Source organism: Cannabis sativa, chromosome 1 (genome assembly GCF_029168945.1).
Source record: "Cannabis sativa cultivar Pink pepper isolate KNU-18-1 chromosome 1, ASM2916894v1, whole genome shotgun sequence".
Classification (NCBI taxonomy): Eukaryota; Viridiplantae; Streptophyta; class Magnoliopsida; order Rosales; family Cannabaceae; genus Cannabis; species Cannabis sativa.
The window spans coordinates 13498815-13570215 of NC_083601.1; the positions used below are offsets into that span (position 1 = coordinate 13498815).

The 71401-nt window shown below is 32.9% G+C and overlaps 6 protein-coding genes, 1 long non-coding RNA gene and 1 other non-coding gene across 17 annotated transcripts; 3 read left to right on the forward strand and 5 right to left on the reverse strand.

The window, feature by feature from the left end:
- Positions 1–4269: 4269 nt before the first annotated feature.
- Positions 4270–8693, reverse strand: LOC115705371 (UDP-glucuronic acid decarboxylase 6). 8 transcript variants are annotated; one of them, XM_030632697.2, is made up of 14 exons: positions 8438–8671; positions 7870–7920; positions 7553–7663; positions 6927–7013; positions 6560–6647; positions 6308–6399; positions 6018–6082; positions 5849–5937; positions 5596–5673; positions 5385–5478; positions 5203–5269; positions 5023–5086; positions 4900–4940; positions 4270–4783 (listed from the first exon to the last, which is right to left on the reverse strand). In XM_030632697.2, the coding sequence occupies exons 3-14, from the start codon at positions 7640–7642 to the stop codon at positions 4598–4600; spliced, it is 1041 nt and encodes a 346-aa protein (XP_030488557.1). In that variant the 5' UTR covers positions 7643–7663; positions 7870–7920; positions 8438–8671; the 3' UTR covers positions 4270–4597. The 8 variants fall into 8 exon arrangements, with proteins under 8 accessions (XP_030488557.1, XP_060960351.1, XP_060960370.1 ...); XM_061104368.1 differs by having other exon boundaries at positions 7870–7941; positions 8438–8616; XM_061104387.1 differs by having other exon boundaries at positions 8140–8440.
- Positions 8694–9880: 1187 nt separating this feature from the next.
- Positions 9881–11676, reverse strand: LOC133039940 (uncharacterized). The gene is made up of 2 exons (XR_009688891.1): positions 11191–11676; positions 9881–10122 (listed from the first exon to the last, which is right to left on the reverse strand). It is a non-coding gene; the product is annotated as an uncharacterized LOC133039940 (long non-coding RNA).
- A 2662-nt stretch (positions 11677–14338) lies between these two features.
- On the reverse strand, positions 14339–14445 carry LOC133033807 (small nucleolar RNA R71). The gene has a single exon (XR_009685870.1). It is a non-coding gene; the product is annotated as a small nucleolar RNA R71 (small nucleolar RNA).
- A 5377-nt stretch (positions 14446–19822) lies between these two features.
- On the forward strand, positions 19823–21478 carry LOC133037910 (uncharacterized). The gene is made up of 3 exons (XM_061115681.1): positions 19823–19827; positions 20267–20435; positions 20555–21478. The coding sequence occupies exons 1-3, from the start codon at positions 19823–19825 to the stop codon at positions 21476–21478; spliced, it is 1098 nt and encodes a 365-aa protein (XP_060971664.1).
- A 919-nt stretch (positions 21479–22397) lies between these two features.
- LOC115706295 (large ribosomal subunit protein uL29) lies at positions 22398–24193 on the reverse strand. Its single transcript, XM_030633895.2, has 4 exons — positions 24035–24193; positions 23781–23916; positions 23545–23701; positions 22398–22721 (listed from the first exon to the last, which is right to left on the reverse strand). Exons 1-4 carry the CDS (start codon positions 24036–24038, stop codon positions 22647–22649), a joined length of 372 nt encoding a protein of 123 aa, XP_030489755.1. The 5' UTR covers positions 24039–24193; the 3' UTR covers positions 22398–22646.
- Positions 24194–45784: 21591 nt separating this feature from the next.
- On the forward strand, positions 45785–48504 carry LOC115705010 (psbP-like protein 1, chloroplastic). The gene is made up of 8 exons (XM_030632240.2): positions 45785–45972; positions 46070–46172; positions 46874–46951; positions 47127–47209; positions 47292–47414; positions 47579–47650; positions 47907–48003; positions 48152–48504. Exons 1-8 carry the CDS (start codon positions 45910–45912, stop codon positions 48253–48255), a joined length of 723 nt encoding a protein of 240 aa, XP_030488100.1. The 5' UTR covers positions 45785–45909; the 3' UTR covers positions 48256–48504.
- A 166-nt stretch (positions 48505–48670) lies between these two features.
- On the reverse strand, positions 48671–50401 carry LOC115705011 (large ribosomal subunit protein uL23). 2 transcript variants are annotated; one of them, XM_030632241.2, is made up of 4 exons: positions 50293–50401; positions 50106–50148; positions 49050–49413; positions 48671–48957 (listed from the first exon to the last, which is right to left on the reverse strand). In XM_030632241.2, the coding sequence occupies exons 2-4, from the start codon at positions 50116–50118 to the stop codon at positions 48873–48875; spliced, it is 462 nt and encodes a 153-aa protein (XP_030488101.1). In that variant the 5' UTR covers positions 50119–50148; positions 50293–50401; the 3' UTR covers positions 48671–48872. The 2 variants fall into 2 exon arrangements, with proteins under 2 accessions (XP_030488101.1, XP_030488102.1); XM_030632242.2 differs by having other exon boundaries at positions 50263–50313.
- Positions 50402–61292: 10891 nt separating this feature from the next.
- LOC115705469 (probable sulfate transporter 4.2) lies at positions 61293–69238 on the forward strand. 2 transcript variants are annotated; one of them, XM_030632804.2, is made up of 17 exons: positions 61293–61762; positions 62669–62717; positions 63000–63204; positions 63781–63949; positions 64199–64264; positions 64348–64455; positions 65471–65578; positions 65681–65746; positions 65855–65915; positions 66038–66165; positions 66444–66485; positions 66972–67088; positions 67593–67644; positions 68015–68153; positions 68253–68341; positions 68551–68627; positions 68709–69238. In XM_030632804.2, the coding sequence occupies exons 1-17, from the start codon at positions 61448–61450 to the stop codon at positions 69030–69032; spliced, it is 2115 nt and encodes a 704-aa protein (XP_030488664.2). In that variant the 5' UTR covers positions 61293–61447; the 3' UTR covers positions 69033–69238. The 2 variants fall into 2 exon arrangements, with proteins under 2 accessions (XP_030488664.2, XP_030488665.1); XM_030632805.2 differs by having other exon boundaries at positions 61666–61762; positions 62996–63204.
- Positions 69239–71401: the final 2163 nt, after the last annotated feature.

Genomic DNA, 71401 nt, shown 5'->3' on the forward strand with positions numbered 1-71401 from the left:
AAACTGTCATCAATTGTGCTTGAAAATTTTGTTATGTGTGTTTGAAGAATTTGAGGGGATAATAGTCAAGTGCAGTTTCTTTCTCAATCAATGGAGTCTAGTGTGGGTGAAGGAGCGGTCTTACCTCCTCGTGCCAAAAGGGTGAAACTGTGTGGGAATGTCTTGAAGGTAAATTGTGATGTTGGGTTGTCCACTAAGAATACTAAGACATGTATTGAGTTTGTTTTGAGAGATTGTTTTGGGTTGGTTAAGGTTTTTATGACATCGTGCTTTGATGGCCTTTTCCAGCCAGTTGTGGCTGAAGCTCTTGTGATCCATAGAAGTTTGCATTTGTGCCTTCAGTTGGGCTATGACCAATTGATCGTGGAATTTAACTGTCTTACAATTACTGTTGCTATCAACAAGTGTATTATTGACCATTCGTATTTAGGATGCATTATTAGAGACATTATCGATTATTGTAAAAGTTTGTTGTTATTTCATTTGTTCATGTTCCTAAACTAGTGAATAGTGTGGCGCGTGCCCTTGCTCAGTTTGCTTTTTTTAGGGGGTCACTATGTTTGGTGGCCTAGTGGTCCTGATTGTATTACTGGCCTTGTAATATCCCAAAAATTATTATTATGTTAAATTGGACATATTTTTATTAAATATGTAATTACCTGAATAATTAAACGTAATTTATTAATTACGGAGATTTTATCGGAGTATGTGGGTATTTTATACACTATTTTTGAAATAAAATATATTTGGATTCGGCGACAGTGGAAACTCGATGGATTGGTCAGAAATATCACAACAATAATAGAATGTTATGTTTATATTGTACCGAACTAGTTTAGAATTTTGAGATGTCGGTTTAGTCGGGGTGGCTAGTAAATGACCAAAATGCCCCTAGGTTATGTTATAGTTTAAGTAGTAATGGAGGGTAAAATAGCATTTTATCAAAGATTGATTTCTTTTGTCTTATTTGATGACCTATGGTATACTAGGCTGAGTATTGAAGATTAATTATTAGTTTTATTTTACTTTTAGTTAGATAATTAGGTTTTTGAACTTTAGAAAAATCAAATATTACATAATATTACTCTCTCTCTCTCTCCTTCCCTTTGAGCCCTAGAAACCAACTGAACCAAAGGAAATTTCTTCACCAAATCAACCATTTTCTAGCTGAATTAGCTAACCCTAGGAGTTGTGCAAGCTTGGAGGTAAGATGTTTATCCTTTCCCTTTAATTTCTAGGGTTTTAGGTTAAGTTTTGTTGGAATCTTTGTGTGGTTTTGGGTCTATGGGGTTCTTTTGGATTCATAGTATGTTTTTAAGTTTAATTAAAGTTTTTTTGAGAGTGAATTGGATGATGCTATGGCTGTTAGGTCTAGAATTGGATGAATTGAGATCAAGAACCCAATTTTCACTCAACTATAGTGAATTTGTTATTTTGAGGTATTATTGAATTTTGAATGCTTGAATATGTTTTTTTTTTTAATGTTATTGATATGTTTTGGAAAGTTTCATTAGGTTTGGAGGAGATTTGGTTGGGTTTTGATGCAAAAATTAGAGTTTTCCATTTCTACAGCAAGAATTGATTAACCAGTTCTACAGGGCACTATGGAACCAGTCAATCGGTTGACTAGCAGGGGAAACCCTAGTTTTCTCTAATCAATTTCATGTTCGGGGTGTTTCTCTAGAACTTAGATTAGGGTGTATTATCAATGTTAGGTTGTTCTAAACTCGTATTGATTGGGGTTTTCTAGTTTTGAGTTTACGGCTAATTTTGAGATTTGGTTAAGTTGTTTACCGAATTTTATTGTCGTGGCATAGGACCCAGGATTGTCGAGCGTTATTCCTCTCAGGTCGGCCCGCACACATGATTTTGGATTGAGGTAAGAAAAGCTAATTCACTACTTAGCATGTCAAATAGGATACGATTATTGTTGTTTATGACCTGATTATAATCGAGGTAAAGATACGGTAATTACCGTCATTTGGAATGAGTTATTACTCACTTTTGGAAATCGTTGATAGGTTTCTTACTTATTGATTACTTATATAAGTAACGATAGTGGCATATGAAGCTCATTGGTAACGAGCAGTAAGGATGCTTTATTAAGCATCAAGGTCAGTTTGTCTTATAAGAAAAATAATTAATTATTTTTACTACATTACGCTTGAATGACTGCTTAGTCTATATGATGCATTGCTATAAGATTATGTTTTATGTGTTAATTATGTTTTATCTACTTTTCTTGCTGAGTCTTTGTGAATCACGGGTGCTTTGTGGTGCAGGTAAGGGCAAGGAAAAACTAGACCAGCCATGAATGAGAGGTCTCCCGGCAATGTACATACCAGCCGCCATGTTTTGGCTCTCAATGGACAGGGTCCTTCTCTGGATGTGTTTTGAAAAAAAAAAATGTAATCCTACTTTGTAATAGTTGTTTTGTTAACAAGGGGATTCCCAAATCTAGTAGTATTTTGAATAAAAAGTTAAGTTTTAATTTAAATAAATTTTACTAAAAATCTCAATTAAACTACACTTTTCTTAAACCATTAGTTTATTATTATAAAATAATTAATAAAAGGACACACGTGGCACCCTTATGGTTCAAGGCGTTATAATATAGTATCAGAGCGACTAAGGATGAGAAAAAACTTTCATTCAAGGATGTTGTAGGAAAATTAGTAAAATTGAATGAACTTATCATGATATGTCGGTGTGCCCATGTGCATGCACAAGACAATTTATAAGTCTCTATATGAAAGTTATTTCTCATCTCAAAATGACCAATGTTTCAATATATTTATACTTTTGACTTTTGGAGCAAGGCCTTATGATAATATTGGAAACCATGAGGATCATAGCAATTGCATTATCACCTATCTTCTCGAGTTTATGCTAGAGAATATATGCACAGCTCGGGTTTCAAAGAATCAGTTTGATGCTGCAATCTGGGTCTCTCTCTCTAGATAAATAAGTTTGTGTATATTTTTTTTTTTTGTTTACCGAGAATTTTGGAAACAAAATATATTGATAAGAACTGAAGAGTAAATAATCAAAAGAGAAAGAGTAAAAAGAGACAAACAGTTTGTGTATTATTTAGTAGTTCTTTAGCTTGTAAATGCTTTCAAGAATACAAAGAATGTATGTTCTCAAGTTTGCCTGATCAAAGTTTTCAAGAGAGTTCAACCCCTAATCCATAGGATTCGAAGGGTATTTATAGTAATTTGAAAATTACATTAGGTTTCTCTTTTCCTTCTATTAGGGATTTTACAATAAATAATACTCTTAGGTTGTCTCATGAAGTCCAGCCCATAAAGAAAACGATCTATTGACTAGGTTGATCAGATTTTAATTGATTTGGTCAACACATTGTGCACTGATTGTAGGCAATCAATCTGTGAATTAATTGCATATAATATTTGTTATAGGAAGTTTTCCCATTTATCTTGATACAATACTCCGTTGTAATTTGGCAGCTGGAATTTCCTTGTTTGTGTGCAAGAATAAAAAGGGAAACCTGAAGGGTCTTCCGGGAACGCACTATCTCGTCCTTCTGGTCTCGTTGTATCGCACATGCTTCCGAGTACAGTTAGCTGAAGGCAGAGGGCTTTGCGAGGGCGAAACTAAGATACGTTTCTGTAAGGACATGTCCAAGTGGGCTCGACCCACTTTACCTTTGCTGAAGATCCCATTGATGAGCCTTGGGTACTGATCTGGGATCCACGTGTCCAATGCCAGAAACACAAATAACACTTTCCTAAGATGCAGCTCCTCTTTTGAACTAACAACTTGGGAGACCAAGTGGGTGGACTAAAGAAGGGTTAGGTAATGGGCCAACCGTTTGCAAGGATTGAAAATCTTACAGAATGAGAAAATGGGGTTGAATTGCCTAAAAGGGAGCTAGAAGAAAGGAGAAATCACCCAAGGCTCAACAGGCAGTAGAAGCATAGAACAAATTTATTTCAAAAAAACGATATACATCTGGGATCATCTACTTTCTCAGCAATTTTTTAATACTGTATTGTCTTTTTTTTTTTTTCATATCCTGCCCTCAGTCACATCATTTGTAAGAATAATTATTCTTTCTGTATGTTATCTTTCAGTTGAATAAATTCTCATATGGGGTGGAGTGCCTTCAGCATTGAGCAATGAGCAACAGATTATGGTATTGTACAATTGTGTAAGTGTTGTTGTCATCTAATAAACAAAATTGAAATCAGTTTGATCACAAATTATTGAAAAAGGTTAAGAAGAATCAAAACAAGAAGAGTCAACTGATAAAACTGGCTCATCCAAAAGGGGATGATGAAATCAAGATAATCTTCATAAAAGGTGCGGCACTCTTTCCAATGATAAAAAAACAAAATAATCTTTGAATGAAAACCTAATATCGTCAGAAGTAAGAACCCAATCAAAGTATCCAAAATCATTCAAATAACTGGAGTTTGGTTTACAAGAAAAGGTCCTAATACCATTTACCATTTATTTTCCCACTTAATAAAAATATGAAACAAAGAAAACCTGAGAGCGGAGGCGCTCATCCAGATGTCAAGCTCTTCCCAGCATCTTCATCACTCTCATTTGCATTAATAAGGTGTACCGTTCAATTCTTTCGGGTAACTCCAAGTCTTGTTCGGAAATCGTCCTCCATAAGCGGAAGGCCATCGCGCAACTTGATCTTTGGCTCCCAACCAAGTAACTCCTTGGCTTTTGTGATGTCTGGCTTCCTCTGGCGAGGGTCATCTGGTGTGTTTTCGACTGATATGATCTCCACATCTGGGTTGATAAGCTGAAAGTAACAAAATCGCAATAGCTTTAGCTTTTCAAATATATGTAGAATGTTTCCTACTGTTTTGAGGTCTTATGCAAATGTTGAAAATGGGGTTCGAAATTAAGATGACTGACCTCCTTAACAGTCTCCGCAAGCTCAAGCATAGTAAACTCACCTACAAAATCAAAATATCAGTAGTGAAAACACAACAAACAAAGCCAATTCGAATTATGTTGTCAAAGATCTTTCTGGAAAACCTGGATTTCCAATGTTAATGGGCCCAGTGTTGTCTCCTTCCATAAGTCTAATAAGGCCATCAACCTTCAACACAAACAAAAGAAAGAAATAAATACAAAATATAAGTAAACAGAAATCACAGCAATGAAAGATTTTGTTATTGTTCACAATTAAACAAAGGATAAATAAAGCTTGCATACCATGTCTGACACATAACAGAAACTACGTGTCTGTGTTCCAGGTGCTTGAACAGTCAATGGCTCACCACTATATACATTGAAAAATATATTAGACAAATTGGATGTGCCCAATAAATAACTATTTGAGAGAGCAGACAATAGAGATATATGTGAAGCATTGGTTAAGAACTAATGAAACGTACCGAACTGCTTGTGCAATGAAATTACTAACAACACGACCATCGTCAATATTCATACGAGGTCCATAGGTGTTAAAAATCCTAGCAATCCTTATCTCTGTCAAGAGCATCATTATTCAGTCAAAATAGAGCCCAACAAACTAATTTAATCACATTATAGCCAACACAAAAAAAGCAAAAATATGTCAGGGATGGAATCAGGGGAATTTCTTACCAATCCCATGCTGTCTGTGATAATCGTACATCAAAGTCTCAGCAACTCGCTTTCCCTCATCATAGCAACTCCTAACTCCTGTTATGCATAAGTGCAAGCACATGAATAAATAGTGACACATTTGGGTCTTATAAATAACGTTTTGCCTTGAAAAGGCTACCAAAACCCAGAAACAATACTCCTTACAAATAAGCAATAACATTCATATTACCAGTTGTAGATTAAATATATCAGATGTAGAGTGAGTACATACCAATTGGGTTGACATTTCCCCAGTAAGTTTCATCCTGAGGATGCATAAGAGGATCTCCGTACACTTCAGAAGTTGATGTAAGCAAAATCCTGTTCAGCATTGTCATATAATTAGTAGAATAATACGTACATATCACCAACTTAAATAAAAATGGAGCATAGATCCCAACCTGGCACCAACACGCTTGGCAAGTCCCAACATATTCAATGTACCGATCACATTTGTCTTTATAGTCTGCCACAGAAAATATGTTAGTTAGATCAGCACTCAGTACCATCAAAACTGACCATGGAAGTCAATGCTTTTAAGAGAAGGATCATGAGATAAAGAGAGAAAACAATGGGATGGGTGTCAGTTAGAGCCAGTTCTGCAAAACATGAAAAGAAAAGACAAAGAACTCTGGGAGACAGATGCATCTCTCCTGTTCTGAAATAGAAATGAAATACAGATATGTGCCACCTTTACAGGGTTGTATTTGTAGAAGATCGGGGAAGCAGGACAAGCAAGATGGTATATTTGATCAACCTCAACCAGCAATGTCTCTGTCACATCTGCACCGGGAAAAGGAAAACAATTAAACAAGTCAAAGAAAAGAGAACATGGTCTCACTGAGGGAAAAAAATGGTTTTACAAGATCACTGCAATAATATAGATAGATAACACAAACTGGGGTAAGAAATTCACAGTGAAAAAATTAGGGAATAAACACACCATGACGGATAAGCTCAAATCTTGGATGACCAATCCATTTCTTCAGATTGTCCTTTGAGCCAGTGAAATAATTATCCGCAACAATCACCTGAGATGCAGAAAACAGGAATCCATTTCAACTGAGAATTCTAGAAGATAATTTACTTCTCAAAGTTCTCTTCTCACTAGAGACAGTGGAAGATATCCTTTGAACCCTCTTAGGTTATGCCAGATTCTCTAAAACACAGAAATATGAATGATGAATACTTCAAATGAACTACTTTCTTGTCTTGTGTTTTATTATTTATATTGGTTTATCAGTACAGGCACTTATGTCATATGCACACCATGCCACCATTAAATAAATCTAATATAATAATGTATCTACCTCATTCTTTTCATTTTCCATCAACCTGTCTACCAAGTGAGAGCCAATAAATCCAGCTCCTCCAGTTACCAAGATTCTCATATTGGCCTGCCATAAAACAAAGTTATGCATTTTAAACATGAATACAGCCTACATTGTTACAGTAAAAAAATGATTCCCGTTGGTCATAGACATAGACCAAAATTTTCTATAATATATTAGATCTGTACATCCAAAATCAAATACAGAAAACCAAGCAATGAAAACAATATTCCATTCAGATCAAGCTACGTATAAACCCATATCACAGACAGTAGCCTGCCTTCAAGAAATTAAACACCGGTTTCATATGATAGCAAATGTAATCAACAATTTTTTTTTTTGCTATTTCACATTTGATCATAGCGGTATTGACTTCAATGATGATGCAAAACCAAGAACGACCAGAGGACCAAGTTTCAAATGTATTCACAAGGGTATCAACAATAGAACACCAACTGTTTGATACATGGTCTAAACAGTTCACTCACAGCAAACATGAAAAATGAAACATGAAACATGACTAGACTGATAATAGATCGAACTGGGGCACAAATGGTAGAAAATCACAAAAAAAAATCATGTGGGAATGTGGGATTGTGGCATACCTGGAAGAACTTGGCATTTCTTAAAGGAGATGGGGATGGAGGTGGTTTTGTCGTCACACTGCCATTGGTATTAGAAGCTTCCTTCGCCATTGCGCAGATCTTGCTCAAATCCTGATGCCCAATTCACAAAAAACCACACAGAAATGAATCACGAGCATAAACAACAGCCAAACTCACGAGACTAATAATTTCCCACCGATTAAAAGAAACCCCAAATCGTCACAATCCATCCAACCACAGCAAAACATACTGACTTCAATGAATAGAGAATCTTTTTTTAAAAAAAAAAATTAAATGAGAGTCAAAGCTCACACTACCTGTCTGGTACTGCAATTCCTTGAGTTGAATATGGGTTTTGAAATTGATACCTAAGAGAGTACAGGCGTAACCTATTTATATATATTTAAATATATGATATGATAACAATGGGCTCAACAAACTGATTTGTTTTGTTTCGATTTCGAAATTAAAAATTAACAAAACGAAAATAATTGACTAACCATACCAACTAGAGAGAGAAAGTCATAATAAATAAACAAGAAAACTTAAAAAACACGTAAAGTACGAAATAATCAACAAGGCTCAACCTCTCGATCATAGGAGCCACGCCTAATCTTTGTCAGATCTCAAATTTGAATATCGCATACTATCTTATTCTCATTCTTGCTCGCAACAATTCAATTCTTAACGTACAACGCCACAAATTTCATTAACATTAAACATAATATGAAAATTGGCTAATTCAGCACATCCTAGTAGTAATAACATCATCATCATCATAAGTCCATATACCTTGAAGAGAAAAAGATGAATGAATTGAAAATCAAACTTCGCTTTGAATTTTACAGTTTACAGAGTTTTCATATGATATTATTAATGGTGTACCAGAATTATTCCAAAATGGTAGTCGCTAGCTTATTGGTGGTGCCTCTCTGTCAGTGTACAATGATTATGGGCTTCCCTCAATGAGTGGCAATAAAATCTCTTATGCTCCTATGTTCTCTTTGGATGCCTAGGTTAATTGTTTAATGGATGACAATAGAAATTGAAATAATTAGTTGATTGTTTCATTTTTTTTAAAAAAAATGAATTCTCATTTTATCATGTTTATCCCGCAGTATAATAGACCCTTATTTGACCAGTTGGTATGGTATCATGACATGTCTCGGTTGTACAATGTCCATACTAGGTACTGGAATAGGGTTCGTTTGGTTGGTCTTGGTCAAGCTTCTAGTCTTGTGGTAACTCCGAACTTTAAAATAATATTTGGGACCCTCAAAATTCCGTCAAAAGTTCAATATTTTGTTTGGAAGGCTGTCCATAATTGGTTACTTGTGTTGTCAAATTTAAGTCATCGAAGTATTAATAACAGATTGTCCCTTTTGTTTGCCAGGGCCGAAAACTGTGTTTTATGGTTTGTAGCATTGTGATCATCTCAAGTATCTTAAAAAGCTACTTAATTTTGTTGATATCCCTCATTACCCTAGTTTAGATTTTTATAAATTTCTTCTCTTTTTTAAAAAAATTGTCATTAGTTGTGTTTGAAAATTTTGGAATGTATGTTTGAAGAATTTGGTTTAGAAGAAATAAGTAGGTATTAGATTAGACTATTCTTAACGACTGTATGGTGTTAGATTGAAGCATTGATTACCTTCACAGGTTTAAAGGGGCTAATAATCATACAGGCACAAGGGGATTCTTCCTTGCGCAAGAGCCTATTCCATCATAGGCCAACAATATCGTGAATCTCGCGGTCCCTTCCGTAAGATTGCAACACCTTATAGTTGCAGAACTTATTGGCGATTTGATCCATCTCCCATAGAGATTAATTGTAAATTTCTTCTAGAATAGCGTCTCTGGCTTGTTCCTCAATTAGTTCTTCCTCCTCGAGACGGATGACGCCTGCCATTGTAGTGACTTAAAAAGAAGAAGCAAACCAAGAAGTTAATATCCACACTAGAAGAATAGCACGGCTACAGAGAGTCCTCCCCTTAAACTGCTTCTAGACCCGTCATCTGAAAGCAAAATCCTCAGAGAACTTTTCCCCAAAATGATCCAATCGGGAACACAAGAATTTGACAAGAAATTCTCAAAGTGTCTCATCCAAAACCATAAGGGTCCTAGAAAAATGATCAAAATCGAGTCATACTCGACAATATCATCCTACACTCAGTTCTTCAACATACATTCCCCACAAAGACAAAGTTTCATAGAGCCTAATATTATCTACCAACAGGACACAAGCTGTAACGCCCTAATGCTAAGGCACGCTATAGTAATTTTTCAATTACAGTGCTATCGTTACTAATCAAAGAATTTTCTCAAAAATCGTATCAAATTAAAACTTTTATATTAAATAATAAACTTTATATATTCATTTACAAGTTCCGGGATCCCGTTTCTAAACTTTTATACAAAATATTCAAAATACAATAGTCAGGTCGCACAGCGATTACAAAATAACAACCCCAAATGTCCCGAGACCGAACACTCCAGGTCGCCCCGCCATGATATGTACAACCTCATCCCAGCTCAGGCTCACTCATGTTCAGCTTTCGCTTTTCCTTTACCTACACATGGAAGCGGAACTGTGAGTCGACAGACTCCATAAGAAAGCAATATAACATATCATATAATACCGACTGGTATTTAGGCACTCATACACCTATTTACAAGGCTTAACAGATGAGTAAGAACGTTCCATACTAGGGTACAGCCACTATACCACATACACTACATACCTCACCGTACGAGTGTTGGTAAGGTTTATTTCGTACCCTGAGTACCACTGAGTGATATACCACACACATCCTGTACTTTCCCGTACTTGTGCTGGTATCACCGTAATGTACTCCTTAACAATATACACTATACCAATGCACTCTGTACCATAACCGTACAAGTGTTGGTAGTGTAACTAACATATAAGCATGCATATACACTTAATATATACATACACTCGCATATTCATATTACACATTATACACAGTTCTTACCTTCTTTCCAAATTCAAGTGAGTCGGACGACTTGAACAGAAAGTCTCGTGCTGGATGGATGCCTTAAATCACTTATTAAAATCGGGTAAATCAAATGTCCAAAACCCTAATTCGGGAAACCCGAATCTACAACTCATGGCTGTTATATTCACTAGGGATTACATTAACCTAGGAAACAGGGAAACACTTAACTAAGGCACTGAAATAGATCAGAATTGAGAAAATGGGTTGTTCGGGGAACCTGCCAAAACCGGTTAATCGATTTTACAGTTACCGGTAAACCGGTTTATACCAGTCTCCCCCAAAAAAATCCAAATCTTGCTCAAAACTTGTCCAATTGCCATCAAACTTTTGAGAGTACCTAAACATGATATAAACAACATATTCCAACAAATAAATCCCAAAAAAACTCACAGAATTCAAACATGCCATTAGAGACCTAAGTTTGAGTTTCAAAGCTCAAACTTGCTCAATACCATCACAACACAGCAAAACTAATATCCAGAACCTAGAATCAACCCAAAATCAGCTTAGACAACAAATTACACAACCTTTAAACCCTAAAAACCCCTAAAACTTAAAATCACCTATCCAAACCAACAACAAAGCTTGAAAAACAAAGAACCATGATCTAGGGATTACCTTAGCTTCAAGAACACTTGATTTCAACTTGAATCCTTGCGGAAAATACAGAATTTAGTAGCTCATCCTCCTTGCTTTTGGCTGGTTCGAAGAGAGAGAGAAGGAAAAGAGAGGTTGTTTTATTTTTTTGGCTTTTTTCTTGATTTTTCTCTAAATGAATTAAGGATTAAATTAATTAATCCTTGTTGAAAAAAGAATGGGCAGGTGTCAAGTTTTTAGGCAGCCACCAAAACCCTCATGTGGTAAATTACCAAAATACCCCTAAACTTATAAGTTGTGCATTTTCAAGACTGGTAAAATGGTCAAAATTTATAACCCCGCTCAACTCCGGTACTCTATTTCCTCCAGCATACATCCCACTAAGAAATAAGGTTCTAGTATCTCAAATCTAGTAACTTTGTAATGTTTCCTCTATTTTCAATGAAAGTTACATATTTTAAAAAATGTATATAAATATATCTATTCTTTTAATTTTTTTATATCACTACTAAGTTTCTTCCTAGTTAAGTTGTATAAAAATAAAAAAACTCAAAAGTTGATAACTTAATTCAATAATTTAGCTTATATGTTCCATATCAGATGATACAAGTCATTTTTTATAATTTTTAATGGAAAAACACACTATTCTCTAAAATTTATAGTATTTTATTTTTTACTCTTTAATTTACTGTTAACATCATTACTATATATTCTTGTAGTCCCTACAGACTAGATAGGGGTGTTCACTAAATATCCGATCAAATCTAATTCGATCCAATCCAATTCAATCCAATTTACAAAATGTGAATATCCGCACTTACGCAGATTAAATTGGATTGAAAAATTTAAAATCCACACTTGTGCAGATTGGATGTTGTTTGATTTCAAAAAGTAACTGATCAAATCCAATCCGCACTTAATTATATATATTTTTAAAAAATTATAATATATAATATTGATAACTCTATGTTATAGAGTTAATTTTTATGCTTTTAAACTAAAGTATTGTGAGGAGAGTAGTGAAAATGTGTTTATTTTGCTTAACTTTAATTAGTTTTAGTGTTATTTTCTATTTAGTAATCTAACCTTTAAGTTTTGTAAATATTGATATTGTTGGGTGTGTTTTTCCAATTAACTGTGCTTATTTTGTTGAAAAATGAAGAATTAAATTGATAGGTAAAAGTAAAAGAAGCAAGGAAGAAAAGGAGCACAAGCTGAAACTGGGCTGATTGCTGAAGCAATGCTAAAGCAATGCTGAAGTGAATTCAGCATCCTGGCAGTGACGTGGAAACACGAATTTCACTTATCCACCTCAGCAACTTCGGTCCAGTCACTCAAATTGCACCAGCCAGTTGACGTGGAAGAAAGGGGTCTAACCCTAGTGGGCCAAAGTGGAAAAGTCTGGGCTTCTATTTTGGGGTATGAAGTTTGTACCCTAAAAACCCAACAACAAAAAGAGAAGGAAAAGGAAGTACACCATCATCATCTTCATCATCCAGTACGTGAGGAGCTACTGCAACTCTTTTGGAGGAGTAAATGTAGCAGAAAGTACACCATAGAAGAAGGAAGAGGGGACCAAGCCTAGTGTTTGAATTTTCTTTTACCCTTTCTTGATAGTCTTCTTTATTTTCCTCTTTTATTGTTGTTTGTACTTAGTATCAAAAACTTCTTGAGATTGTTAATTTGGGCAGCAGCCATGGATGAATTGTTTTTAGCTTGGATTTTAACTTCTTACTTGAATATGAGCTAAACTTTTGAGGCTTGAATGGCTATGAACTTCTAAGTTGGGTATGATTAGATTCTAAGCTTACTTTAGCATTTGTTTGCCTTTGTTCATTCAAGTGAGTTTCATTTTAATTGATTGTTGTTTCTTGGCCATGAATAACAATTTGCTAAGCTAGATCTTGTACCGGAAGGGCTAGATCTAGTAGTTTAACTTGAATGGAGCAAGTGAAAACCTAGATTTAGGCTTTTCTTTGTAAGTGGAATAGGAATATTTCATTTACCTTGCATAACTTACAAAATTAATGTTTGAATAGTGTTCTGCTTGCTGGTTTGATATAGGAATATATTGAGCTCAATGGTAGAATTAAAGTTGTGAGTGTTGGAAAATTCTCACAAGCCTAGAGGAATTTGTTGTTATCTCTGTGCAGAATGCTAAAGTAATGCTGAACCAATGCTGTACTGACTGTAAAAAAAACCTGACTAGAAGGAATTAGTTATTCAAGCTATTTTTACCATATTACAACTTTTATCTTGCAACCAATTTTTTTTTCTTAGCAGCAGTAGTTTAATTCTAACAAGATTAATTCATGTCATTTCTAATTTTGAACCATTACTCAACCATTTGCATATTATTTCTTTTTATTTTAAGTTGTAATTAGTTGGTTTTACAAGATATTTTTGTTTGCAATCCCTGTGGAGACGATCTTACTTATCACTTTATTACTTGTGTGACTGCGTATACTTGCGTATATAATTTTCACAACAAGTTTTTGGCGCCGTTGCCGGGGATTGAAACTAAATATTGTATTATCAACTATTGTGCAATTTATTTTCTGGTTTAAAGTTTTAATCCTATTTGGTGCGCTGAATTTTTTTTTCTTTTTCAGATTTAATCTAGTGCATGAACGAGCAAGAAGAAGACCTTGAACTTGCTCCTATTGACCCCGAAATTGAACGCACTTTCAGACAAAGGAGAAAGGAACAAAAGGCTAAAAAACGCTGCAATATGGCCGATGGGTTTGAAATTGGGGGTGCTCATAATGAAGCCAATCCTATTGCTTTGGCCGATGATAGAGCCCGAGCAATAAGAGAGTATGCAGCCCCTATGTTCAATGAGCTAAATCCGGGTATTGTGAGACCCGAAATCCAAGCACCTCACTTTGAGCTCAAGCCCGTCATGTTTCAAATGCTCCAAACGGTTGGTCAATTTGGTGGGTCGCCAACGGAAGATCCTCACCTCCATATTCGCTCATTTTTGGAGGTGAGTGATTCTTTCAAGCTACGAGGAGTAAGTGAAGAGGCTTTAAGATTGAAGTTGTTCCCATTTTCCTTAAGGGATCGGGCTAGAGCATGGCTTAACACTCTTCCTCCCGATTCGGTGATTAATTGGAATGACTTGGCTGAAAAATTCTTGAGAAAGTACTTTCCTCCAACAAGAAATGCAAAGTTTCGAAGCGAGATCATGTCTTTTCAACAATTGGAAGACGAGACTACTAGTGATGCATGGGAAAGATTCAAGGAGTTGTTAAGGAAGTGCCCACACCATGGTATTCCTCATTGTATTCAACTTGAGACATTTTACAATGGTCTCAATGCGACCTCTAGGATGGTGTTGGATGCTTCCGCTAATGGAGCCATTCTTTCCAAGTCTTACAATGAAGCTTTTGAGATTTTGGAAAGGATAGCTAGCAACAACTATCAATGGTCAACTAATAGAGCTCCTACAAGCCGAAAAGTAGCGGGTGTTCTTGAAGTAGATGCTTTGACCGCTCTAACCGCTCAAATGGCCTCAATGACCAACATTTTGAAGAATATGAATATGGGAGGAAGTGTACAACCAGCCGCTGCCATTCAAAGGGCAGAAATCTCTTGTGTGTATTGTGGTGATGGGCATACTTTTGAAAATTGCCCTTCAAATCCAGCTTCGGTTTGCTATGTGGGTAATCAAAACTTCAACCGCAACAACAATCCATACTCAAACTCCTACAATCCGGCATGGAAGCATCATCCGAACTTTTCATGGGGAGGTCAAGGGGCATGTTCAAGTGGAGCACAACAAGCACAAGGAAAGCAATCATTTCCACCGGGTTTTTCTCAACAACCAAGACCTCAACAACCTCACCAACCTCAAGGCTCTCAAACTAGTTCTTTGGAGAGCTTAATGAGAGATTATATGGCCAAGAATGACGCTGTAATTCAAAGCCAAGCAGCATCTCTTCGGAATCTTGAAGTTCAATTGGGGCAATTATTGGCCAATGATTTGAAGAATAGACCACAAGGCACTTTGCCTAGTGACACCGAAAACCCAAGAAGAGATTGCAAAGAACATTGCAAAGCGGTAACCTTGAGAAGTGGAAAAATAATTGAGTCAAATGTGGCTGCAACCGGCAGTAAAGAGCCCTCTTCAATCCAAAAAGAGGGGGAAATGAAGAAAAAACCAGCAACTTCAGCTGCTGAAATTCCCCCAGTAGTTACAGCATCCAATCAGCATTTTGTTGCAGAAAAGTCTTTGCAAAAGCCACCGCCACCATTTCCTCAACGGTTCAAGAAGCAACAAGATGATGGTCAATTCCGGAGATTCCTTGATGTTCTAAAGCAGCTCCACATCAATATACCATTAGTGGAAGCGTTGGAGCAAATGCCAACTTATGTGAAGTTTTTGAAGGATATTTTGACAAAGAAAAAGAGGCTTGGCGAGTTTGAAACGGTCGCTTTGACGGAGGGATGTAGTGCTATGTTGAAAAGTAAAATTCCACCCAAATTGAAAGATCCGGGCAGCTTTACAATTCCTATTTCTATAGGGGGTCGAGATGTTGGAAGAGCTCTTTGTGACTTGGGAGCTAGTATTAATCTCATGCCTATGTCTATTTTTAGGAAGTTGGGAATTGGAGAAGCAAGGCCAACCACCGTCACTTTGCAATTAGCGGATCGTTCCATGGCTCATCCGGAAGGGAAAATTGAAGATGTGTTGGTACAAGTGGATAAGTTCATTTTTCCGGCCGATTTCATTATTCTTGACTATGAGGAAGATAGGGAAGTTCCAATCATTTTAGGGAGGCCATTTCTTGCCACGGGAAGAACTTTGATAGATGTTGAAAAGGGAGAGCTTACCATGAGAGCTCAACATGAGCAAGCCACATTCAAGGTCTTTCATCCTATGCGTGCTCCGGATGCAATAGGAGAATGCTTAGCAATTGGAGATATGGATCCTAACATGGTTGAGGAGTCCAAATTCAAAAATAGTAAGAAGGTGAGAAAGAAGATTCCCCTTAAAGAAATTGCTAAGGATCACGAGCCGCAAGAAAGCAAAGACAAATCATCATTTGACCCTAAAAAACCACCCAAAAAGAAGAGAAAGAAAAAGAAGTTTAGTAGAAAATTTTGGTCTCAAATGTTTGAAGTTGGGCAACAAGTGATTTTTTCTAACTCTTTAACGAAGGCTACTCATGGACGACTAGATTCAAGGTGTGATGGATCTTTCTTGGTGGTGAGAGTGTACCCCGATGGGGTGGTAGAACTACGTGATGCACTTTCAAGAAGAAAATTTTTGGTGAAAGGCCAAGGAGTGAAGTTTGGGGGTGGTGAGGGTGATCGAGCAAAGACCTCCATCACATTGGAAGAGGCTTGAGGAAGAAGGGTCTCGGGTTGTCATGGCTTTAGTGAATCACATTTGGGCAACCCAAGAGCGGAGGAACAAGATTATATTTAGTTTTATATATGCTATGTAATAAGTTTGGGGTGTGCCACCCCTTGAAAAAAAATATATATGTATTTACAATTAAGTTTGGGGTGTGCCACCCCTTGAAAAAAAAAAAGAAAAAAAAAAGGAAAAGATCAAAAGAAAAAAAAAAAAAAAAAAAAAAAAGAGGAAAAGAAGAAAAGAAAAAAAAAAAAAAAAGAGGAAAAGAAGAAAAAGAAAAAAAGAAAAAAAAATTAGTATATACATACTTATATAATTACATATATATAACTTTTAATTTCCTACATTTACTAATGATTTTGCTGTAGTGTGGTGATCTTTATTGCTGGTGCAAAGCAAGGAATGACAGAAAAAAGGGACTGCTGCAATATGGTGTGAGCAAATTTGTATGTTGAAGCAGTAGGTCCCAGTACAGCATTGGATCAGCATCGCTTCAGCATTTTGAAGTAGAGACTCTAGTGGGGAAGAGTTCAAATCTTGAGGGAGTTTTCTTTTTTTCCTTAGTTAAATTGTTATTGCTGGTTGTGTTTGATTGTTTACTTAGTTTACTTTTATTGTTGTCTTTAGTTGTGTGAGTAATAAATATTATGTGGATTAGATGTGTATTAATTATGTTGCTTTGTCATGTTTGTGATGTTATGTTTTAGCTTGCAAGTGAGAAAAATACTGCATGTATTTTCAGCTTGATTTAGGGTAGCGCTCGATGATGAAAAATATCCATTTCCCTCCATTTGTGGAGTGCCTTGGTTTGTGTGTTGAAAATGCTAATTTTAAGTGTTATTTTTGTCCAAATGCTAGCCTATGAGGAATGCTTTCAACAATTGTGTGCTTGTGTTATTCCACCATATCTTGAATTTTTGGAATAGCTAACACTTTGAGAGAGTTTAAGCATCTAGAATTAGCTAGTGTAATCCTTGAGGCGAAATCCTAGCGAGCTTTATAACTTAGAAATGATTTAGGCCATCTTTGGACGTTTGAGCCTTTCTAACCTTCCCTATAAAATCAATTTTTCTCTAGTCACCCAAGTTTGAGCCGTTTAGCCTATTCTTGTTGTGCAACCCAATCATACATCTAACGCCAATCTTAATTTGCATTTCCACATATGTCCTAACTTAATTGCTCACTTGTCAAGAGCCAAGTTTCACATTAAGTTTGGGGTGAGTGCGGTGAGTGTAACTTATGGCGAGCTAATTCAAGGTTATACTTTTAGCCACATTGGGGACAATGTTGGGTTGTAAGTTTGGGGTGGGGGAATTAGCTCACAAAGTATATGAGTATGAACTTTCAATTAACCTTCTCTTGCTATTTATTATATAAGTATAATATAGTAATAAATGTCTTTCTAATATATGAAAAAAAAAAAATCAGCAATGAAAAAAACAAAAAAAAAGAAGAGAATAAACATAGCAAGAGAAGTCAATTTTAATATCAAGTACTTGTGAGTATTGAATTAGGGAAGAGGGTCAAGAGAAAAAAAAAATTTAAGGAAGAGACTCGGTTTTTGACAAGTGAAGTGGTTAGGTGTTGAGCTAGCTTAAATACATCCTATACCATACCCTAACCCAAGCCTAACATTCAAGCCTAGTCAAGTCCTTTTGATCTAAGTTGCAAAGCTAAGCTACATTAGTGGAGAGGATTGCACTAATTCAACTTATGGAAGCAAACCTTTAAACTTGAGGATCAAAGGTGGTTGTTATAGAAATTCAAGTTGTTGGTGGGAAGTATTTGCACACTTTATTTGATCGAATTACTCTTGATAAGTTTTAAGGACATAAATAGCATGCAAAATTCTGTTGAAACACACAAGTTCGAGGCATATTCACTACTACCAATTACATTTCCATTTCATCTAATTCTGAGAGCAAATTTCGTCCCTAGACCAAGTGTGAAAGAGCAAGATTTTCTCTCTTTGCAAGCATGTTAGTGTCGCTGTCATTTTCTGTTCTTATTGTTTAGTTCTTTGTGTTTTTTATTACTCGAGGACGAGCAATACTCTAAGTTTGGGGTGTGATAACTCTATGTTATAGAGTTAATTTTTATGCTTTTAAACTAAAGTATTGTGAGGAGAGTAGTGAAAATGTGTTTATTTTGCTTAATTTTAATTAGTTTTAGTGTTATTTTCTATTTAGTAATCTAACCTTTAAGTTTTGTAAATATTGATATTGTTGGGTGTGTTTTTCCAATTAACTGTGCTTATTTTGTTGAAAAATGAAGAATTAAATTGATAGGTAAAAGTAAAAGAAGCAAGGAAGAAAAGGAGCACAAGCTGAAACTGGGCTGATTGCTGAAGCAATGCTAAAGCAATGCTGAAGTGAATTCAGCATCCTGGCAGTGACGTGGAAACACGAATTTCACTTATCCACCTCAGCAACTTCGGTCCAGTCACTCAAATTGCACCAGCCAGTTGACGTGGAAGAAAGGGGTCTAACCCTAGTGGGCCAAAGTGGAAAAGTTTGGGCTTCTATTTTGGGGTATGAAGTTTGTACCCTAAAAACCCAACAACAAAAAGAGAAGGAAAAGGAAGTACACCATCATCATCTTCATCATCCAGTACGTGAGGAGCTACTGCAACTCTTTTGGAGGAGTAAATGTAGCAGAAAGTACACCATAGAAGAAGGAAGAGGGGACCAAGCCTAGTGTTTGAATTTTCTTTTACCATTTCTTGATAGTCTTCTTTATTTTCCTCTTTTATTGTTGTTTGTACTTAGTATCAAAAACTTCTTGAGATTGTTAATTTGGGCAGCAGCCATGGATGAATTGTTTTTAGCTTGGATTTTAACTTCTTACTTGAATATGAGCTAAACTTTTGAGGCTTGAATGGCTATGAACTTCTAAGTTGGGTATGATTAGATTCTAAGCTTACTTTAGCATTTGTTTGCCTTTGTTCATTCAAGTGAGTTTCATTTTAATTGATTGTTGTTTCTTGGCCATGAATAACAATTTGCTAAGCTAGATCTTGTACCGGAAGGGCTAGATCTAGTAGTTTAACTTGAATGGAGCAAGTGAAAACCTAGATTTAGGCTTTTCTTTGTAAGTGGAATAGGAATATTTCATTTACCTTGCATAACTTACAAAATTAATGTTTGAATAGTGTTCTGCTTGCTGGTTTGATATAGGAATATATTGAGCTCAATGGTAGAATTAAAGTTGTGAGTGTTGGAAAATTCTCACAAGCCTAGAGGAATTTGTTGTTATCTCTGTGCAGAATGCTAGAGTAATGCTGAACCGATGCTGTACTGACTGTAAAAAAAACCTGACTAGAAGGAATTAGTTATTCAAGCTATTTTTACCATATTACAACTTTTATCTTGCAACCAATTTTTTTTTCTTAACAGCAGTAGTTTAATTCTAACAAGATTAATTCATGTCATTTCTAATTTTGAACCATTACTCAACCATTTGCATATTATTTCTTTTTATTTTAAGTTGTAATTAGTTGGTTTTACAAGATATTTTTGTTTGCAATCCCTGTGGAGACGATCTTACTTATCACTTTATTACTTGTGTGACTGCATATACTTGCGTATATCAATATTTACAAAACTTAAAGGTTAGATTACTAAATAGAAAATAACACTAAAACTAATTAAAATTAAGCAAAATAAACACATTTTCACTACTCTCCTCACAATACTTTAGTTTAAAAGCATAAAAATTAACTCTATAACATAGAGTTATCAAACGAATAAGGGATGGGCCGTTTAACCCTATTAAAGTGGCGGAGCTTATTCTTGACAATGGTCAATGGGACATACAAAAGTTGAGGTGCCTTTTTGATCACGAAACTGTTGCGGCAATCTTGAAAAGGGGTAACCCCTCTGGTTTGGGCCCTGATAGATGGGTTTGGACGCCGGAAAGTAGTGGACAGTTCACGAGTAAATCAGCGTATCTATCCCAAGCCTTAGAAAGAGCTCCTCACTGTGTCGTCGCCCCAAAGCTTTGGAACAAACTGTGGAATAGCAAAATCCTGGAGCGACACAAGATTATGTGGTGGAGTATTTTGTCAAACGCTCTCCCGGTGAGAGCTGTGATCGCTCGCAGATTCCAAATAGCAGACACCTGGCCCCACTTTGTGGAAGTGGTGAGGAATCTGTTGAACATCTATTTCTTTCCTGTGAGGTGGCTCAACACTTATGGCGTTCTTCTCCTTGGGGTATCTATCCGGTCTGTGACACGGGTATTCGCGCCTGGGATTGGGTCAAGTTCATCTGGGATCTAAAATACAAAGGAGCTAATGTTGATGATATTTTCTTGTATGCTTCTATTATTGTGGATACTTTATGGAGGGTGCGTAATGACAAGATCCATAATAACTGCCCTGTTGATTTTAACAAATGCTTTGATATTATTTGTACTTCCTATGCAGATATGTATGATTCTTTGCTCTCTAGTCCCACTCCTGTGTTACCAATTGCCTGGTCCCCTCCTCCTCTGGACTGGATTAAGCTCAATTGTGATGTGAAAGTGGGCCTGGAAAGTATGTGTATTGCTGTAGTGGCTAGAGATCATTTCGGCAGAGTGCTTAGAGTTCACACAGCTCGGGAGGATTTCTCGGATGCTCTGTGCGGTGAAGCTGCGGCTTGCTGTTTGGCGGTGTCAATCGCTTTGGATTCCGGCTACAAGTTTGTTATTGTGGAGAATGATTCGAGGGTAGTTATCGATGCCATCAATGGGAAGGGTTCTCATTGGGCTTTAGTGAACTATATCTCATTTTGTACTAAATCTTCTCCTTCTTTTAATAGTTGTATTTTCTCTTATGTCAGTAGAACTTGTAACTTTGCCGCTCATAATGTGGCTAGATGGGCCTTCGCCCATCAGATGTATGGGTCCCTACCGGTTTCTTCTATTCCGGATGCTCTATTTTGTAACGACCGTGAGGTCTAACGGAGTTTTATTTTATTCTATAATATAAACGCTTTTCATCAAAAAAAAAGAGTTATCAAATATATATTAATTTTTTAGTAATATTAGAAAAAATATACAAACTTCTAATTTCTTAATCTTTCTAAATAATATATTGAATTGATGTATTTTATTTGTTTTATAATTTAAAATACCCGAAAAAATATTTTTATTAACATAGATTCATCCACATAAACTTAAATATATATAATAACTTATTTATTTTAGTAATGAATATATATATATTAGTGAAAATATATTGACATATATGTATATTGATTTGATTTATATATAAATAGAGATAGAAATAAATTATGATTGAAAATTAAGAAACAATAGTCTTTTTTCAATTTTTTTTTATGAAATATTTAATTTTTTATCATTAAAAGAAACAACCGATCCATTCAGCACTATTGCGGATTGGATTGGATTTAAAGTTAAACTGTTATGCTGATCAGATTCTAAATATGAAATCCGCACTTAGTGCGGATTGAATGTTGTTTGATCAAAAAAGTGCAGATTAGATCGGATGAACACTCCTAGACCAGAACATTCAAAGTGAACCCCAGTGATTTTCAGAAGACGACACAGCATATTCTTTAACAGGTACTCGGCAAAATCATAAGAATGATACATTTATAACACATTTGCAGCTTTAATTGGCAAACACTCAATTAGCTGCTATCAGTGATAGAATAAACCTAGGGTTTCTCTGCAACCATAGCTTTGGCTTTCAGCCAGTTCTACAGCAAGCTTACATCCAGTTTTTTATCTTCTTAAAAAAATATTGGAGCAAACTACATCATATAGGTTTGCATGTTATTGTAACCAAAACTACAACTGTAGTTGACCGAAGAAGAAAAAGCAATATAAAAAATGACACAAAACAGGCTTACAATGATTCTAACATAACAAGAAGCATCTTACGCATTCATCAAAAATTTGGGGAAACAAAATATTCAACTACCAATTTGGAAGAAATATAACTTGGTTCAGCTTGAGACAAGTCCTCCCCAAGTTACTGAATAAAATTTAAGGCAAACTCAGGTCTAGTAACAAAGCGCTATCAAAGAGTGAACAAAAGACAAAACTTGTTAACCGAACAGTTCTGTAAATTCAAAGACATCATGACCTAAATAGTAATAAAACCCTACACCTTGATAGCGTACTTCCTCATGGGGAAGTAGACTTCCCTCTTCTTTTCCCTTTCAGTCTTCAAAGACAACTGAAGTGAAAAAACAGACACATTGTGATAATATTAGATCAAGAAAGAGAAGATAGATTGGTCATTTTTTTTAAAATAAAAAAAGGACAAACACAGAATACACAACCCAACAAGCACTATTTCACTTTAATTGCTAACAATAAAAGAAATGGCCACATCAACCCAATGTAAAAAAGGATGAATATGACACATCAAAGCTTACATGAGCAGTAGTAATATGCAGTAAAACTAATTAAATGATTGCAATACTTGTCTCTTCAATAAAAGTGAAACCTAATGGATGTAGTGGCTATTGCAAATTCGAGAAACATTGGTAAATTAAATGGAGTTTGCATTACCATAATGACATTTAACTTGGTTAAAGATGAACAATTTAAAGTTCTATACATAACAGTTATAGGATGATTCCATACAACAACCTGTAATGATACTAGAATACAAACAGACATTGGTAAATTAAATGGAGTTTGCATTACCATAATGACATTTAACTTGGTTAAAGATGAACAATTTAAAGTTCTATACATAACAGTTATAGGATGATTCCATACAACAACCTGTAAGGGTACTAGAATACAGACAGACATTTTGTTATCAAATATAGCAATGATTAATTTCATTGTTTCATCTTGGCTAAAGCCATAAGTAATCTAAGTTACAAATCACAGCATATACACATACAATAGCACAAATATTACATGTTAAAAAGTAACAAACAATACACAAACATACTGAATTACAAAACAAAACAGCAAGAAAAACACAGAAGAACCATACATCTTCACTTCATGTGACTTAAAAGAAAATGGAAAGAATATAGTACCTGATGCTTTGTAAGCCTTCTGCGAATAGCCCTTGTCTTCTTGGTACGGAGATCGAGTGGCAAGAACCTCTTGTTCTTGTAAACTTCTCTTAGAGCAGCCTTCTGCTTCTGGGATATGACCGTCAATACCTGAGCGATAGAAAGCCTCACCACCTTACTGCCAACACAAAACCACAAATCAGTTCATAGTATCAAAAAGAAAACAAAAACATAAGCAGAGAAGTGAGAAGAAATACATCTTGGAAAGCTTGTTGGGGGCACCGCCGGTGACCTTGGCTACTCGAAGGAGAGCGAGCTCGGCCTTGAGATCCTTAAGCTGGGTCAAAAGGTCTGCCTTGTTCTTCTGCCTCAGCTCGTGAACCTTGATTCTCGCTGTCCCATTTCCAAAACCAGAAAAGTTAAATTAGGGAATAACAAGAAAATGATTAACGAAACTTGTGACACTTAGTAAAAGAGTGAAGCTTTAAGGAAGGAGGGATTAGAGGAGTACCCATTGCTGTGTTTTCCGAGCTCCCAAACGGCGCGTCTCTGTTTCTCCTTCAGAAAATGAAACCCTAGCGATGAGAGGGGTTACGCTTGGGTTATATGGGTCTGTAAGAGGGGTATATAAGGGTCCGCCTAATGCATTGGGCTGGGCTCTCGAGTTAGTTAGACCTTTTATGGCCCATTTACAGTTGGTTAACCTCTTCGTTTACTACTAATTTGGCCCAATAAGAAAATGCGCTTTCTGTCCTATTCAGAGTTGGGAACTTACACAAATAATAGAGATTATTTTACAAATACACAAAAATAACAAAAAAAATTATAAAAATACGGTTTCACGGAATTTTTAATATTTTTTGCAGTTTTAAGATTTTATTTACGTAAAATATGATCTTTTAGTATATTTTTATGTTGTATTCTTGTTATTTTGTTGCTGATTTGTTTATTATTTTTTAAGTTATTTTAATGTTATTTTTTCGTTATTTTCATGTGGTATTCTTGTTATTTTCTTGTATTTTTATAAAATACCGTAAAAATATATAAAAAAAAAAAAAAAACTTTGAACGTGTAAATGTAAAAAAAATTATAAAAATTAGTATTTTATGAAATTATCCCGATAACAAATAAAGAAGAAATTACATTCATTGTGTTATAAATATTATTAATTATGTGGATGTCTAAATCTTTTATTTATTACCATTAATTGTAATCAACATTCATCTTTTTCTTAGTTTCCTTTTTTCTTAGTTTCTTAATATCTCACTCTTGTATTTGTATAAATATGGGTTCACCCCATTGGAATAAACAACTCAGAAATTCTCATTCACTTTCTCTTTCTCTCTTCATCTTCTTCTTCTTTCTTCTCATCTACTTTATATTATATTATATTATTTTATAACACGTTATCAGCACGAGTCTCTGCCCAAGCTTCAAGCATGAGTCTCTTCCTAAGACCCAATGTAAATATTTTGTTAAAATTCTTGAATTGTTTCAAAGTCACGATACACTAAATATATATTTATATATATACTTATCTGACTGAAACAATTTTAAGAATCTTTTGTTTTCTTTTTTCTTTTTATCTATATATATATATCTATATATTATATATGTATGTATATGTTTTTATATATTTATTATTGATTCATATATATATACATATTATGTACTTATCATTCATAATATTTACAATATATGTTTGCCTATGATGTGATAAAGAAAATCTATATAAATTATACATATATCCTGAAGATTATGTATCCTCGATAAATATTGCATATATCTTAAAGATTATGCATCATCGATAAAATATTGCATATATCCTGAAGATTATGCATCCTCGATAAAATATTGCATATATCCTGATGATTATGCGTTCTCAATAAAATCTTGCATATATCCTGAAGATTATGCAAACGTAATATTCATTATATAGTTGATGGATATATAATAAAAGAGATGAATACATATTTATATATATGTTCTTGTATTCTTTGAGGACAATGAAAAGTAATTTAATATCGATATAGATTTTGACAAACATTTCCTGAAGTAAATGTTTTATATTTGTCAAAAAAAAATGATTGTATTTATGTGAATACAACTAAAGAATCATTAAAAATGATTATTATTGATGCAATTTTATAGTGGGTTTTGAATACCTAAAAAGAATATTAAGAAAATTGCATTGAAACATCAAAGTATAAGAATAACAGTGAGCATGACTAATGTTATTTAAATACATGAGACATGTATTTATTGTTCATCATTCCCTGCAGAGAATGATACGAATTGAAGTCAACTACTTTTAAAGATTGTTTGTATTAGTCATGTTATTATACACTGTTATTACTTGCAATGTTGAAAATTATTGCATGTGACATATATTAAAGATCAAATTTTGCATACATCTTGGAGATTATGCAAAAATTGTATTCATATATTCTTTGAAATATTGTTAAAGAAATTGCTGAGTAATTTCTTTTTATATATGAACAAGTAATAAATTTTTAAGAAATTTATAATAATGTTCTACTTGTTCAACGTCATTCCCCGAAGTGAATGTAATGATTTTAAATAATCAATGGCATTGTTTGCTACTCAATTATTTTCAGAAGAAATTGGAAACAACCAAAAGATGAGATACCACACACAATCAAAGTGCATGAAATCTATATATATCATGTGTGGAATTGAATAATAGTGGTCGCGTACCTGTAGTACGGACACACTTATAATCAAGATAAAAGTATATTTGATTATTTAATAGAATGTGAATTGTACAAACTTATAGTACATTTAGAATATTTAAATATCATTACCTAAAGAGAATGAATAGACATGAAATTCTATTTCAAAGAATATAGATTTCACATATATTGGTAATGCCAGAAGCAAATTAATATATACATATTTTATTATTTCTTGAAATCAATAGTTTCAAACTATTGTTGGCACATGATATGTATATATATAGTTACTATATAATTCAGTTTGCATATTCCCAAAAGTGGATATATAATTTACTAATATTTGTTAGTGATCCAATATAATCAAAGTGATAAAGAATCACAAAATGATTATTTGAAAAGCTTCCTGAAGAAGTCTTACATACAATTGCTACTTGGAGTAGTAAAATATATTTGTATGTACCTAGATGTATAACTTTTATCTAGTTATGAAAGTAATAAGAAATAGCTTATTGTATGTACTGGTTGTACATTTAAATATATAATATATCAAGTCATGATAATTAGACTAATGAATAGTCTATTAATAAATTAGACGACTTGTTAAAAAGATACCAGGAAAAATAAATGATATATTATGGTTATATCTATTTAACCATTACAATAACATGATGAAGTTGTCATGTATCTTTTAAATTATACACATCATTGAATTGATGATAGTGATTCCTGAAGAAATATAAAGCTTGATAAACATAATAGTGACTCCTGAAGAGTGTATATGTTTTGGAGAATAATATAATTGTTATAAATATTATTAATTATGTGGATGTCCAAATCTTTTATTTATTACCATTAATTGTAATTAACATTACTCTTTTCCTTAGTTTCCCTTTTTCTTAGTTTCTTAATATTTCACTCTTGTATTTGTATAAATAGGGGTTCACCCCATTGGAATAAACAACTCAGAAATTCTCATTCACTTTCTCTTTCTCTCTTCATCTTCTTCTTCTTTCTTCTCATCTATTTTATATTATTTCATAACAATAATTATATTATTCGTGTATATAAAAATGAAACTTGTAATGATTATGTTGTAGTGAGTTTACATTACCTTATGAAAGTTTCATTGAAATACAAATTATAATGAACCTGAAGTTCATGAATTGAATTATTTTGACATGATCAATCATATGCAATAAATTGTCAAAGGATTTGACTAAATTTTGTTGAAGAACCAGAAGATTCTTCTCATTATTAATTTATAAGGCTCAAAAGAAGAATATGTATATATTTGCACATAAAAAATATTTAAATTATATTTCTTTAACAATCTTGAGCCATTGTTAGATTTTTATTGCATAGTTTCTTATCGATGTGATAAGATTTTATGATCATGCATTTACAAAATGTGTAAATTTATGTATTTCTTATTATACACGTGTGACTCATTCTTAGAAATGAATTAAGTTCATAAGTATTGAACTTGAACCTGAAGTTTATTGAACCTGAAGTTCAATGTCATATAGTATATATGGGTTTAAATAAATATTGATTCATTGTGATATATTGAAATCCCTACAGGTGTATTAATATTATTAGACATCACAATTTTTAAAAATTCTCTCGATCAGGGGGAGAGAAGCAGTTGGGATCGATGATAATTTTTGAAAAATGATCCTTGCACAAAGTATATAAGAACGATATAGTTCAAAAGGATATATACCAACTGCAAATCAATATTATTCAAAGTTGAGTTAGAATGAGTTGAAAACGCCTGAAGCGTAAATGAACAATATAGAAATTGTTAGTAAATGTTCATTTGATTTGCCCTGAAGTTGTTAAATCTAGAGGTACTCATGGAGATACCTTAATGTTATAAAATTGATGATTTAAAAATGATAACCGTGATGAAAACGATACTCTAGAAGAGACTCCCAAAAGAAGTTAGACATAACACATTTGATCATAATTGAATCCCTGAAATGATTCTATATAGGTACCTATAAATTAAAGAGATCTCTATAAGCTATGTCAATATGGGAGGAAATTATCATATAATTTTTGTCGACAATAAATATTGAATGTGTTATATTATTTATAATAATATAATATATAGATTAAATATGTGTAATAAACTAATAATATGTAACATATGACTATATTACTTGTCATCTTTTTGTAACATTTGAGGAGTTGTTACTATGAGTAACCTCCACCATTATCACCAACATTAAGAGTGTAAAAGATGTTACACACCTTTATTTGAAATTCTTAATGCTATAGGAGTTATGGTGTGTGTAAGAGTTACATTTGAGTCCATAACATCTATAGGGGTTATGAGTTTGAATTTCAAATGGTGATATCCTAAACACTATATAAAGGAGGTCTATGGTGCTCATTTGGGAGTAAGAGATGTCAAGTTTTCTATCAAGAAAGCACTTTGCTAGAAAACCCTAAAAGGCTTGATAATTCCCAAAGCTATTTCTATGAGAGTTCCCTTAGTGCTTAGAGATAGGGGGAAATAAGCTTTTGGACAAAGGTGTAATACCTTGTTCAAGTCATGGTGATCCCCACTAATCTACACTCAAGGTTGTGAGTGAGTGTATATATATATTATTATCTTGTTATATATATACATATTTTATATTACATGTGTTGTAATCTTCTCTTCTACCTTTCATATATATATAATATATAGTGTATATATATGTATTGTAACATATATTTAATCAATCTCTTATTTTAGTCCTTGTATTATTTTACAATAGAGTTGTAATAAATCTTGATTTTCTTCCATTGTAATAAAATCTCTAACAATCAAAAGCTTATCCCTTTTCAATGGAAGAGGAGATAAATCAAGATTGTGAGAATACAAGGATAAGAGATTTAATGTGAAAGCCATTCATGGGTGAGCATGATGGTGAATATTATGTGATTTACTATTTTATATGATAATTATATATATGATATATATGAGCTATATATGTGTGACATATATGTGATCATGTGTTTGTATCATATTGTTATATATAGTAATATAGAATATGATATTTAAATTATGTGAGATATATAATATATAACATGTATATATGAGTAATATATATTATATATATGTAGAGCATGTGATATAATATATATTAGTGATATTAAATATATAGAAATAATTATTTTTATGTATTTATATGAGACATGCATATATAATACATATATTATATATAATATATATCATGCATGTGTATTAAAGTATATATGTTATATATGTGTGAGGTATGTAACATATATAATTGTGTAATTAGTCTATATATATTATGTGTATATGATATATATATGTATATATGCTACATGTATATGAGATATGTAACATATGAATTTAATATTGATATTATGTGTATGGTTACATATTTGATGTTGATTAGTAACATACATATTATATTAGTTGGCATAGAATTATTATTTGAGAGTTATAATTCATGCATGAGAGTTATATATATTAATTTTGTATATTAATATACAAATTATACAATATATATGATAATAATATTAATAGTAGTATAATAGTGTTTATTACTATTGATGTGGAGATTATTATCATATATATTGTGAATAAAGAGAATTTGAATTTTTTTTTCAATAGTGATTTTGAAAAAAAAAATTGTAACTTGTGAGAAGTTACATTCTTTGAGAATTTAAAGTGATAATTATCTCACTTTATGAGATAAAAAAAGTGAATTATAAGAGTTACACTTAAGAGAATTGTCTTGTCATAACAAGAACAAATGGATTAAAAGTGAATCCAAACTTGTGAAATGAGCCATAAATTGGAAGAGCAATTTTGGACTCAAAAGTAAATGAATCAATGTGGATTCAAAAATAGTGAAAAGATAACAAAATTAGAGAAGCAATTTTGAATCTTAAATGATCAAAGTTGTGAACAAAATTGATGAGAATTTTGTTAACTTTGGTATAATTTTGGGCTAATCTCAATAAGGAGATAAACTTAAAATTATGAGTAAAAATAATTACATTATTTTATGAGTAGTAATGTGAGTTTAATATTTTAATTTTGTTGAGAAAACTAAAAATGTCAAATGATATTTTTAAAGTGGCCTCAAAGAGTCATTTGAAGAGGTAAATACACAAAAGTGATATTTTATATACACTTTATGGTAAAAATGTGGGGGTGAGCCACAAATTTAATCAAAATGTGATGAGACATTGTTGATATTTTTGATTTTGAATTCAAATTCTAAATCAAGTTTGGCTATGTGCATAAGTGAAAATATTGACATATTTGGTGTCAAATTTTTGGTAAAAATAATTTCAAGAAGGAAATTAATTAAAAGAGTTATAGAGACAAAGTGGTCTTCTATATTTTAAAATCAAGATATTATCTTGATAGTGAAATGTGAAAGTGTGGGGGTGATACTCCAATGTAAAAAGTTTAAGACATGCTTGGTGTCTTAAAATAAAGTATAATTTAGACATGTTTGGTGTCTAAATTAGTGTTTAATTTTGATATGTTTGGTATCTAAATTATTGAGAATTTGAGTTGTGTGAAAATTAATCTTTTATGATTGAATTTTCAAAGCTTAAGTACTTAAGGAGAAAAGTGGTCACAAAGTGAACACTATTTTTTGGCATGCATGATTCACATGGAATCAATAGTGAGAGGTTATAACAAATCGCTTAATCTCCGTACAAGATTAAAGCATGAATTTTCGAGGGATGGGGCCTAAACTCCCTTAGTGTTTCTCTCATTGATGGTAACCTATCTTGACACTAGTAAACATCTAGTCTTAAGTTCAATAGGTAATAACAAGTCAATAGAGTGAATATGGTACTCAATTGTCCCATCTATGGATGAGTACATGTTGTGAAAATTGAGGGTTAAAACCAAAAGGTTTTTTAATGGAGCTTAAGCTTAAGAAAACTCACTTAAGCTTAAGAAGTGTCTAAAGAGTGGTGAGACACTAAAACTCCACCTATATGGACTAGAGGTGGTGCCGCCTCTTATGAGAATTGGGAGTTATTCTCTAGAGAGTCCATGAATTGGAATTTTGCACATGGCCATTAACGGTGCAAGAGCGAGACATGCGGTCTCAAGTGAGCATTAGCGAGGGTGTGTGTGTTATCACCGGTTTGTATTAAAGGAATAATGGTTCAATGCTACGGCAACCAAAATTTCATCAAACTTTGTGGTAACTACACTAAGGTAAAATTCAAATCGAAAGACATTTTACCTAATGCACCTAAGCAAGACTTCTTAAAAGTGTGTATTTAGTCAATCAAAGTGGGGGAATGTTATATTTTGATATAATATTTTTGATTGATTAAATAAATGTTACAAATGTTACAAGTTTATTACTAAAGAGATAATATTTAATCTAGTGGGGGATTGTTATATTATTTATAATAATATAATATATAGATTAAATATGTGTAATAAACTAATAATATGTAACATATGACTATATTACTTGTCATCTTTTTGTAACATTTGAGGAGTTGTTACTATGAGTAACCTCCACCATTATCACCAACATTAAGAGTGTAAAAGATGTTACACACCTTTATTTGAAATTCTTAATGCTATAGGAGTTATGGTGTGTGTAAGAGTTACATTTGAGTCCATAACATCTATAGGGGTTATGAGTTTGAATTTCAAATGGTGATATCCTAAACACTATATAAAGGAGGTCTATGGTGCTCATTTGGGAGTAAGAGATGTCAAGTTTTCTATCAAGAAAGCACTTTGCTAGAAAACCCTAAAAGGCTTGATAATTCCCAAAGCTATTTCTATGAGAGTTCCACTTAGTGCTTAGAGATAGGAAATAAGCTTTTGGACAAAGGTGTAATACCTTGTTCAAGTCATGGTGATCCCCACTAATCTACACTCAAGGTTGTGAGTGAGTGTATATATATATTATTATCTTGTTATATATATACATATTTTATATTACATGTGTTGTAATCTTCTCTTCTACCTTTCATATATATATAATATATAGTGTATATATATGTATTGTAACATATATTTAATCAATCTCTTATTTTAGTCCTTGTATTATTTTACAATAGAGTTGTAATAAATCTTGATTTTCTTCCATTGTAATAAAATCTCTAACAATCAAAAGCTTATCCCTTTTCAATGGAAGAGGAGATAAATCAAGATTGTGAGAATACAAGGATAAGAGATTTAATGTGAAAGCCATTCATGGGTGAGCATGATGGTGAATATTATGTGATTTACTATTTTATATGATAATTATATATATGATATATATGAGCTATATATGTGTGACATATATGTGATCATGTGTTTGTATCATATTGTTATATATAGTAATATAGAATATGATATTTAAATTATGTGAGATATATAATATATAACATGTATATATGAGTAATATATATTATATATATGTAGAGCATGTGATATAATATATATTAGTGATATTAAATATATAGAAATAATTATTTTTATGTATTTATATGAGACATGCATATATAATACATATATTATATATAATATATATCATGCATGTGTATTAAAGTATATATGTTATATATGTGTGAGGTATGTAACATATATAATTGTGTAATTAGTCTATATATATTATGTGTATATGATATATATATGTATATATGCTACATGTATATGAGATATGTAACATATGAATTTAATATTGATATTATGTGTATGGTTACATATTTGATGTTGATTAGTAACATACATATTATATTAGTTGGCATAGAATTATTATTTGAGAGTTATAATTCATGCATGAGAGTTATATATATTAATTTTGTATATTAATATACAAATTATACAATATATATGATAATAATATTAATAGTAGTATAATAGTGTTTATTACTATTGATGTGGAGATTATTATCATATATATTGTGAATAAAGAGAATTTGAATTTTTTTTTCAATAGTGATTTTGAAAAAAAAAAAAATTGTAACTTGTGAGAAGTTACATTCTTTGAGAATTTAAAGTGATAATTATCTCACTTTATGAGATAAAAAAGTGAACTATAAGAGTTACACTTAAGAGAATTGTCTTGTCATAACAAGAACAAATGGATTAAAAGTGAATCCAAACTTGTGAAATGAGCCATAAATTGGAAGAGCAATTTTGGACTCAAAAGTAAATGAATCAATGTGGATTCAAAAATAGTGAAAAGATAACAAAATTAGAGAAGCAATTTTGAATCTTAAATGATCAAAGTTGTGAACAAAATTGATGAGAATTTTGTTAACTTTGGTATAATTTTGGGCTAATCTCAATAAGGAGATAAACTTAAAATTATGAGTAAAAATAATTACATTATTTTATGAGTAGTAATGTGAGTTTAATATTTTAATTTTGTTGAGAAAACTAAAAATGTCAAATGATATTTTTAAAGTGGCCTCAAAGAGTCATTTGAAGAGGTAAATACACAAAAGTGATATTTTATATACACTTTATGGTAAAAATGTGGGGGTGAGCCACAAATTTAATCAAAATGTGATGAGACATTGTTGATATTTTTGATTTTGAATTCAAATTCTAAATCAAGTTTGGCTATGTGCATAAGTGAAAATATTGACATATTTGGTGTCAAATTTTTGGTAAAAATAATTTCAAGAAGGAAATTAATTAAAAGAGTTATAGAGACAAAGTGGTCTTCTATATTTTAAAATCAAGATATTATCTTGATAGTGAAATGTGAAAGTGTGGGGGTGATACTCCAATGTAAAAAGTTTAAGACATGCTTGGTGTCTTAAAATAAAGTATAATTTAGACATGTTTGGTGTCTAAATTAGTGTTTAATTTTGATATGTTTGGTATCTAAATTATTGAGAATTTGAGTTGTGTGAAAATTAATCTTTTATGATTGAATTTTCAAAGCTTAAGTACTTAAGGAGAAAAGTGGTCACAAAGTGAACACTATTTTTTGGCATGCATGATTCACATGGAATCAATAGTGAGAGGTTATAACAAATCGCTTAATCTCCGTACAAGATTAAAGCATGAATTTTCGAGGGATGGGGCCTAAACTCCCTTAGTGTTTCTCTCATTGATGGTAACCTATCTTGACACTAGTAAACATCTAGTCTTAAGTTCAATAGGTAATAACAAGTCAATAGAGTGAATATGGTACTCAATTGTCCCATCTATGGATGAGTACATGTTGTGAAAATTGAGGGTTAAAACCAAAAGGTTTTTTAATGGAGCTTAAGCTTAAGAAAACTCACTTAAGCTTAAGAAGTGTCTAAAGAGTGGTGAGACACTAAAACTCCACCTATATGGACTAGAGGTGGTGCCGCCTCTTATGAGAATTGGGAGTTATTCTCTAGAGAGTCCATGAATTGGAATTTTGCACATGGCCATTAACGGTGCAAGAGCGAGACATGCGGTCTCAAGTGAGCATTAGCGAGGGTGTGTGTGTTATCACTTAGGTTTGTATTAAAGGAATAATGGTTCAATGCTACGGCAACCAAAATTTCATCAAACTTTGTGGTAACTACACTAAGGTAAAATTCAAATCGAAAGACATTTTACCTAATGCACCTAAGCAAGACTTCTTAAAAGTGTGTATTTAGTCAATCAAAGTGGGGGAATGTTATATTTTGATATAATATTTTTGATTGATTAAATAAATGTTACAAATGTTACAAGTTTATTACTAAAGAGATAATATTTAATCTAGTGGGGGATTGTTATATTATTTATAATAATATAATATATAGATTAAATATGTGTAATAAACTAATAATATGTAACATATGACTATATTACTTGTCATCTTTTTGTAACATTTGAGGAGTTGTTACTATGAGTAACCTCCACCATTATCACCAACATTAAGAGTGTAAAAGATGTTACACACCTTTATTTGAAATTCTTAATGCTATAGGAGTTATGGTGTGTGTAAGAGTTACATTTGAGTCCATAACATCTATAGGGGTTATGAGTTTGAATTTCAAATGGTGATATCCTAAACACTATATAAAGGAGGTCTATGGTGCTCATTTGGGAGTAAGAGATGTCAAGTTTTCTATCAAGAAAGCACTTTGCTAGAAAACCCTAAAAGGCTTGATAATTCCCAAAGCTATTTCTATGAGAGTTCCCTTAGTGCTTAGAGATAGGGGGAAATAAGCTTTTGGACAAAGGTGTAATACCTTGTTCAAGTCATGGTGATCCCCACTAATCTACACTCAAGGTTGTGAGTGAGTGTATATATATATTATTATCTTGTTATATATATACATATTTTATATTACATGTGTTGTAATCTTCTCTTCTACCTTTCATATATATATAATATATAGTGTATATATATGTATTGTAACATATATTTAATCAATCTCTTATTTTAGTCCTTGTATTATTTTACAATAGAGTTGTAATAAATCTTGATTTTCTTCCATTGTAATAAAATCTCTAACAGAATGTGTGCATATGCAATAAACTAACATGAGATAGCAAGGATCATGGTATTAGATTTGTCGAGAATCATCGACATATATTTTGTTTTTGGCCAAAATATTATGACGCAATCCAGGCAAATTTACTCACATAAAGTGAAGTAAGACCTGTAGGGTGTGCAAATAAATATTTCTAATGAGAAATTTGCATATATGTATTTGTACATAATGAATTGTTGTATAAAGTTTGCATAGACATGAGATTGATTGAAGTAAGGCTTAAATATTGAGAAAATATAATCATGATTTGATTATAGCCTGGAATATATTTTATGAGGATTTATAAGCGTCACATAAATGTTGCAACAAAAGATTATTTATTTGGAGCTCCTAATATAGTGAGAATTTGAAATAAGCCTTATCTAAAAATTCTAGAAGAATTTAATACATGTCTTAAGTGATATAAATTCTAAGTCGCGCGCACTATATGACAAAGATCTTTGTATGAAATAAAGACATGTAAGTAAATTATTGTTTGAAAAATACGTATGGTTGTCTATGCAGTATAAATACGTAAATTATACGTTGTGATAGACTCTTGAAGAGTTTTTGATTAATTGCAAAACAAACTTTTATTTCTTTTGTATATCGAGAAATATTAAATGTATAAAGTTTGTTCATTAGTATTGAAGTCCTGAAGTACTTCATATGTATCAAGAATTATAGATATATGATCATTTGATATGGAAATTAAGATCATACAACAAGATGGAACAAATATATGGTTTTGGAGTACCATCATTGTCACAAATGAAAATTTATATTATCATTAATGTGTTATGTTCATATCTACTTGAAATGTTAAATTTTAATATGAACAAGATTGTATATACACATGAATGATACAATTAGTTGGATAAAGACTAATGTTCCACGAACCCCTCATCTATAATTTAGAAGTCCATACATACTCTGTAAGAGTTATAGAAAATATATGATCAAAGATTATATATGGTGATATTTTAAAAGATAACAATAATCTTATGAGATCTATTATCACCAAAAGAATTATGGATCATATGTGCATGAGGGAGAGACATATTTATGTTGCACTCTTTTTCCCTTAGTTCAGGTTTTGTCCCACTGGATTTTCCTGGCAAGGTTTTTAACGAGGCAACTTGCAAATAGTTATGAATATGAAATATATATTGTACTCTTTTTTCCTTAGCTCAGATTTTTGTCCCACTGGGTTTTTCTGGCAAGGTTTTTAACGAGGCAACTATAAATCATGTTAACATACTTGCATTTTATGAAGCAAGTAGAAAATGTGTGTGAGTGAGATCATTGACATAGCATATTTGGGAAACATATGGATTGCACTCAATAAAGAAGTATCAACCCAAGCAATTCTCTATGGATAATATTGCTTGCATTACTCAACTAAAAGGATGGTACATTGAAGGAGATAGAGTTAGAACACATTTCACGAAATTCTTCTTTATACGCTTCAAGAAAATACATATTGGTGTTCAACATATTTAATCAAGTGTCAATCTTGTAAACTTATTCACAAAGTTATTACCAACATCAACATTTGAGAAGACGGTAGATAAGATCGAAATTCGTCGATTAGAAGATCTCCACAAATGCTTAAATGAGGGGGAGTTAGTTTACACTATACTCTTTTTCCTTTGATCAAGTTTTCAGCAAGATTTTTAATAAGGCAGTTATTATGGACATCCAAGGGGGAGTGTTATAAATATTATTAATTATGTGGATGTCCAAATCTTTTATTTATTACCATTAATTGTAATCAACATTCATCTTTTTCTTAGTTTCCCTTTTTCTTAGTTTCTTAATATCTCACTCTTGTATTTGTATAAATAGGGGTTCACCCCATTGGAATAAACAACTCAGAAATTCTCATTCACTTTCTCTTTCTCTCTTCATCTTCTTCTTCTTTCTTCTCATCTACTTTATATTATATTATATTATTTTATAACACATTGTGGCTTTTTAAAACTTTGTTAGAAAATATGGTACCATTAAGTTTGATCGTTCCCTACCTACTCCACCTACCAACTTTGTTGACCATCTTCGGTGATCGGTGAACTGCACATTTGGCAAAGGGATTTGTCTCACCTGAAGCCGACGCCGTTAGCCACCACTATGAGAGATGTTGTCTCCCTCGAAGTTGGCGATTTACAATATTAAGCATCAATAGAGATGGAATTAGGGGCATAATTCCAACCATTATTATTACCTTTGTTGAATCCATGCTCTCGGTATATAAATATAATTATATGTATATTAATTGTTTTTAATATATTATATATAAAACATAATTATTGATATAGGGGAATTTTAGTATAAGTTGCTTATTTAAACAAATTGAACTAATCACAAGCTTAAGAAAATGGAGTGTGCATAAATTTTATGAAACCAGAACAGGAGATTATTTTATTATTTAATTGATTTATTTAATTTTTTTTTCTACTAACTATTTAATTAGATGCTTCATTCTACCGTTAAAATTAATCTTAATCTTCCCCTCCTTGTAACTGATCAGCAAACACACATATGCAGTATGCTTATATTGGGAGAATCAAATAAAAAAATGACTTTTCAAAGAATAAGAAAATGCGAAAACTCAACTCAAAGAAAGTGAGGCTTAGAGGTATACAATTATAGTGGGAACTCAAAGAAAATGAAGCTTAGAGGTATACAATTATAGTGGGATAAGCCATAACACAAATTTGTAACACAAAGGGGACCACACAAAACTTTTACACAAAAGGGCTAAAAATTTATAACAGAAAAAGAAAATGTGCCTTAGGCACAGTTGTACAAGAGCAGCAATAACAGGGGATACAAGAAAGGGATTAGGAAGCTAAAACAGAGTTGTAATCCCGAGCTTGTCAACTAAATACTATAATTGTGAATGAGATTGACCCTTTTGTATGAGGGTACATATCGAATATTTATTTTCTTCTATAGAACTCTATCACGAACAAAATGAATGTCCAGTTCTATGTGTTTGGTACGAGCATGGTAGACAGGATTAGAGGCTAGAGCACTAGCACTGGTGTTGTTACACCAAATGACTGGTATTGAAGGAGGAGTGAACTGTATTTCTTGGAGAAGAGATTCAAGCCATATGATTTCAGCAGAAACCTGAGCAAGAGCTCTATACTCTGACTCAGTACTTGATCGTGACACAACTATTTATTTCTTGGACTGCCAAGACACAAGAGATCACCAAAGTAAACACAATAATCTCCTATGGATTTTTGATCATTTAGACAATAAGCCCAGTCATCATCTGATTATCCCATAAGACTCAGATTGTCACTCTCTTTGATGTGAAAACCATGATGAAGAGTGCCTTATTATGGGGCATTTGAGGAACTGACTTAGCTTGTTAACGGAAAAAGCTATGTCAGGCCTTGTATGAGCGAGGTACTGCATTGCCCCTATAAGAATTTTATAGGTTGTTGGTTTGTCCAGGACTTGACCATCTGTTAGATACAATGGCTTTTCAGCAGTCATTGGTGTGGGACAAAAGCCCATAGAGAGATTTCTCCAACTTACAAACATAATCTGGTCTGTCTTTGTCCACAAACCCCTGTGGTTGAATCATGTACACAACCTCTTCTAATTTTTCATTTGGAAAGGCATTGTTAATGTCAAGTTGTTTTATTTTCCACCCCTTTGAGACTGCTACAAATAGAACAACTCTGATTGTTGAAGGTTTAATAACAGTGCTAAAAGTTTCATTAAAGTTTAGACCAGGTATTTCGTGAAAACCCTTAGCAACTAACCTTGTTTTAAGCCTCTGGACTGACCCATCTGCATTGTATTTCTCTTTAAAGACCCAGTTGTTTCCAACCACATTGTATTCTGGTGAAGGTTTGACAAGGACCCAAGTCTTGTTTTTTATGAGAGCATAAAACTATTCACTCATTTCTTTATTCCAGCCACTGTGTTGAAGTGCTTCAAGGGCAGAAGTGGGTTCTCTATTACTGAAATTCCACTGAGCTTGACCAACATAAACCTTTGGCTTGAAAACTCCAAGTTTGGATCGAGTTATCATAGGATGTCCACCCTGAACCGATACAAGTTCTGTGTTTTGAGTTGCAAAAATAGCCTATGAAGATGTGGGAACACCTTGCTGTGTTGGTCAGTGATGTCATGGTCAGTGAAATCAAGATCAATAAAGAGATTGTGAGTGAGATCTACCTGACTTTTGTTTATAGCAGTATCTGGTGATGCGGCAGGTTCACTTGTGTCATGATTTGTATCAGTTTGAGAGTGAGTTTCTAGTTGAGCAGTGTTTTGACACTGAGTGACGGTATTTCTAGTGGTCGGTGACTCATTTTCTAGTCGGAAAACATGTAGATAAGTCCAGGTATAAGGGGTTTGAACTTCAATTGTTGACTCTTTTTGGTGAGTGTTTAAGAAACCAGTTTTGCATGAGAACTCTTCGTCATTAAAGATAACATCCCTTGAGATATATAGTCTCCCTGTTGAACTTAGGCACTTATAGCCTTTGTAACACTCATTATAGCCAAGGTTGACACACTTGGTAGAGTGAAATTAGAACTTATGATTCTGATATGGCCTAAGACATGGAAAGCATGCTACCCCAAAAACTTTTAAGAATTTGTAATCTGGTTTTTTAGAATGAACAATCTCAAAAGGTGTTTTGCCACTCAAAATAGGTGTAGGCAGTCTATTAATGAGATAGACTACAGTTTGAAAGGTATCCACCTAATACTTGAGAGGTAAACTTGCTTGAGCTAAGAGAGTTAGTCCCATTTCTATTATATGTATGTGCTTTCTCTCAGCACGTCCATTTTGTTCAGATGTGTGAGGACAGGGTGAGTGAATAAGATGCCATTTTCTTGAACCAGATCACTGAAAGACTGGCATTCACCACCCCAGCCAGTGTGAAGCCTCTTAATTTTCCTATTAAACTAGTTTTCAACTAATGTTTTGAAGTGAGCAACGGAATTTAGTGCATCAGATTTTGCTTTAAAAGGGTAAAGCCATGTGTACCTACTATAGTCATCAATAAAATGAATATAGTATCTTAAATTTGTGTTTGACATTATGGGTGTTGGTCCCCAAATGTCAGTGTGACTAATATCTAACATACATTTGGCTCTAGAGTTAGATAATTTGAAAGGAAGAGAATGGGATTTCCCAAATTGACATGCTTCACAAAATAACTATTTTCATTCATTGAAGTTTTTACATGTGCATTGGATAACACTTGATTTAAGACTCCAAAAGAAGGGTGGCCAAGTATCCTGTGCCACAAATCCTTCTGATTGGTACAAGATTGATTAAAAGATAAATTGACATTAGTTATAGCAGAAAAGTGTTGTGATATTTAGCACACGCAAGTGTACGTATCGTAGTAGTAAACTCACTAGGAGTGAGGTCGATCCCACGAGGATTGTAGTTAAGTACGTTAAAATTAAAATTTTACTTCTATTTGGTTAAATAAAAATCAAGAATAGGTTAAAACTAGAAAAATAATAAATACAGTGATAGGAGAAACAATTTAAGGAAATAAACAGTTAATAAAAATTAGGGCTTCGATTTCAATTGTATCTATTGATTATGGCCTAATATGATTATTTTTCTAATGTTAATTTCTATGCAATAGCAGGTTTACTAAGGTAATTTATAGTCTTCTCAGATATATAAATCTCAATTACATGCAAACTTTCTACTTTCGTGATAAATTTAACATGCAACAGGCATTAAACACAGAAACCCTATAAGCTATCTAAACCATATAGGTACTCTCTACCTATATCGAAATTCAGTTCTATTCTACTATAGCATAATTGACACTCACTTTTCAGATCTCGCATCAAAATCATAAACAATTAATTGGTGATCAAGCAATTAAAAGTAATTAAGCACAAATAAAATAGAATACATAGAAATTAGGGGGAAAATAAATCATATTAAAACCATAAACAATGTTAAACAATATCCATCTAACCCTACTAAAGTGTTTAGCTACTCATGTTTATGAGAGCACAATCACACATATTAACTTTAAGAAAAGACATGAAAATAGAGAAGAGAAGAATGTTGAAAACCCTCTGAAGAATGCCTCCAATATTGCAGTTGATCTCTCCACTTTGCATCTGTATTCTCTCTGTTTTTCTCTCTAAAATTGCTTGATAAAATCAACTCCCTTCTTCCCTTTATATAGGCATTGAAGGCCTAAAAAGATGGAAAAAACGTTCATGTTTAAATTCCAATTCGATTTTAAATTTTTGGGAAACCTCACACGAGATATTTTTTCTGCTGCGTCGACTGATAGTATTTTGGCCATAACTCTCTCAATATTAATCGGAATTAGACGATTAAAGATGTTCTGGAAAGATAAAAGAGAGATCTAGAACTTTCATGTTTTGACTTTTTCCAGAATCTAATCAAAAGATAGTCGAATTAAGGCTTGAAGTTTTAGCTTTATTTCCTTGCACAATTTTCTCTATTTTAAATATCATGATATTTTTATCTTTTTTCCCATCTTTTTCTCTGATATTTTTTTAATCTTCTTCTATTTTAAATCTGCAAAAATAAAAGATAACAAGCGTAAAAATGCTCCAAACACGATTAAAACTAAATTAAAAATATACTAAAATTAATATAAATTTAATACTAAAAATAACCTAACAAAAAGGGGCTCAAGACTTGACTGAACATTGGAGAATCTTTACTGAATTGAGAGAATTTTGTTGAAGCAGAAAAGGCAGATGGATTAATCTGTGTTGAATGGAGAGGTGTCTTCTCAAGCTAATACAAGCCATCTCTAAGCTTCCATTGCAACACCACTTTCTTTGTTGCTAGGTCCTTCACAAGACAAAAATTAGAGTAGAATTCAGCATATACTTTTATTATCAGATGTGAGTCTAGATACAATGATCAACTTCTTTGTAATTTGAGGAACATGAAGCATATCTTTTAACAATAAATGATTATTGGTGTTGGTATGAAGCAAACCAGAACCAGTATGAGAAATGATGAGTTGATTACCATTACCAATTGTCAATTTCTCTTTACCTCCATAGTTGGTTATGTGAGTCATATTCCCAATCTTTGAAGTTATGTGATTACTAGCACCACTGTGTGCATACTAACCTTCATGACCCACCACATCTGGAGTAGCAATGAAAGCTACAGGGTCTTTCTTCTCCTTATTCTGATCTCCACCAAGTGTTGTTCCCTTATAATTCTCATCATACCTATTATAACAATAGGCAGCTGTGTGTCCATATCTCCCACAGACTTGGTAAGTGGTTTGGATTTTCTACCTCCTCTACCATTTCCATGGCCAGATTCTCCTCTGGAATTTGCTCTAGATCCATGATTTCCTCTTCCATAGCCTCATCCTGAGTTGTGATTACTGTTGGGATTTTGTTTGTTGGCAAAGTGTGCAGATGGTCCAGATCCTGAAAAACCTGAACTAGAGGCATTAGCACCTTTGTTGTGACCACTTGAAGTCTCCCAAGTTTGCTATCAAAGCCGAGAAGAACTTCTTGAAGCTCCTGCCAGCTGATTAATTCTCTGACTTTAAGAATGTAAGTTATAGGGAGATATTCTAGATCAAGACCTCAAATAACATTAGAAACTAAGTGATGTTTAGGATAAGGATCCCCTGCTAAGGCAAGCATGTCTGCCCAAGATCTCTTCTAACGAAGATAATCTGCCATTGATGTGCTCCCTTTGCAAACAGTTTGAAGATTGTCTCTGAGTTCATCCATTCTAGCTTTTGAATAAGCTCCAAACAACTTTTCCAAGGCAAACCATAAGCCTCTTGCTGAGTTACGCCCCATTACTTCTGTTGCTATGGATTCTATCATTGATCCATAGAGCCAACCCATGAGAAGTTGGTCACAAATGATCCATTACTTATACTCAGGGTTCACACAAACTCCAAAACCTAGTAGCCGATCACCAAATGCAACTCCAACTAGTATAAACTCTTGTGGAGCATGTTTCAGTCCACTAATGTACCATCCAATCTATAGCCTCTGATAATGGTTGTGACCATTGTTTTCCAGAGTGTATAGTTATTGCGATCGAGTTTGAATGCAAATGGTTGTGAGAGAGTATTACCAAACGGAGTATGAGCAATACCTACTTGTCCAGAATATTCTTTTTCATAGCTATTTTCAAAATGCCTAGAGAGAAAAAGGAAATTATTTTTCTCTCAAGTTTTCTTGCTCGTGTGTTGAGAAATCAACAAGAACACATTATACACTTTATCCTAATAGCCCACACTGTTTCTTGTGTGTGGTGGATCGATTTGGAAGACATTGGTGTGATTTTAAAATGTATTATCTAGATTAAGGATACAACATACGAGAAGTTTCGAGGATACCCTGATAGTCATCAACACGTATATATTTTAAACTTGTTATTTTATTGTTTTGATTTAATGTACACACATCTGGAAATCTAATGGGATATGGTACAATGATAATTAAATAATACAAAATCTAATTTAAGTATGGGATATTGGCGGCAAAATTACCAGAAATATACGATTTGTGACACTTAATCCCATAAATTAATTTTTTGACGGCAAAACTACCTAAATTACACTTCTGTTTTGGTCTTTACCCTTCTGTCCAAAATGATATATTAAGTACCATGGTGGACATGCTACAATGTATTCCTGATGTACGCGTGACAAATATTTAGTGGTCCGCATAATATTAATAGTTTAAATATTATAAAAAATATTTAAATTTTAAAAATAAAATAAACTACAAATTACAAATTTTCCCAATCTTTTCTTCTTCTTCTTCTTCTTCTTCTTCTTCTTCTTCTTCTTCTTCTCTCTAAAACCATCGAGATGACCAAATAGTTCCTTCTTACCTCTTCTTCTTCCATTATCACCCCCACAACCATCATTATCACTACCACTGCCACCATAACCATACCCACCACTATACCCACAAGAAATACATCAAACCAATAGAAATTAAATCATAATAAAAAAACCTTAAATAACCACCGAGGATTCATAGTTGGGTAAGGTCTGATTTTTTTGTAAAAAAGAAACAAATAACCATAAAAATTAGGAAAGTGGAAATATAAACCAATAATTAATTTCTAATTTTATACCTAAAATTTTGACAAAAAAAAACTTATACAATATAAAAATTAGTGGCTTTGAGCCAATGAGACCACTGGTGGTTTGGAGCAGAGATGCTTACCGGAGCACCACCGTGCGTGGTGGCAGTCACTGATTGAAAGGGCCAATTGGGAACGAGACCAATGGGATCTTGAAGTTTTGACGGGGTAAGCTCAAAAATGAGTTTCGTTTGGTTCATTGAGACCCAGAGGTGGCTAAATTGGAGTCATGGAGATTCAACTCCAATGAGCTCTACCATGAAGAGAGAGATAGCGAGAAGAGTTCGGGAGTGATATGGAATGAAACCCTCTGATCTTCGGGTTTCGAGGTTCACGAGAGCCTGTGGTGGTAGGTGCTCTGATGGTGTCTCATTGTTGTTGTCGAAGATGGCCTATCTCAACAAAAGGGGAGAGAGAGAGAGAGAGAGAGAGAGAGAGAGAGAGAGAGAGAGAGAGAGAGAGAGAGAGAGAGAGAGGTTTGCCTGAGGTGAGAGGGGGGCCAGAGATGGTGGCTCCAGTTATATATACATCAACAGTACAATGTGATATTTAACGGATTTTTTTAAACGAAATAATAAAAACCAAAACAGAAGTACAATTTAAGTAATTTTTCTTTTAAAAAATCGATTTATGTGGTTAATATTGTGGACAATGTCCCACATGGAATAAATGGTAGAGAATTGAGCTATATATAAGAACATGTGCTACTCCACTCATTGCTAATTGGTTTTGAGTTGGAACCCCATGATTCTCAACATGGTATCAGAGCCATATCCCTTATGTCCACTTTTGAGTTGGAACCCATGATTCTCAACAGTTAAGTGTTACAAATCGTATAATTCAAATAATTTTACCGTCAATATCTTAAAGTATTTGAGGTGAGATAGGGGTTTAAAAAATGTGGGACCAACCAAACATGTGATAGGGCAGGAGGGTCCCTCTAGAAAACCAAACTAACAAACCTATAAACGAGTGTCGAAGAAATTAACACATCAGCAGTCCAAATAAGAAGATTTTCATCAAAAGATAAGGTCACCTTCCTTCTCTCACCTTCACACTACTCACTGAGTCACCACGAGTTGTGTCTAGTGACGCTGCACCTATGGCCTCCCTCCAAAACTCCCCCTCAATCAATTACACCCTCTTTCTCAACTCTTTTCCTCAGGTTCTTACATCTTCATCTTCACCTTTTCTTCTTTATTTCTCTTCTCTTTCTTTCTTAATGTCATTAATGGTTTGTGTTCAAAATTTGTTGGGCTCAGTTGCAGAAGCACAACGGTGCTTTTTCTTGCTGCAGAAGGCGGTTTTCACTTCTCGTCAGGGCCCAGCAAGCACCTTCATCTTTGACTGTGTCTTCTTCTCAAGGTCATTATTCACCTTTTTTTTTGGTATCATTAAATTACATTGCTTTACTTTGATAATTTGATTGTTCTGCAAGCCGGTTCTTTAACGTTTTAGTGGAAGGTTTAGACGATTGAACATTATAGAAGTCAACCAATTTTGTTTTGTGTTTATTACTTTGTAATTTTGGTATTCAGTTAAATACTAATTGAAATTCCCTTTGATTATTGGTATAATTGAACTTTACTCTCCTTTAATTAGTACACAATTGATTGCTAATGTATGTTGCCCCATTGATCAACTAAACTTCTTGTGAACCATTTGAATTTAGAAACTGCTTTTTTTGGCAGAAGGGTTATCTCTGAAGTTTTGTTTTATTTAAGGATTCAGTGGTAGTAAGAATGTGCATTAATCCAACAACTTGGTGAAGCTACATGTTTAGTTTAAGAATAAGACCAATAGTGCTTTAGAACTATCAAATTTTATAAAGATTTCACTGCACTCTGCCATTATGAACTAGCAAATGATGAAGTTGCCCATGATTCTTGTAGGAATGTCTTATCCAAAGAGAGCTTTTTGAGCCATCTCTTCTATTTAAGAAATAATTCAATTATATTCTAAGTATACTGATGAGACAGTGACATTGACATTCATTTACTAATGGTGATAATGTGCTATGGAAACTTCAGCTCCATTTGTTCTAACTTTTGTTATGTCTTCGGCAGATAGACCTGGGAGACGCCATATTATTGCAGCAGGCATTTTCGCTTCTTGGGTTTCACTGGTTAATCAAAACTCTGTATGTAAGTAATGCTACTTGATTTTTGGTAATAGCACATGCTTATAGAATGGTGTTACTCTTTTTGGTTTCCAGATCTTATTTATCACACCATTTGACTCATACTATTTACCCTTGCTTTTTGTTTCCTTAAATTCTATTGACTGATATCCTAAGAAGACACCCTTGATGTGGCTCAGTTGCTGCAGAAAATAAAAAGGGATTTCTGCCTGTCACAGACAAGAAAGACGGATACACTTTCCTATATCCATTTGGGTGGCAGGTGAGCATGAAATGAATTCCTTATCTCTTGGTGAGCTATAATATGGTTGATCTAGCCTAACTTTATGTTTGGGAATGGGCAGGAAGTAATTATAGATGGTCAAGACAAGGTATTTAAAGATGTCATTGAGCCTTTAGAAAATGTTAGTGTAAATTTACTTCCAACAAGCAAGCAGGACATTCGAGACTTTGGGCCTCCTGAACAGGTTTGTATATGATTTATAAAAAATTGCACGCTAGTATATTGAGGATTGTGAAATGATTATAATTTTTGATGCTATAGCTCCTTGATGTATTTTTGTTTTTGCTGACAAAGCTCCTCAACTGTCAGTTTTAATGATATCGTCACTCATGGCTGAATAAATGACAGGTTGCAGAAACTTTAATTAAAAAGGTTCTTGCTCCTCCCAACCAGAAAACAAAGCTAATTGAGGCAAAAGAGGTATGTGATTCTTTAATATGCTTGTCTTACTAAGAAATCACACTTGTGCTCGTCATTTACATTAGAAATTAATACATCCATGATATTCTTTGGACTAGTGCAATATATTGTAATATGATTATTATCAATCTTCCTCTGTTGGTTTGTACATCTCATACACTTTCTCCATGCTCTCATACTCTGTCGGTTTTAGTTTAATTACATGTTAGTTCACATTTTCAGGTGGTTCCTTATAGTTTATATTTCAATGTTGCAGCAAGACGTTGATGGGAAGGCATATTACACTTTCGAGTTCATTGCGAAAGCTCCAAACTATACTCGCCATGCTCTCAGCACAATCTCCATCGCCAATGGTATGTATGAAAGTGCAATTGCAGAAATAGAGCATTCATATGAAATATCATTTTACAATGCTTGTGTTGTTCCCTTCCACATATTCTCAAGTTGTTAATTTTGCTACTTAAAATTTTCTCATTCTAAGTGAGACAATGTGAAATGTAGGTAAATTCTACACTTTAACGACTGGGGCCAATGAAAGGAGGTGGGAGAAGATGAAAGACAAATTGCATACTGTGATCGATTCTTTCAAGATCTCAAATGTTTAATATGGGTTTGAGTTTGACCACTTCTTCCAAATCCAAAAAAGGAAGAACGGAGTTTTGAATTGTGAACAGCAAATTTTAATTTTTCTGATCTGTCCCTTCACCTTTTTACTCTGCTTGTTCTTTTTCTTCTTCCCCATTGTAGATGAAATATAAAGGTAAAGGAAAGCATTTTCGCCTTTGCTAAATTATATATGAAGGGTTATGAACTATGTATTTGTTATAAGTTATAATTTGCATTGAGAACAAAAATGTAGAACATGTCACACAACAAAAATACACCAAACAATTATTTCTCTTCCAATTCTTTTATGTATAATTTGTGGGAGAAGCATCTTCAATTGAAACAGCTCCTTTTAATACTAAAGAAATCATCTAATTTTAGGAAAATTCCAAGAACTTAAACTGAAAACTGAGGTAAAAGTAAAAACGATAAGCATGATATATAAATCCTAATCCATATTGAACTGGCAAAGTTGAAAACAGAATAATTTCCAGATACATATTAATGGAAACCAAAACAAAATAGGAGTTCTAACATGGTGCATTCCTCCTAACAAAACTGTGACAGTAAGAAAAGAATAACTCGCTCAAAACAAACAGAGGCTACACTATTTAGATTAGATGATTCCAATCTTGTTGGCAACATCCAAAGCATCATAATCAGGTGTCAACCTAACGTATGCCTTCTTCGTTCCATCGGGCCTACAAAATAACATTCAATAGAAGTTAACAATCAGAGACAGGTAAAATTGAAGCTAACTCTCAAAAACAATTTTCATGTAATCAGCAATTACCTGATCAAAGTGTTGACTTTCTTGGTCTGAATGTCGTACATCTTCTTCACTGCATCCTTGATCTTCTTCTTGTCAGCACGAATGTCAACAATGAAAACAAGGGTGTTGTTATCCTCAATCTTCTTCATTGCAGACTCGGTGGTCAATGGATACTTAAGGATCTGGTAGTGGTCCAACTTGTTTCTTGGTGTTGCACTGATACGGGGGTACTTTGGGTTCCTTTCCTTCTTAAATGTCCTTGGGCGATGGAATGTGACGGACGTCCGGATCTTCTTTGCCTTCTTCTTGAATGCTGGACCTGACTTCACTGCCTTAGCAGTCTTAGCGGCCTGAGCCTTAGGGTCGGACTTCTTTGTGACATCACCTGTAGAAAATGGAAATATGAGTTACTAAGGAAAAGCATAAAGGAAATTGCAACATGATTTTAATGTGGGGTTTGTCGTAGTTTTTATAAGATAATCAAACCTATGTCTACCATGCACCAACATAGAAAGCCCAAATGCCTAACCACAATCATAAAATAATCATCAATGGTAATTAATACTAAGAAAGCCACGAAACAATACACCAATTGAGAGGAACACCATATCCACAGACAATTCTTTAACTCTACAACGAGGAAAATTACTTCACTAAAGTTTAGAACACTATTATCACGCTTAAAGAAGTATATTAAGTAATTTTTTTAAATCTGAACTCAGATAAAAGCTCATTAAATAATATATGTTCCAAATTTCCAATAGAAAGAAGGCATAAAATATAACCCAGCTCATATATCTTCACCAATTAATAAAAATAATACGTCCAAATATAAACCCAAATCAAGTCCAATCCCTATAATCCTAGTTGTTAACATCAGTATGTAGGAGCATCAAATCGAACCATTAGGTAATAAAAACTAATAAAACAGACAGATAGTAAACTCAATAAAGAAAAACCAACTCCTACAACAACAGACACTCAGTAAAAAAGCACATGTATAAATATTAGCTCGTAAAATTGATAAAAATCACAAGACCCGTTTCGAATTAGAAATGAGGAGAGCAAAATGAGTACCTTTAGGCGCCATTGCTCAAAACTCCGCCTTTAAAATTTCAACCTAACAAAATCAAGTGAAGAGTGAAATCAATAAAACAAGCAAAAGATAAAAAGAAATTATAGTTATGTATGATATTAGGTGCAGATCCAGTCGATCTTTATCGAGAGAGCATACGAAAGAGAGAAGGGATGTTAATGGAGGCACCTGCAGCAACGGCCGAGACGTAGGGTTTTTGGGTGAAACGATGAGCCTTGTGTTTTATAGGGTGTCTTTCTTGGACAGCAGAGGATATGGGCAAAACCCTTTCGGCACCAAATGGGCTCTTAAGGAACAATTTAGAAATGAAAGCCCAATAGATTGATAGTGAATTCATTTACATATATACCATTTTTTATATTATTATTTTTTTTAACTTTTTAATACCGTTTTATACCCAATTTTTTAGGGATAAGTTCAAAAATACGTTTTTTTGTATTAATGAAAATACCCTCATGTTATATTTTATTGAAACATACTTACTTTTGTGAGTGGGTTGCTCAATATACCCTCACTCTCTACTTAAGTCTAGCATATAATTTACATTAACCTAAGGATTAATAGGGACATCATTAAAGTAGGTATACCTTAAAGAATATAAAAATAGAGACAAAAATTAAAATAAATAAAATAAAGTAGGTATACAATATAATTTTCTCGATTTTTTGTTTGAACCTATTATTTTATTTTATTAAAATATAAAAAAATTGTATAAGATTTTAAATAATTATAATTTTGGTTTTAATAATAAATAATTTAAAATATATAATAAAAAATATTATTTTTTAATAAAAAATAAAAATAATATGCTAATATTTATTACCTAAAACTTTGTATAAAATGTAGAACAACTTTAATTTCAAAAATAAAAAATTGTATATATTATCTATATTACATAAATACTATATAATTAAGGGTTATTTGCGGCAAAACTCCCTGAAGTAGGGAGGTTTTTACAACTAACCCTCAATTCTAAATTTTTTGCGGTAAAACTCCCTAAACTCAAGTTCTGTTAGCACTTAGCCCTTTCTGTCCATTTTTATCTGTTAAATGCCATGGTGGAATGTCCACGTGTACACAGTATACACGTGGCACAATTTTATTGGTCTATGTAAATAAATATTAAAAAAAAATAAAAAAATTAATTATTTAAAAATAAAAAATAAAAAAATATTTTTCTTTACAAATTAAAAAATTAAAAATTAAAAAAACAATTTTAAAAAAATAAAAATTAAAAAAAAACCCTAATAACCCTAACCCATTCCCACTCTTCTTCTCGTTCTCTCTTTGTCAAGCCGCCGCCTTCTTCTTCTTCTTCTTCTTCTTCTTCTCGTTCTCTCTCTGTCAAGCCGCCGTCGACTCCCCATGACGTCCATCACGCTCTGCTCCCACACAACATCAAGCTCAATATCATCCTCAATGACCGCCCCAATCCTCTCCTTCTTACTCCGAACCACACTGCCATAGTTTTCGAACATAGCAACCGAGGCCAGCTCCTCGCCATTTGGGCCACAGCTGGGCTTGTTAATGAGGCGCGAAGCCAATCCCAAGAAGAGCTCCCCGGTGGCGACAGCAAGAGACTTTCTTACAGGTCGCGGCGGAGGCAATGGTGACGGAGAAGGCGATGACTCATCGGTGCCGAGGGTTGGGGTTGGAAATAGAGCGGAAGGTCAGGGTACGTGGGGAGGTGTGAGAAGGGAGGGTGAGGGTGTGACTGAGGGTGGATTTGGAGATAGACGATGATTTTGGTGGGACAGACGATTTTTTCTTTGATTTGGAGAGAAAGGTTGGATTGGGTTGGGGCGTAAAGTGGGTGTTTGTGGAGAAGGCTTTTGTTGGGTTTTGGTGGGATTAAGGGCATGTTCGGTAGACAAAATGAAGAAGAAGAAGAAGATTGTGATGATGATGAAGATGAAAAAGGTAAGAGGTGTAGAGATGAGTGAAGTGTTGTCCTTGTTGTTGTTGTTGTTTGTTGCAGAGAGCAACAATGGAGGTTGGAGTTTCCAAAAGAAAGAAAAAAAGAAAGAGGAAGGAAGGAAAAAAAAAAAAGAAACAAATATATTTTTTTAGTAAATTAATCTATTTATTAGGAAATTAGGATTTATTTTAATTTTTATCTTTTTAAAATTATTTTTTTAATTTTTAAGTTTTTAATTTGTAAAGAAAAATATTTTTTTTTATTTTTAAAATAATTATTTTTTATTTTTTTAAATATTTATTTACATGGACCAATAAAATTGTGCCACGTGTACACTGTGTACACGTGGACATTCCATCATGGCATTTAACGGCTAAAAATGGACGGAAAGGGCTAAGTGCTAACAGAACTTGAGTTTAAGGAGTTTTACCGCAAAAATTTTAGAATTGGGGGTTAGTTGCAAAAACCTCCCTACTTTAAGGGGTTTTGCCGCAAATAACCCTATAATTAATTATAAATTTAAATAGATTGATATGTTAATCTTAATTATTAAATAGTATTATCAATTTATCAGTGCAATTAGGTAAACATATCTATTCTATATAAAGTGTGCCTATATAACTGAATTCTTGGTTTATGAGAAATTCATGGGTGACTTTTTATTTATATTTAATAAAATAATAAAATATTATTTATATATAATAAAATAATAAAATAAAAATAAAACAAATCCCATTAATATTTTGAACTGATATTTGATGCTAATTATTCGAGAGTCACAACCCTCTTTCCTTCTTTATTCCAGAGTAATATATAGGTAAGTTTTGATTATTCGAGAGTAATGTCGTTTTCTTCTTATTTTGTCGAGTTTCAATTTCTGGGTGCACCTCCATAGCCTACGATCCATTCTCCTTTCTCCATAGTCTACGCCACCACACGAAGCCGTTCCTCAGCCTCCACCGTCACCTCCATAGCCTACAACGAGCAAGGTAAGATTTTAAATTTGATTTTAGGTTTTAGGTTCAATTGTTATGTTATTGAGAATGAAATTCCAGATTTTTTTTCTTTCTATTTTGTGTGATTTTGGATGTGGGATGTGGAACTCGGCGGAGAACGTTTTCGTGTGATCGTCATCGTTCAGAGAGAATGGGGAAGACGAGGAGGCACTCCGATGGGCGGCGCTGGAGAGGCTTCCGACATACAAGCGTGTCCGGCGTGGAATTTTTAAGGATGTCGTTGGAGATACCAAGGAGGTCGACGTCAGCGAGCTTGAGTCTTCGGAGCAGAAGCTTCTTTTGGAACGGTTGGTCAATGCCGTTGAAGATGATCCTGGCCGTTTTTTTGATCGAATGAGAAGAAGATTTGATGCGTAAGTTTGAGCTGAACATTTTTTAAGTGACTCTGTTCGGCTGCTGAGAAAATTATTTCTAAAAAGAAAAATTTGATTATACAAGGTTTAGCCACTTATTCAGATTTGACTTGTTAGTATGCTTAGCTCAAGTCTAATGGTAGCGTATGAGTGTTTTTATCATCAATTGAGTAGTAAATCCTCTCTTATTTATAATTTTGTTCTAAAAATGGTGGCTTTGCAAAGAGTTTCCCAAGGTTGAGGTTCGATATCAGAATTTGAAGGTCGATCGAATCATTTGTCCACGTGGGAAGCAGAGCCCTTCCAACCATTCCCAACTTCGTATCAAATATTAAAGCCATAGATTAATTGTTATTTAGTTTTTGTTTTATCTTTTATCTTTTTTTTATTTATTTATTATTTAGTTCGCCATTTTGAGATTTTAATCATTGTCACATTCACATATTTGGTGGCTAACCTAGATGCTACGTGTGGATGCATAAAAAATTTAAAAATTAAATATTTATGTATTCTTTTTCCTATTATAAAATCAAAAACACATACTATTATAGCTACGTACACATTTTACAAAAAAAATAAATTTTTGTATACTATATTTATAATAATTATCATACTTACTCTATTTTAAGGGCGGAGAGTAACGAAACAGAAATTAAAAACGCAATAGCAAACTGCTTTACATATGAATCTTCTCCAAAATCTTTTGTTGGATTACACGAAATAGTGACTAACATCTAAATTTCAGAGTTGACGAAAAATCTGCAACTGAATGAGGTAAAAACTACTACAATATTTACTTTATAAAACTTTTATTTCAATATCTTACTATTATTAACACCATCTGATTTGGATGTAGAAAAAATATTTTTGGATTGAGGCGGCAATAAAAATAACTGATACTCTCCAGAATTTTTATTACATGTCATGTGACGCATGTCATAAAAAAATAGATTTATACAATCGCGATGAAAAAATCATATGTGACAAGCCAACATGCGGCCAAGAAGGATTTCCTACACCACGGTATATTACAAAAAACTTATGATATTATTGAAATTAAGTTGAAATTAAAAAACATACTAACAATCTTATTATGCATTTTACAGTGCTATAGCATATGTTGAACTTGATAACAATACAAAGAGCCTATCTGCTGTCATGTTCGCAAATATTGTGGAAAAAATATTTTCGTGTACTGCTGCCAAACTAATGAAATATATGTTGGATATATTTTACCAGGATCTAGATTTACTAACAAGTATGTCATTAACATCCTAATATGAATTCTAAAACAATGAAATAAACACATATAAAGTTTTGTAAACCTTACATTGGGTGCAGCGAAATATAATGACTCCTTCCGTTCAGATATCTAGCCCTTGATTCCTTTCTGTAGCAGAGCATTATCAATATCTGAACCTGGATCTCTTTCTCTCCTTCCTTTGATGATGATTCTCCTTCTTGTTGGATGGTTTTCCACAGTCTTACACACTATGATTGAGATACCACTTGATGTGTGTGGACACTCACTCATTCACTCAAGGATTTCGAAATTTAGAGAAGAAAAGAAGAGAGAAGAGGTTTCGGCTATAAAGAATAGAAAGAGGCTCAAACTTCATCTGACAAAGTTAAGTGTGAATGAGAGCCATCACTATCTATTTATAGGTAACCACCTAGGTTTAAGTTAGAATTATTTGGCATTAAAATAATAAAAAAAATAAATGATAAAACCCTATAAGTGTGGCCGGCCATGGGCTTTGGATAATGGGCCTCACTTATGCAATTTTGCTGTTTTATCATTCTTGCATCTGATTTTCTCAAAAACGCCAATTTTCAAATTCAACCATTTAAATGCCAATTCCAATTATTTAATAACTAAAAATTAATTATTAAATAATATTGTCATTTAATATATTTATTAATTAGACATATAAAGTCTCTTAATTAATAAATAAACCTAGAATCTCTTTTCTTTACAATTTCACCTTTGCTTAGTGAAAATTCATAAAGTAGACATAGTCTAACTTTAGAATTATAATTGATTAATCAAAATCAATTAACTGAGTCTTACAAGGAGTATGATCTCAACTAGTATGGGGACCATGGGTCTATATAACCGAGCTTCTAATAAGCAGATCAAGAATTTATATCTTAAATTCACTGACTTATTAATTCTTCGTTGAATCCACGCATAGAACTTAGAATTGCACTCTCAGTATATAGAACGCTCTATATGTTCCACGATATAGACACGTCATTAGTTATCCATTGTTATAATCCTAATGTGATAAATGACCCTCTAATAGATGATCTACATTGAATATGCACTAAGTTACCGTTACACCTTTAATGTATTTTATCCTTAAAACACTTGGCTCCGTATAAATGATATTTCAGCGAAGTGAAGTGAGATCTCAACCATTTATCTCTGTTTAGCCAAGCTCGAAGGATATCATCATTTCACTTCCAAATCCCTATAGAAGTTATAGATTCCATATTTATGTTAGCGCTCCCACTCAATTATACTATCATGTTCTCAAAATGTACGTATCACCCTGACCCAAAAGTAGGCTTAACTAACAAATCAAAGAACATGTATAGTACTCCTGAGATCGAACCTAACCATATCAAGATTAAGATCATTTGATCTAGGATCAACAGGTGATATTGAATTGAATAGATATTACGGTAAATTTTAACAAATCTAATCAAAGTTCAATATCGGTCCCTTCCGATGTATACTCCATACATCCGATGCTGGTAAACTTTGCCAATGCCCTGGAAAGGACATAACACTTATCCAAGGTGTAAGAATACCTATCGCTGATTATCATGTCAGTCTAAATCCAGTGAACTGACAAATCAGGGAATAAACTTTCGAACATAAAATTAAGATTATATTCCACTGTGTTGACAACACTATAATCATTAACAAATTGATATGTTCTGGACTTAAATAGAATTCATACATTATGTAAATAATCATGAAATAAATCATGTGAACCATGCAACATTAAATGTTATTTCTCATCTATATTAATAAGTAAATCTGATTATATTGAAATGAGTTTTATTTAGGGCATAAAACCCAACAATATACTGCAGAGGTGTAGTTTTTAAAAAATAAAATAGTTTTACATGCCTTTCATAAGTTGATTTTTTAATTAAATAAATTATGCACACCATGTCTAATTATCTTAAATGAAAATACATCACTGTTGCAAGAACACCGCGGCTTGTTGACACTACCATATTCAATTTATCAAAGAAAAAATGGATAATCCAGATATATGCGGACCCGGCTAGAATGAAAAGTGCAAAATACAAAAATTACACTATTGTCTCTATCGAAGAAAATGAAGATTGAAATCCACCAATGACTATCATTAGTTTTCTTATCTACAATTTTTAGACTAATACTATCTTCAATTATCAACAATTTAGAGATTGATTTTTAATTTTCTTTTTATCTTACACTCATTTAAGTAATGTTTCTTTAAGTATTGGAACATCAATTTTTAGTTTATTTTTGGATTAACTTAAGAACATATTTAAATCATTAAGCTTTCTTAAACACTAATATACTGCATTCGGTATTCACTTTTAATTGACAACATTATAAACTATAATATTTAGATACACATAATAATAATCTCACCTAATAACTAATAATATTTTTTCTTTAATTTTTAATCGTATCACTTTCAAATAACATAGAAAAAACCTATAAAATTTAGTATACGTGCCTCGCACGTAGTTTTTTGCTAGTTTATATATATATATATATTCATAGCAAAATAATAAGGGGTGTCATAAGGTGCCAAAAAAGAGGTGACATATTATTATTGGTGCAATTTAATATCATGTTTTATACATTTTAATTTAATAAATAATATAACAAATCGTTAACCACTCACAACGCACCACATCGGTATGGTGTTGAGCACCTTGAGGTGCCTATTTACAATGCGCGTATTCATATAAATAAACAAAACATTGTGTTTTACAAAAATACTGGAATTTGGGTTAACTTTACAAAAATACTGTCACACGAATTTTTTTTTTAAAAAATACTGTGTTTTTATAAAACACTAGTAGAACACAAAACAAAACAACTCAAAACAACAGTAGAACAACTAAAAAATACCATTAGAACAACAGTGAAAACTTAACATAGTATATTGCAGTATGAAACTTATAAAAAAATACAGTAGAAAAGTAAAAAATACCGCCTGACAATATTTTTATAAAAAAATGACAAAAGTTAGTATACCATGTAAATTTCCCAAAACAAAAACATTTAATATAAGGAGCCTATGAATATATGTATATACATTTAAAAATCAAAATGTAAGGAGGGGTCATGGCCCCAGCAGCAAGCAACATACTTTCGCCATTGCCTGGATTCGGACCCGGAACCAAACCCGTACTCGTACTCGGACCCTGGACCTGGCCCCAGACCCCCACCCCCGACGCTGGACCCAAACCTCGGCCCCAGACCCAACTTAAATAAAATCAACAAATAAAAATTAAATTTCAGAACACACTTTTATTTTTTATTTTTAAAATTAAAAAATAAAAGTGGTCGTGGAACAAATTTTTGTTTTTTATGAACAAAATTTTAAAATATAAATTTATTTTTATTTTTATGATTAAAAAATTTAAAAACAAAAATAAAACTAAAAACTATACAAAATATTTCGTTAGCTTAAGGGTAACGGTAACTTTGGTATAGGAAAAACAACAATTGTCATTATATTTAATAATAAAAACTATTTATAATTCACAAGACGATTTATTATTCACAAAGATACTACCTCTAGGGGCGGAGGCACTTTAAAGGGTGGGATGGCCCTGGCCCCCCAAAATTTTTGAAGATAATGAATTTATAATATATATGTATAGTTATTTTCTAATTAACTATTATAAACATATATATATTTTTGGATATATAATAAAATGAGATTATATATATACAGACACACACGTATACTTAGCAACTTAGTTAATACCTTTGAATGTGATGAAAATATTTATGGAAATATAAGATAAATACTAGTGTTTCTTTATTTAAATATAATTACAAAATAAGTTTTTCCATTTTTTTTATAATTATGGACATTGTACATATTTAAAACCACTCGTAAATTTTTAAAAAAATCTTAAATATTCTACAATACTAAAAATAAAGTTTAAACAACTCATGATTACCACACATATAAGAGAAAAAAATACGAGTACAACAAAATATTTTAATCTTTTTTTATCCAAATTATTTTCATGATTACGTAGGTTGTATTTATTTAGAGTCATCTATAAATTCTTACGACAATTTGAATTGTTTACAGTGCTAAAAATAAGGTTAAAAAAATTTGTTGCACACATGATTATTTTTTTTTTTAATTTGTTTGTTAAATAATTGTTTGAATTTTATTTTTTGGCATTATAAATTATTCAAAAAATTTTAAAAAATTACAAGTAGTACGAGAAAACTACAAAGTACGCGATCATGAAAAAAATAGACTAAAAAACTTTCTTAGATGTCAAAACGAATTTTTTAGCTAGAGGTGCACTATAAATTTTTTCAAATAAAAATTAATAGTTGGTCCCCTTAGTAATTAGGTCCTGGCTCCGCCTCTGACTACCTCCAACTATTTAGACACCAACAATATCTAATATGAATAGGAAATATGGTATATCCTAAGAATGCATCAAAGATTTGACAATTATTAAATACATAGATGGTTTAAAGAGCCATGTGGTCACCAACTACTTTCTCCACAAATGATAATAATAATGTGAATAATAAAAGATTATGTCTCAAATCAAAACAACAATAATAGAAGATTATTTCTCCTCCCTTTGAATTAGGCCTCTTTATCGTCCAAGTTCATTTAGGTTTCTAGAGCTTCTCTATTTTGAATCAGTCCTCTTTATCGTCTAACTTCATTTCATAGTTTTTTTCATGTTGAGAATTTCTGTTAAATAATAAACACCATAATTTGGCAGCAGTGAGACTAGATATATAGGAAGATGGTATAGAATGATAATATTCCTATTTAAGTGTTTCATCTATGTACTTGCTTTTTTTTTTTTTACTAAGAAACAATTATTATTATTATAATAATTATTATTAAATTGTAATTAAGAAATTGTACTTTTTAAAAGAGTGATTTGAAAATAAATATTTCAATTTTGTATGTACAAAATTATTTTAAAAAATGTAATTAGTTGTGGTATTATTTAATATTTTTGAGTTTTAAAAATTGAATTTGTAATTTGGTGAGAATCTTAGAATAAAGTGTATATATATTTAAAAAAAATTGGATTCAATGATTTAAAAATATTGAAAATATAAATTGTTTTTTAGCTTAAAACTTAAATATTTATTTGAATTAATATTTTTAATATAACAATGAATTTAATTTTTGAAAACATTCTATCAATAAAATATTTTATGTGGATCACCACATATTTAAATTTTCAAAAATATAAAATTATTTTGATAATTCATACAAGTCAAATCTCATACCAATGAAGTTATTACTGATATCAATAAATATATTATTGACCAATAGTATTTGGAATATATTATTAGAGATATTATTAATTTTTGTAATAAGTTTGTTGGTATTTCTTTTGTTTATATTCCTTAGCTAATAGTGTAGTACATTATTTAATCAATGGTATTTTGTGGCACTTTTTTTTCCTTCTGAGAATTTCCTACTAAGTTTACTTTAGAGGTTTTAAAGACACTATTTTTCATAAATAAATAAATAAGAGTATATTTAAAGTAATTGTGTAATTATTAGAATAATAATTGGAATATATTTTAAAATACTATATTTTAGTAATTAATATTGAAAAATAAATTTTTTTTTAGTACGTTCAATTTTGATGAAAGAGCCTAATTAAAACCATTTAATTATTTTCAATTAGACGGTAATTATACACATAACTCTAAGGTGATGTTTGGTTTGGTGGGATGTAATAGTGATGGTAATGGTAATGGTAATAGTAATGTAATAGAATAAGAATAGTAACGAGAATTGATTAAGATATTTAGTTTGTTATTGGAATGAATATTGAAATAAATGATAAAATGACAAAATTATCTCCTACTTTAATTTTTATATTTATATAAAAAAAAAAAAGCATTAGTGTCATTTTAGCTTTACAAAAGTCATCCTCATTACTACATAGCTTTTCTAATGTAATGGGAATTTCCTTGTTTAATGTAATTATGATTACAATGTAATCCCATTAGATCACTTTTAAAAACAAAACAAACATTGTAATGGATAATTTGATTCTATTACCATTCCTACCAGAACAAACTAAACATTACCCATCCAATGACTTTCCATGCACTAAATAAAAAAAATTGTTTTCCCAATTTAACAATTTTTTTTTTGGTAAATACTATTTTGGACCCTTTGTTTTACAAAAGTTACCAATTGGACCCTGTGTTTTGTTAAATGACAAAATGGACCATGTATTTTCTAAAATAGTACAAATAGGACCCTGAATTGATTTTTTGTCAAAATAAAGTTTAATTATAATCCGATCTAAAAGTGCTATGACAAAACTGTTTATATTTTTTGTATCTGTTCGTATTAAGCATTGTCTTCAAGTTGGTTGTATTAAAAAAAAGTTGTCAAAAATTAAGTTCAGGGTCCTATTTTTACTATTTTAGAAAATACAGGATCTATTTTGTCATTTAACAAAACACAGGGTCCAATCTATAACTTTTGCAAAAACAGAGTCCAAAATAGTATTTATTTATTTTTTTTGTTGTTGTTGTGTCACTAATTCCTGAATTAAATAAAATATAAAAAACAAGGAAAAGAATAAAAGCCAAAAGAATAAAAAACACAATCAGCTTTTGTTTAATGAGGAACTGAATAGAGAGAGCGAGGGCTGGTGATTTCTGCGCCACTAATTTAATCTTTTTTTATTTATTTTTTATTTTTTTATTTTTTGGCTTTTGGTTTTTCGGGCGGGAGTGATATGATTCAGCTCTTGGGTGGAGGCGCATGGAGATAACGTACGCATCACCAAGCTTGAATGAACTCGTAGAAGAAGATTCAACCATGCGGACCACCACCCGCCCCCTCAAGATTATCCCCTTGCAGCACCCTTCTACGACGTCCTCTTCCTCTTCGCCCTCCGTTTCTACACCTGCTTCTCTTTTCCTTAAATGGACCTCCAAGCTTCAGCGCATGACCTGGATCGATTGGCTTGATCTCTTTCTACCTTGCTCCCGTTGGATTAGGAGCTACAAATGGCGCGAGTATTTTCAGATCGACGTTATGGCTGGTGTCACTATTGGTATCATGCTTGTTCCTCAGGTAATTTATATGTTTGTATCTGTAGTGCTTTGTTGTTTGGTTGGTGAGAAAATGAACGAAATAAGAAAAGAAACGGAGGTTTGACTGAATTAATTGTGTAAATACTTTGGCCAAGTTTAATTTGGTTTTTTAGTGGTCTGTTACTTTTTTATTGTCTTTTCAGAAATGGAACTTTTTTTTCCTCCGATTGATCAAAGAAAATGACTAAAACATTTGCTTTATGGTCTCCAAGACCAAAAAAATAAAAATGAACTTCTGGGTTTGACGTATGTAATTATCCTAGAATAACTTCGTTTAGTTTTCTTCATTCCTCGATATCCAAGCAATTTAGCCTTTATTTGGTTTCCATCCTACTTATCATATGATTTATTGATTTATCTATGTATTTTGGTTTCTCTCTCTCTCTCTCTCTCTCTCTCTCTCTCTCTCACTCTCATTTGGTAACTATTTTCATTATCTTTCTACTGTATTTTATCAAGCTTTTTTTTTTCTTTCTTTCTTTTAATTTTTTTACTGGGATGTTAGTACATTCTTATCCTAGTTCCGCACTCTAAGATTAATTATGATAGTCATAAATCCAATATTTAGATTAATTATGATAGTCATAAACCCAATATTTAGATTATTGACATAGTCTTGCTGAAACTTGATTATCATTGATTTGGTTCAACTGCTTATTAAACTGATAATTTTATTGATTGTAGAGCTTAACTGTTTAATGATGGATTGATTCGATTTGCTTAACTATTTGATTGATTCAATTGCTTAACTATTGACGATTTTATAGCTGTTTGCATCAATACTCTTATAAATAATGGTCAGGCAAGATTTCATTTGGAGTAATTGCCGTGAGTTTTCTAGTAATTGACCCCTTGTTTTTTTTTATTTTTATATAAATATGGGCAGGCAATGTCTTATGCAAAATTAGCTGGGCTTCATCCAATTTATGGACTTTGTAAGTGAAACTATCACGTATTTCTGTATTTATTTACTTTTATATAATAATATAAACTGAAGCTATCACCATTTATTGTATTTTTCTCTAACTATTATTTTCGTGGTAAACTTTAAAATATTTTGGTTCTCAAATCTGTTTCTTTCTGGTTTTACTATCTTCCCAATTATCTTTTTGTCACTTAGTGTCATAAATGTTGAATACACTACCTCTTGGATATGGAAGATTTATTATTTTACATTCTCCCTGATATTAATATGTTACTTTGGTTTTGCAAGGAAGATTCTGGTTTTGTGCCTTTATTTATCTATGCCATATTTGGGTCATCACGTCAGCTTGCTGTTGGTCCGGTGGCCTTGGTTTCTCTATTGGTCTCTAACGTGTTAAGTGGAATTGTTGATTCCTCTGATACGGAATTATATACAGAAATGGCAATATTATTAGCACTCATGGTTGGCATATTAGAATGCACAATGGGGCTCTTGAGGTATTCTTGTTTATCTTATGCTAAGTGTGTAATACAATTTATGTCATTTATGTAAGTAAATATGCAACATCGTGGGTTGCATTCATTATCAGACACCTAGAAAGTGATTTGTTCATAGGGTAACTCTAGCTAATACTTGTTGTCAGTGGTGATCCAGGAAATTGCAGTCTCATAGCTCTGCAGGATGAAAGATTGAACCATGTAGGGTAGAAGTATAAGAATACATAAGAATACACACAAAATCAATTTTAGCTGTTATTGGTTATTTGTTGAGAAGTCTTTTGGTACTTTAAAAATAAAATTTTGAAAATTAAAATGAACTTCTGAATCTACAGCATGCTTATTAGGTAGATACAGTCTTAATGACCAACTTTTTACTCTTCGTGTAAGTTGCTGAAATTAATAACTTGTATATGCATCAATGTGGTCATAAATATAAAAGATAACTCATGTATATATCTTGAAGATGTAAGTAACATGTGCATGCCTTTTTTTTTTTGAAAACTGTGCATGGGTGCATGACTATCTTGATTGTTGCCTTTTGAGCTCTTTACTGAAGTTTCTTCTTTCCCCCAGGCTTGGATGGCTTATTCGATTTATCAGTCACTCTGTCATATCTGGATTCACTACTGCGTCAGCTATTGTAATTGCCTTATCTCAAGCGAAGTACTTTTTGGGATATGATATAGAACGAAGTAGCAAGATTGTGCCGCTGGTTAAGAGCATTATACAGGGAGCAGATGGGGTATGCTACATTCACTGAAATGATATAATCTTAATAGAGTATATTATGATATATTATTCCTATTTGAATATGAGATTGCAGTATTTCTAGAAGAATGTTTCTTGTATTATGATATATTATTATTCATTAAGTGATCGTCAACCATCTTACATCCACATATCTTCTTTATTTACTGCTCATGTTTCGTTTCATTGTTGTTATCACTTGCTATGTCAGTTTTCTAATCTTTGGAGGTTCTTGCATTTGCAGTTTTTATGGCCTCCTTTTGTAATGGGATCAATCATTCTTGCAATACTTCTTGTCATGAAACATTTGGTATGAACTTATCCTGTGTTTTTTGATTGGATTATGCCTCCATGATTGTTTTTGGCTGTAATTTTGCCAAAATTTACATTTAGGGAAAATCAAGGAAGTACTTAAGGTTCCTTAGAGCAGCCGGTCCTCTCACGGGAGTTGTTTTGGGCACAGCCATTGTGAAAGTATTTAATCCATCTTCTATATCATTGGTGAGGTTAAAAGTTGAAAAGCATCATATTTACATTAATTACTGTGCCTTTAATGATGAGAAGTTCTCCTCTAATTACATACTTTAGTAATGAATCGTCTAAATTTTCCTAAGTTCTGTAAACTCTGTCAGACATCCCTACTCAATGCTCATGAATTTACTCTCTAGAATATCTGGAGAGAATCTAAAGTCATCATTCTCAAAACATGATACTCACTGATTACCTAGCTAGCAACCTTTGTTTATATAGAATATGTAACTGGTGGATAAATTTCAATGAACTCGACTTTTAGAAAATTGATAGTAAGAACTTATTAATCTTGCTACAGAGAAAGGCCACATGAAAGTTTTATCAAATATCAAAAGTTGCGTTTTAGCATAAAATTGGCATGGTTGCTGTCAATTAGCTGATGGCTGCCAAGAACCTTACTCTGCTTTATTTGATGCATTTTTTTTTTGGGCATCACTTTTGGAAACAAAAGAAAAGGACATTCTGTTTCTTGTCTGAATCCTTTGTAAGATTGAATTTTCTTTTTTCCTAGTTATAAATTAAGCTTTTCTTTCCATGTGAAGTCACTCTGGTACGTTTTTAGCGATACTGTTAATCAAGAATTTGTGATTCTTCATCCTTGTATGATTATTTATGTACACTCTAAATCATTTACTAGCGTCTACTGAAATCTCTTGCAATCAATAGTGAATATGAATCACAGTAGCTTTGAGTTCAGTATGTACTCTAGGGATGATTAGTATGTTGCCAGAATCAATGAACATAGGTGTCAAATGGCCTTTTAGCATTAGATGGGGAGTTTCAAATCCAAGATACTACTACAGGACTGTGAAGTTTCACATGTTATGTGCTTGTATTATAATGGTCCCACTTTGGGTGCTCTTTGTCCCACTTTTGTATGTTTCTTTTCGATTCTGTATAAATTTGTTTTCTGAAGGAATTAGCCAATATCATCTAAGTCAATAACAGTATGGTCGGTGCTGATTGATTGTCATATTCTTAATAGGTAGGAGGTATACCACAAGGCCTTCCAAAATTTTCTATTCCCAAAGAATTTGGATATGCTACGTCTTTGATCCCCACTGCATTTCTCATTACAGGGGTAGCAATACTGGTAAGAGAATTTGTGTAGATTACTGCAAGTTAAGTTTCTTTTCTTTCTAGCTTTGACTATCATGAAATTACAAGTTTCATGAAACTCAATTTTGTACATTAGGAATCTGTGGGTATTGCTAAAGCCTTGGCAGCAAAGAATGGATACGAGTTGGACTCAAATCAAGAGGTATGCTTTTTAGATGAATAGAACTGCATACAACTACTGATCTTTACTGCATGCTAGATGAAAGGGCTGCATTTAATATAACAGTGCTTCTCTATTTTCCTCTCTCAGTTGTTCGGTCTTGGTGTTGCCAATATTTTTGGCTCTTTTTTTTCTGCTTACCCCTCAACAGGTGAGATTTTAGATTTATAGTATGACGGATATTCCAATTTCTTCTTTAATAGCTTAATTATAATCAGCATCATATACTGTGATGGATTCAACTGTTTCTCTTTTTTTGGACATAATTTGTAGGTTCCTTTTCTAGATCAGCTGTTAGCCATGAAAGTGGGGCAAAAACAGGATTAGCTGGTGTTGTTACAGGAATCGTAATGGGGTGTGCTCTTCTGTTTTTGACTCCATTGTTTAAATACATACCCCAGGTTTTGTTCTGTGATAATGATTTTATTTCTTGACACATGATATATTATTGGCCATGTTTTATAGCATCTCCAATTCATCTCTTTATAACATTGATGGTTCGAAACTTCAAATAGTATTTTTCCTTGTTTTATTATCATAATTTTGTCTTGCCATGGGCAGTTGCAAATTTACAAAACACTGAGGTTATTTTACCCTTTCTATTCGTTCAAAGCTTGTATGTTTCTTGTTTTATCAATTTAATCAAAACACTAACTGTTACTTTTGCATTCTCTTCCAGTGTGCCCTTGCTGCTATTGTGATCTCAGCTGTTATGGGTCTGGTGAGTTTTGTACCATTTCACAAGATGTAGTTTGCGGTGTCTAATTGGTGTCATGAAAATATGCTACATTTGATTTTTGTTTTAAGATCCATCATTTAAGTCTACTTCTGGGCTTAGCCTCCTTAGATGGTGGTTCTCACATACTATTTTAGCTTTATTTGAAAGGAAATTTGAGCTAAGAAAAGCATTATTTGCATAATATTTGTATAGACTGTGCTTTCATGTAACCCATTATGGAAGTATGAGATAGGTGGGGATCCTAGTTTCAAAATAAATAAATAATAAAAATAAAAATTATGGATGTATCAGACTACTTAGACTGTAATTGTTACATTACCTATATTCATCTTGAAATTTGGAGAGGCTTTGGTATTTTGCAGTTGCAGTTTTTTTCGTGCAATGTGCATATATAGTTTTGGAAAAGTTAGGCAATTAATTATGATTCTTTCTGCTGACAATTATTTACCTCATCCTTCTGATATCTAGGTGGATTTTGAGGAGGCTATCTTTTTATGGCGTGTAGATAAAAAAGATTTTCTTCTTTGGATAATTACTAGCACTACAACCTTGTTTCTTGGTATTGAGATTGGTGTCCTTATCGGGGTGAGTACTCCAAACGGTTATATTAGAACATAGAGATACAAATAGTTGCCTACTTGCCTACACAAGCAAGAAAAGTTAGAGAATCAAAATATTGAAAGTTGGCTAACATCATTTGTGATAGAATACATTTCCCAGAATATAATTTGTCTTTAAGTTCTGAATGTTTGGACTACCACAGAATGACAAAAAGTTAACATCTTTTATCTCTCAGCTACTGGCTAGATAAGTCAATTAGATTAGAGAATAAAAACAATCTATCTTATTTCAAATGAAACTTTCTTAAATTACAGCCTAACTGTTGGGTTTACCATTAGTACTGTCAAATTGATCTCCATGAATTAAAGCTCTAACGTTCTAAAACTCACCACTTGATATGGAAGTCTTTTCCCCTGATGTTTTGTTTATTATAATTTTTCTCTTCGGCGACATCTGATAAAATTGTTTATTGTAATTTGTTTTTTATTCTGACTCCTGAAAGCTAATTTTAGTGTACTGGCATTGTAGGTTGGTGTTTCACTTGCTTTTGTCATCCATGAATCAGCAAACCCCCATATTGGTTAGTGAATCAATTGATCCTATTGCTGTACATTTGCAGATTAACCGATGGATTGAATTCATAATTATACATTTTGTTTCTCCACGATCACTCCAGTGTTCCTTATCATTTGTCTGGTCTAAATTACCTTCTTTTTAGTAAATCCTCTTTTCCAGAAACTTGCCATCTGATACTGTTTGTTATTCAATAACTTGTTAATTTAATAAATGCCCTTGTCCCGAGTTTCCTTTCCCTACAAAAGATCCCTCATACTATAATTGCTAACTTTCTAATTTTTGATGTTAAATGCCCTTGTCCCGAGTTTCCTTTCCTTTCAAAAGAGCCCTCATACTATAATTGCAAACTTTCTTATTTTTGGTGTGTGCTGCAGCTGTGTTGGGGCGTCTTCCAGGTACTACTGTTTATAGAAACACCCAACAATATCCTGAGGCGTATACTTACAATGGAATTGTAATTGTACGGATTGATTCACCTATTTATTTTGCAAACATAAGTTACATAAAGGACAGGTAATATATTTCGTCAGCTGGGTTGACCTCCACTCTGTTGGTTTTCTTTCAATGATTGTTTTTCAGTAAAATTGATCCGAATCATCAAAATTTTGTCAGGCTACGTGAATACGAAACTGATGTTGATAAATGTAGTAGACGTGGACCAGAAGTTGAAAGAATTTACTTTGTGATTTTAGAGTTGTCACGTAAGTCTTTCTAATCCTATGCTTTAATTATAATTCTTATGGGAGAATTAGAAAAAAGCTCTGCGAGGTAGAAGAAGAGGCGTTTAGGCACTAACAGAAACTTTGGCATTCTTTCAAATTCTTACTTTTGGTTGCTAACAACCTGTCTGATTCTTCTTACTTTCCAATAATGGTCATGTACTAGCGTTCTAAGTTTTGTTTCAATGCAGCTGTTACGTATATAGATTCTAGTGCTGTTCAAGCTCTGAAAGACTTGCATCAGGAATACAAGATGCGAGACATTCAGGTCAAAACTCCTTTCCCTAAGCAATGTTTGTGGAAACTGCTTTGTATTTGTCAGAAGATGATTAGTCTGTTTTCTGTGCAGATTGCTATTTCCAATCCGAACCGAGATGTTCTGCTCACTCTATCAAGATCAGGTGTAGTAGAAATGATTGGTAAGGAGTGGTATTTTGTGAGAGTTCATGACGCGGTCCAAGTTTGCCTTCAGCACGTCCAGAGCTTAAAAGGGACACCTAGGAGTACAGATGATCCAGTATTGAATGAGAAACCGAGTTTCCTACAGAGGGTGCTAAAACAAAGAGCAGATGATGACTCCTCCATTGCTCAATTGGAGTCTGGTTTCTTCAGATCGCCAGTTTCTGAAGATAGTAACCCTCAATTGGAGCCACTCTTGTCTCGGAAGGCTTAAAATTTGCTGTGATTTTTTTTTCTTAATTTTTTCCTAATTGTTTTTCCTCCCTTGATTGCAATGCTGCCTGTAAATTTTGCAAGGCAGGGTTATAATTCTATCATTTTTGTAAAACTACTCCAGGTTTGATTGTTGTACTGTTATAAACCTGATATTGTATAATATAATAATAAGATCTAATGTAATAATTCTTTAAGCACATAAAACTTATCATACTACCATTCACTATTTTAAAACCCAAGGATTTCTAGTAGAAATTACTCAACTTACAATGGCCTCAATTATACATAACCAAAAACAAAAACTTTAAATTTGAACAAACATTATACAAACTTCTTAGACAATTTAAATACTCATAATAACACGATGCATCTAACAATTTGTGACTAAAAGTAAAAAAATTGTAACTAATTATAAATTACCATTCTTATGTTGTGACTAAAAGGTCCGTGGCTTTGGTAGCCTCGACCATAAATCTCTGAATATAGTCTTTCAGAGGTTTTCCTTGTCGCTGTTTGACTTCGACAATGTCTTCCAGCTGCGATGGTACTAGTCTTGAGGATGAGAATTGTGTGTAGAATTCTCGTGAGAACTCAACCCTGGAGTTGAACCTCCCCGGGGTAAGCTTAAAGTACCACTGTTGGGACGTCTTCAACAGTGTAGCTGGGAATATGCGATAGTGCACATCACCGGTGACCTTCTGGAGGTCAAGTTGCATATCGAAGTATTTGATGTGAGCCAGCGGGTCCTCCCGTCCGGTATACATATTTCATGTCGGCATCTTGAACTTTGGTAGAGGGAGGGCATTTATATATGCCAAGAACGGTGATCTCCTCGACCGATCAAGTTCGAGGTTTGAAGGCTTCGGGCCAGCTATGCCCTGGATCATGCCCCTGAGTTGGTCCAACTGTGCTTGCATAGAAAGATTTGTTGCTGTGGGGACTTGATTGACTGGTCCTTCTTGGGGAGGCTACAAATTTTGAAGAGACAGGGGTTGGCTAGCCATACCCTGGGAGAGTGTATGGTGAAGATCAGTCATACCTTACACACCCTGGTCGGCCATCCCTAAATACGAGAGTGATAACTCTAGGAATTAGAGTTATTTTCACACATTTTTTAACTAAAATTTGCTTAGTTCTTAAGTTTTTTTTAATTAATTTAGTAAGTTTTTAATTATTTTTGAATTTATTAGCTTTATTGTAATTTTATATGTTTTTGTGTGTTTTTATAATTATTTTATTATAATATGTTATGTGGTATTTAATCTTAATTTTATTTTAATTTTCTAATTAATTTTATGTATTTTAGGTGTGTTTAGAAGAAAAAGATTGGGATTAAATTGGAAAAATATTGAAGAAATGGGGCTAAATTACAATTTCAAAAAGAAAATCTGATGAGCCTTTATGCAAATCCCACTCTCGGTCAAAGTCAACAGCCCATCTGGGCCGTCCGTCATCTGATCCAATGGCCCCCATGTGTGCGTGTGCTCCACCCGAAGACAACATCAAGTGGGCGTCAGAGTTCCTCCTGCCAGCCTTCATTCCACGCGGGTCCAGCTCGTCAGCGCCCAACGAACCGCGGCCTGCCACGCGTCTCTCTGGTCCCCAGCCCGTCAGCGCCCCACCAACAGCAACACGCCATGTGGCATCTGCAGAAGAAAAAAAAGAAGAAAAAACTGAGTTGTTAATTGGCTTTTCTCTCAGCCAAATTCCCCATTAAAAAAGCCAAAATTCTTATTTTCTCTCCCACATTTTACACACAAATACCTATTTTATCTTCCCAAGTTATTACACATAAATAAACATTCCTAATTTATTTTTACCCTATCTTTTCACTATTTTCCATCCAAACAATTTTTTTTTTTCCAATACTCTTACACATACTCTATTTATCCATTCTCTTCCCAACACTAATTAAATTAATCATTTTATTTATTTTATTTTGATTAATTTAATTCTCTAATTTTGCCTATAAATATGGTGTTGGAAGACCATTTCAAAACACATCTCTTCACCCCCCTAAACATCTCTTCACCCTCCCTAAACACCTCTTCAACCCAAAACACTTCTCCATTCCACACTCTTCATTTTTACCATTTTCTTTCTACCATTTTTACACTTTGAAGAGCATGTCAAGTATGTTTATCTTTTGTAATTTTTATCTAGTTATGAGCTTCTAATCTTTTTTTCAAGATTATTAAGATGATGATGAAGCAAAATGTAACTAGATAGTGTTTATGTTTGTATGTTGATTTCCCATTTGTGCTATAAAGTTCATGGATTTTTCTATCAAAAATATGTCTTTTTCATCTTCAATATCATGTATTTTTGATTGTTAAAGCATATTTCTACTTAGTTCTTCATTATGCA

Coding starts and splice junctions, on each gene's coding strand:
- LOC115705371 (XM_030632698.2), bottom strand. CDS start 7,642: ATGGCGAAGGAAGCTTCTAATACCAATGGCAGTGTGACGACAAAACCA. Junction 6,648..6,926: donor TGGAAAATGAAAAGAATGAG/GTAGATACATTA, acceptor TCTGCATCTCAG/GTGATTGTTGCGGATAATTA. Junction 5,479..5,595: donor TCACAGACAGCATGGGATTG/GTAAGAAATTCC, acceptor TGCTCTTGACAG/AGATAAGGATTGCTAGGATT.
- LOC133037910 (XM_061115681.1), top strand. Junction 20,436..20,554: donor GTTTGGGCCCTGATAGATGG/GTTTGGACGCCG, acceptor ACTGTGGAATAG/CAAAATCCTGGAGCGACACA.
- LOC115706295 (XM_030633895.2), bottom strand. Junction 23,702..23,780: donor CCCAACAAGCTTTCCAAGAT/GTATTTCTTCTC, acceptor TTGTGTTGGCAG/TAAGGTGGTGAGGCTTTCTA. Junction 22,722..23,544: donor GAAGGCTTACAAAGCATCAG/GTACTATATTCT, acceptor TTTTCACTTCAG/TTGTCTTTGAAGACTGAAAG.
- LOC115705010 (XM_030632240.2), top strand. CDS start 45,910: ATGGCCTCCCTCCAAAACTCCCCCTCAATCAATTACACCCTCTTTCTC. Junction 46,173..46,873: donor GACTGTGTCTTCTTCTCAAG/GTCATTATTCAC, acceptor TGTCTTCGGCAG/ATAGACCTGGGAGACGCCAT. Junction 47,651..47,906: donor AGCTAATTGAGGCAAAAGAG/GTATGTGATTCT, acceptor TCAATGTTGCAG/CAAGACGTTGATGGGAAGGC.
- LOC115705011 (XM_030632241.2), bottom strand. Junction 48,958..49,049: donor AAAGTCAACACTTTGATCAG/GTAATTGCTGAT, acceptor GTTATTTTGTAG/GCCCGATGGAACGAAGAAGG.
- LOC115705469 (XM_030632804.2), top strand. CDS start 61,448: ATGGAGATAACGTACGCATCACCAAGCTTGAATGAACTCGTAGAAGAA. Junction 65,916..66,037: donor TTCTGCTTACCCCTCAACAG/GTGAGATTTTAG, acceptor CATAATTTGTAG/GTTCCTTTTCTAGATCAGCT. Junction 67,089..67,592: donor AGATTGGTGTCCTTATCGGG/GTGAGTACTCCA, acceptor CTGGCATTGTAG/GTTGGTGTTTCACTTGCTTT.